Consider the following 60,948-nt stretch of genomic DNA (forward strand, 5'->3'; position numbering starts at 1 on the left):
ACCCTTCCCCGTCCCTTCCCCACTCTTACTTTCAAAGCTTCTTCCCACCTCTCACCGGTGCTGCAGAAGTTTCAGCAGAAGGTTATTGCCACGGTTGGACATGATATCATCAGGGACCCTGGGTACGAGAGGAAGAGGAGTACAAATTCCAGGATTCCCTGAGAAGCAGGGCTGGGGAAAAGGGGAGCAAACAGAGGACGTAGGCTGATCTCATGACTCACGTCGTGGTGATGATCTCATCCTTGGTTCGGCGGATCAGGAGCACTGGTCCGTGGTACCTGGAGAACCAAGAGCACCGGTCCATGGAATCAGAGACCAAAACGAAAACAACAGTCTCCTCTCCCCTTTTAGCCCCACGAGCCCTAAGGCCCTTCTTGGGCTTCTCCTTCACCTGCACAGCTGCTCAGCGTTGTTCAGATTCAGGTGCTGTCTCACTGTTCGAGTCACAAGGGTCCCTGGGACAGGGGAAGGAAGTTGTTAAAGTTACAGGAATATCTCATACTACCCCTCTATGACAGCAGCCTTGTGCCCACACAAGTAAGGGATGTGGAGATTTCCACCATACTACAGGAATCCATGAATTCATGATTCCACCGAGCCAGATCCCAACCCCTTCATGCCATGGTACATGACCTTCATGAGTCTGCTGTGGCCAAAAAAATCACCCAACAGCTAATCTTCTGGTAAAGGCCCTTGAACAACGATACGGTGTGACCAAGTCACACTTGTTCAGCTTGGCAGGACCTGCTGAAGGGAGGACTCTATTGCCGTATCTTGATGAGGACTCAGAAGAGGACCCCATATATGAAGACAGAATCATAGAATTCTCAGGGTCCTCCTTGGGCACTGTATTGCCCTGTATGTCAGCAACCCTACAGCAGTACCCCCATCCAAAGTCCCCCCATTCTCCCCACACCTCTCCATGGGTCCCCACTTACTCCAGCTGTCAGGCATGACCTTTAGGGCCAAGGGCACCAGGTCATCAAAGGAGGCATCTAGTACCACAGCACTGACATCTGGGTAGGACATTGCGGCCCACGTGGCTGGATGAGGGAAGAGGAGGCACAATCAGGAGAGAAACCGGAGCCTTCTCATTCCTCCCAAAGCCCATCCCTTCGGTGCCATACTCCATGCCACCCATTTAATTTAGGCTCTCGGTCTCTCTCTCTCTCTCCACTCCTAGCCTCCTATTTTAATTACCCAAGACATATTATTTCAGGAGAAAGTGTGGGGGGGGGAAATGACCCATTTCAGAAATTAAGGTTATCTTCATCATTAAGTTTACATGCATAAGAGCACAAGGACCTCCTCATTCCTAGGTCCTGTTCTTCTTCTCCTAGGGTTTCTTCCCTATCTCAGTGATAGTCTGAGTGAGCAAAGTCATAAAATAATGGGGATAAAAGACAGTAGTGAGAAGTATGGGAATGTGGGTCTAACATATCTTTCTAGCCTCACCGGTCACTCATCCAACCCCCTCTATCCTTGTCCCCAAACCATAGCTCAATTCTGAGCCCAAAGCTGGGAGAAAGTCTCCCTCCTTGCTTAGTTTCCTACTCACCCACACCACCCCCCCTTTCCCAGCTGTGAAATCTTAAGCAAGTCATGTCCTCTGCTCCAGAATTTGGTTTCCTCTTCTGTCAAATGAAAAGCTGGGACTAGAAAAATGATATTCATTGTCCTTTCCACTCTAACTTCCTATGCTCCATGAGGAGACATTAGCTGAGGAGTAGGTGAGCAGAAAAGTGAGAAAGCTCAGGGTGTCCACCTTGAGTAGGGATAGAAAGCAGCAAAGGCTACGCTACATCAGGACATGGGGAGGCGTGTACCAGTAAAACCTCCAATGGACCAGGCATAGAGCACGATGTCCTGCGGCTGGAAATTGAGGCGGTGGATAGCAAACTGGATCACCACATCCATGGCATTGGCTTCATTCTGAGGGAATGGGACTCCCTACAGGAGCAAGGTAAAGGTTAAATGCCACCGCAGCACTAGAGGCTGTATATACACCTCCGACTTTTCTCACTACAACTCCCAAACCAGAGAAAATATGCCCAGAGCCTCCTACTGAAAGGAAAAGTGGATCGGATCACAGAGGTAGAAAAAGAAGATGGTGGAAAAGGGAGCTCTCCTCAAGACAAGCCCTTATTAACCACTGGTTGATTAATTAATGATATTCTCTCCCATGGGACAGATATTTCCAATCTGATATACAGATGTGTAAAAGTTGAAAAAAGCCCCAAATTTGCATCTCCACAGTCCCCACCTCCCAACAATTGGACTTCCCAGGCAAACCCAATTAGGTGGGGAGATTATAGAAAGGGCAAGTCCAGGGCAAGGTGAGATAGTACAGAAGTCCACAACCTCCCTCTCCCAGGGGAGAATGGAAATTTATTCCACCAGCCTGAGAATGGAGAGGCAGAAGACTAAAGAGAGGCTCTCACCGTGCTGCCAGCAAAGCCAGGATGATTCCAACCCAGGACCGAATATCCGGCTGTAATACAGGGTTGGGGGGAAAAGGGATGGAGAGGGAGGAAGACAGTGATCTGAGCTCAGTGATCTTAGAATCCTGAGATCTCATAATCTGAAAATCACAAAGGAATGAACACCTTCTTGGGAGAAAGGAAGGGAGATAAGGGAAGTATAGCAAAAACTTATCAGAGAGCTCTAAACACTCCCAAATTTGGAGATGAATACTTCCAACACATTCTAACCCTAGGTGGGCAGATCGTATCAAGGGCTAGGAAGGGGCAGGGAGGAAAGAGAAGGGGAGCTGGGGACAGATGAAATGAACTACTTAATACCTCCCCCCACTTCAGAGTTCCTCAGAGGCACTTACCTAACAGAGGGGCACTGTGGTGAGGGGAATATCAAGAAAGGGATAGTTAGGAGTACATTTATACCAAGGTGAGGGATATGTTATCAGAGGAGAGGAGATAGAAATTATACCAAAAGGGAGGCTAAGGGAGGGTGACAGATGGGAGACAGGAATCTTACCAAGGGGGTGTGAGAAGGTAACAAAAAGGGACGTACACAAAAGAAGAAGGTAGCAATATGAACTGAGAAGGAAAGGGGTTGGTTGGATTAGACCAAAGGACAAAAAGGAATACAGATGACAAAAGGACAATTCAGAGGTCTCACCTTCCAGAGGAGTGGAAAGGCAGCCAACCTCATAGAATCCAGCATTCCCCTCACAGCAGATCACCTAAGGAAGGGAGGAATCGTGTCTGGGTGAGATATTTCCCCTAGCGCTCCTAAACCAGGAGAGGGGCATAGCTAAGGGTCCACTGCAGTGACAGACTGGACTCTTTGGAAGGGGAACAAGAAGACCACATTGGAGTTCTCCTTTAAAAAGGCTAATGACCATATATAGTGCCCCAAAATAAGATGAAAACAGATTCACATGTCCCCTTGGTCCCAGGGAGGAACCTTTTGTTAAAGGCTACAATTCTAAAGATAGCTCTGGATTGATTTTCCTCCCCAAGGTCTTCTTATATACAAAGATCCCATGGGTTCACTCCTGCTGCCTGTTTCACTGGTAGGAATCATTCTTTCTCAGGATCCAGCCAAGGGATTCAACTCTTCCCATAAGCACTCCCTGACTAATCCTAGTCCGAAGCAGACCACTGGCTTGTTTTATATTTCTTTACCACGAAATATATCGTTTGAATTACACTGTAGAACGACTTGGCCAGTGGAGGGTCGTGGCAAGAAAACGAGGCTGGATTAGCTGTGTGACCTCACCTCTGGGCATGCTTCCTCTCTTGTGCTAAACGGGATACAAAATCCTTTCCAGCTCTGACAGTCTACAAAATATTTATGCTTTTGGACCAAGGAAAGTGGCGCAAACTGCTATTGGGGAAGTTGAGGCTGGTGAATCCTTTGACCTAGAAAGTTCTGAGCTACTGTATGCCGTACCCATCAGGTGTCTGTATTAAGCAATAATTAAAATTGGTGATGGTCATACTATTTATAACAGCAACTAGCATTTATATAGTTCTTTAAGGTTTGCAAAGCACTTTACAAATATTATCTCATTTGATCCTGTGAGGGAGGAGCTCTTTTATTATCCTCATTTACAGAGGAGGCACTTAAGTGACTTCCCAAGGTCACACAACTAAGTGTCTAACGCTGATTCGAACTCAGGTCTTCCTGACTTCAGGTCCAGTGCTCTATCCACTGTGCCATCTAAATTGTCAATTTGACATCATTATGTGGTGGGGGGGTGGTAAGGTAATAGAGGAACCACCAAGCTGTCTAAAAACCAGCCCAGGTTGAAAGCAAAGCAGAATAAAGCTCCCATGCCATTTGGCAGTGGGATTGGGCCCAATAGTGACCATTATACTTCTAGCTCTGGCAGGGGACGAAGCCCCACTTTCAAAAACAAAGGAATACATTTATGCTTTTGTTCTCTAGTGGTTTTTATTTGTGTGTGTCCAGAATTTGGAGACTCTTAAGCTCTTCAAGGCCAGGGATCATTTGTATCTTCTACTGCCTCTCTTATCCCCAGCAACTATTAATGAGTTGGTTGCCCAGGACATATTTGCTAGACTCCAGATAATTAATGTCCCACTACAATATAATTCTAGAATCATGGGATTGTACATTTAGAATTGGAGGGGACCTTAGAAATGATTAAGTTCCACCAGTCCGTTTTGCAGTTAGGGAAACTAAAGCCTAGAAGGATTAAGGTACCCATCTAACATCACACAGTAAAACTGAAGCCATAAAAGAACCCAGATCTACCAACTTCCATTCACACCACGCTGTTCCCCAAGATAACTTTCTGGACCTTGCAGATAACATTCATCCACATCAAGAACTCTTTGGTCAGGGTAGGGTTTGGAAAGAAAGGCAGAGGCAAAGGAGAAATCTATTTCCCTTCGCTTCTCTCTGAGGGTTGCGCTTGTTATAACTGATTAGAACCAGAACCAGGGTGAGTAGAGCACCGGCCCTGGAGTCAGGAGGACCTGAGTTCAAATCCGGCCTCAGACACTTGACACACTTAGTAGCTGTGTAACCTTGGGCAAGTCTCTTAACCCCAACTGCCCTGCCTTTCCCCCCTCCAAAAAAAAAAAAAAAAGAACCAGAACCAGAGATTTGAATAAGATCAAGTCCAGACTCCTTATTTTATAGATGAAGAAACTAAAAGCCAGAGAGATTAAGTGACTTGTCTATAGTCATACATCAATTCTGGAGATGGATCAGAACTCAAGTCTCCCTAGCTTCAAGTCCACAATTGGACCAGCACCCATTCCCCAAGTGCAACTCACCAGCTTCTGTCCCTGAGGCTCTGGCATGCCTCTCCGGTCAATGAACATGGTATCAATCTCATTACCATCACAGGCCACCAGTTTGGCTCGTCGACCATTAAACTGAAAGACAAAGGGGAAAATATGTTAAGTCCAGAGATGCCAGTGAGATAAGCCAGTGAGGCTAGAGAACTGCTCAGGAGGAAGGGGCTGGTCAAGAGTGCCTCACCTCTTCTACTAGCCGAGCCTGGCCCTGCAGCAGCATGGGCATGAGGGCCTTCTGGAGCAGATACACAGAACCAGGGTACAGCATCCGGCGCCCCAGAGTATGTGCCACCAAAAAACTATGAGGAAATACAGAGGGGGCATGTGTGGGGTTAATTCTTCAGGAAGCACTCAGAACCCCTGATTCTGAACACAACTCCTAAATATTAGTAAGCCGTTACCCTCCATGAAACAATTTCAAAAAGCTTAGCCTGGCAAAGCAACCAGTACTATCAAAAACCATATCCTGCTAGCATCCTTCTAACACCAAATGGAAACCCTAAGTAATCCCCAAAAAGCATCCCTCCTCAAAAACCCAAAGTCCCACCCTTCCCATCAATGACTGGGCTTTTCAGCACACTCACCAAACAATCATATAGTCTAGGATTATCTGTCTTCCCCGAGACCAATCAGCAGACTTATCAGAACTTGAGAAGTTCCTCTCACTACATAGGCCTGTTTGAAAACTAGGGAGTAATTAAACTCCCAGCAGTCTGCCCCATACACATAAAATGAGAGAACTGAGCTAGATCTCTAAATTTTATGATCCCATGTTTCTTCCTCCACAGAGAAGCCTACCCCCCAATACTCACCTGGCAATCTGACAGGGAAGCTTCTTAACCCGGTTGAGGAAATTATCAGCTGTCCCCCGATGTAGTGGTTCAGTTCGAAGCAGAGATACACCTTTGTGGGCGAGACCACGCTTGGAATCCTTCCTGAAGGCGGGAGACATGACAGGGAAGACACCAAACAAGGTTGAAACCAAGGACTAAGATGCCTGAGTCACTGACGGAAATGGTGTCTGAGAAAGGGATATGCTAATATGTGACTGAGAGACAGGGGGAAGGGAAAAAGAGGAGTTGGGGGACAAGGGAGGAGGGATACAGAGGACAGAGATATGTAAGGAAAAGATGGCTGAATCCCTAAGAGGTAGGGCAGACATGCGTAAAGCAAGGGAAAGGAGAGTAGGTGACTCACCGGCTGCTGGGTTCCTCCCAGTGGAAGTCAATAGGCCAGCTCTTAAAGTCAAAATTGTAAGCAGACAGTTGCTTCTGTTGTTTTCAGGGGAGGAAAAAAAGGGAAGATAATAAGTATGCCCATCATTAATACTCTCTAAGTTGGATATCACGTATCTCCAACTCATGGCAAAACCAGACTCACTACCATTCCCTCCCCTCAAACCACCCTCCGTCTGACTGTATGAGACTACCTCTACTCAATAACAAACTCGAATAACTCTACTGCCTCTGAGATCAGATATCAGCTCTTCTGGTGAACTTTTAAATCTACCTTTCCAACTGATTATATGCACTGTTTCCCACACTCTCAGGACTCTGGACAAATCATTTTTCTTGATGTTCCTCACGCATTACACTGTCTCTCCAATCTGTACCTTGATTTCCCCATGCTTGAAATATACTCCCACCTAACCTCCACCTCTGAAAGTTACTTCTTTCCTTCCAAACTGCTTAAGTGACAGCTTCTACAGGATGTCTTCCCTAACCTACTAGCTGTTAGTATCTTTCCCTCTCCCACCAAAACAATTTCCCTTTTATCTATTTTGCATATCTCATATATTCTTATTTGCATGTTGTCTCCCATTAGAAGTAAGCTCCATGAAGGAAGGAACTCTATCATTTTTGCCTTTGTATCGTGTCTATAGCACCTGGCATACAGTCTTGCAAACTGGAGGTGCATAAATACTTATGATTAATTGATTGAGAACTATTCCAATGCATGTGATGGGGAGGAATAGCAAGGACACCTTCCATTTTCTAAGAATGGACAGCCTGAAGAAGAGGTGACTGCCCTAGTGGTTTAAGAGGGCAGGAAAAGAATTTCCAGTATTTCCCCAATGAGGAACTCACTCCAATTTTCCTGAACCACCAGTATGTGTCTGTGATGGCCATGTGGAAAAAGAGCAAAAGAAGGGGGTTTTCAAGAAACTACACCCCTGGAAGAGTGTAAGCATGGCAGTTAATAGTCAGATTTTCAACACAGTAAAAGGTGGAATGTGCTGGTAGCAAATGTTTTCATGATCTATCATTAACAGTTTGGGAACTCCTAGCCTAAGGAAAAGGGTGAGGAACTAGGGTAATTTTGTGCACTAGTAAATTTCAATTTGGGCTCATCTCAAGTCCCCTGCCTGACACCATCATGAAGCTTTCACTCTCCCTGCCATCACTGATATCTCCCTACAATGTATATTTATAGGACATAGTGCCCAGCTGTGGTATGTAACTCATAAACCACCTCAAACTAGTATCTGTTTTAAGCATGTGTCTTGTCCCCAACCCCTTTATTAGGTCCTTGAGGACATAAGCTATGACTTATGTTCTTGTCTCCCTACACTGACTACAAAGTCAAATGGTATTGCATACATATTAGGTTTTGCTTCTTGGACAAAATCATCCTGATACATATATTCCACAAAAGAGAGATAAAACTCTCTCCTATGGAACATTCCACTATTAACTTGATAAGGAGGGGAAGATTTTCCTGGAGGAAGGTTTCATCAGATGTGGTGAAAAGGAAAAAGTTCTCAAGAGTAAATGAGTCTGGCAGAGCTAAGATGACTGATTAGGGGCAGCCAGCCGGCTGAACTTTCCCAATATTCCCCTCCGAACAATTTTAAAATAACACCTCAAATCAAATCTTGGAACAGCAGAGCCAACCAAAAAGGTCTGGGTGAAACATTTTTCCAGCCTAAGAAAATTTAAGAGGTCAACAGGAGAAGTCTGTGAGGCCTGTCCAGAGCCCACACACACTACAGCAGTAGCAGCTTTGTAACCTCTCAGCCCAGAGACCCTAAGAGGGCTGGACAACTGGTCAGAAAGAGATTACAAGGGACCCTTTGCTGGCACTGGCTGGCAATTCTGTTGCTCATACACAGGGGTTTGCAGTTCCAGTGTAGAGAGGAGCACTGAGAGTTACTCATAAGGGAGCAGGGACTCTGGTCTCAGTTCCAATGCAAAGAGAGCATGAGCACTTGTGGCTGCAAGGGACCAGGGACCCTTCCTGGGTAAAGACCAGGTGTGCAGCAACTATACTTCTCCCCCCATCACATCACCTTGGAAGCACCAAAAACTTGCAGACCTCCAGGACTAGCTCTCAATTAGCAGCATGAAAAAGCATGAAGCTTGGGAAAGTTCCTCCCCAACCCCAGGTAAGCAAAGTCCAACTTTAACATAAAGTTCAAAGTCAAGAAATAGGCTGGGAAAATGAGCAAACAACAACAAAAAATTTGACCATAAAAAGTTACTATGGTGGCAAGGAAGACCAAGACATAGACTCAGAAGGAAACAACATTGAAACTACAAAGCCTCAAAGAAAAGTGCTCATTTGACCCCAGATCAATAAGAATGACATTGGACCCCAAAACAACAGAAATGCTTGGGAAGTTGAAGAAATAGATAAGAGTAGTAGAAGAAAAACTGGGAAAAGAACTGAGAGTGATGCAAGGAAATTACGACAAGAGAATTAGCAGCTTGGTAAAAGAGGCACAAAAAATACTGAAGAAAAGAACACCTTAAAAAACAATTGGCCCGATGATGAAAGAGGCCCAAAAATCCAATGAACAGGGGCAGCTAGTGGCACAGTGAGTAGAGCACCAGCCCTGGAGTCAGGAGAACCTGAGTTCAAATCCAGCCTCAGACACTTGACATACTTACTAGCTGTGTGACCTTGGGCAAGTCACTTAACCCTAATTGCCCTGCCAGAAAGCAAAAAAAAAAAAAAAGATCCAATGAAGAGAATAACTCCTTAAAAAGCAGAATAGGTCAAATGGAAAAGGAGGTACAGAAGCTCACTGAAGAATCAGATGTGGTGAAAAGGGAAAAAGTTCTCAAGAGTAAATGAGTCTTAAAAATAAGAACTGGGGAAGTGGAAGCTAATGACTCCATAAGACATCAAAAACAATAAAGCAAAGTCAAAAGAATGAAAAAATAGAAGAAAATGTGGGCTATCTCACCAGAAAAAACAATTGACCTGGAAGGCAGACCCAAGAGAGAGAATTTGAGAATTCCTGGATTACCTGAAAGCTATGATCAAAGAAAGAGCCTAGATATCATAGTTCAAGAACATAATCAAAGAAAACTGCCCTGATATCTTAGATTCAGATTCACCTCTTGAAAAAATTCCTAAAATGAACATAAAGGAACAGTATAGCCAAATTCCAGAGCTCCAGATTAAAGAGAAAATACTTCAAGCAGCCAGAAAGAAACAATTCAAATATCATGGAGCCACAATCAGGATAACACAAGATAGGTTAAAGGAATAAAAGAATTAGAAGATGATATTCTGGAAGGCAAAGGAGCTAGATTTACAACCAAGAATAACCTACCTAGCAAAACAGTATAATCCTTCAAGGGAAAAAAATAGATGCTTAATGAAATACAGGATTTTCAAGCATTCCTGATGAAAAGACCAGAGGAAGAAAATAGAAATAGAAAATCTGATACTCAAATAGAAGGCTAAAGAGAAGCATAACAAGTTAAACATGAAAGAGTAATCATAAAAGGACTCTAAATTAAACTGTTTACATTCCTATATGGGAAGGTGATACATGTAACTCCTAAGAACTTTATCATATTAGGACAGTTAAAAGGAGATTACATAGACAGAGGGCAAGGATATGAGTTGATAATGTTGGGATGATCTCCAAAAAGATGAAGGAAGGAGGAAGAAACAGGGATGCACTGGAAGGAAGGAGAAGGGAAAGCTAGAATGGGTAAAATTTTCTCACATAAAACAAGCATGCAAGGAAGAGCTTTTACAATGGAAGGGAAAATGGGGGACTGGAGAGGCAGGCAATGCTTGAATTTCACATGGAATTGGTTAAAAGAGGAAAGAATGTATGTGTGTGTGTGTGTATACATATATATAGATGTATGTATATGCACACATGCACGCGCATGCGCGCGCGCACGCACACACACACACACACACACTCAGTTGTATATAAAAATGTAACTTACCCAATAGGGAAATAAAAGGGGATGGGGATGAAAGAAAGGGGTGGAGCATAAAAGGGAAGAAGGATTAAAGGAGACAATGGTTAGAAGCAGAATAGACTTTTGAGGAAGAACAGAACAAAAAGAAAGGAGAAGAAACAGAAGTTAATGGGATGGAAGGAAATACACAGTTAGAAATCATAACTGTGAATGAGATGAATTCACCCATGAAATGAAAGCAGATAGCAGAATGAATTAGAAACAAGAATCCAACAATAAGTTGTTTACAAGAGAAAACACTTGAAACAGAAAGACACATAGAGAGCTAAAATAAAGGGCTGGAGCAGATATGCTTCGGCTGAAGCAAAAAAGGCAGAGGTAGTAATCATGATCTCAGAGAAAGCAAATGCAAAGAGAGACCTAATCAAAAGAGATAATCAAGGAAACTGCATTATACTAAAAGGTGACAATGAATATCAAAAATTTTTAGAACAAGTTTCTCTGATAAAGGCTTCATTTCTCAAATATATATCAAATGTAGAACTAAGTCAAATTTAGAAAAATAAGAGCCATTCCCCAATTGATAAATGGTCAAAGGATATAAACAGGCAGTTTTCAAAAGAAAAAAAAAATTAAAGCTCTCATATGAAAAAAATGTTCTAAATCACTACTGACTAGAGAAATGCAAATTAAAACAACTCCAAGGTACCACCTTAATCCCATCAGAAATGACAAATACTGGAGGGGATGAAGGAAAAACAGGTACATCAACTAGCTGTTAGTGGAGTTGTGAACTGATCCAACCACCCTGGAGAACAATTTGGAACTGTGCCCAGTGGGCTATAAAATTAAGCATACCCTTTGACTCTGCAATACCAAAGGGATCAAAGAAAAAGGACCTATATGTACAAAAATATGAATAGCAACAATTTTTGTGCGGCAAAGAATTGGAAATTGAGGGGATGCCCATCAACTGGGGAATGGCTGAACAAGTTGTAGTATATGATTAGGATGAAATTGTGCTATAAGAAATAATCAGGATGGTTTCAGAAAAACCTTGAAAGACTTATATGAACTGATACAAAGTAAAGTGAAAACTGGGAGATGATTATGCACAGTAACAGTAATGTTGTAATGATCAACTGTGAAAGACTTGGCCATTCTGATCAATAAAATAATCCAAGATGATCCCAACCCATCCACCTCCAGAGAGAGACCTTGGGAGTGCAAATTGCAGGATAATTTTCTCACTTTTTTCTTGCTTTTTAAAAAAAATGTGGCTAATATGGAAATATATCATATTGTTTGCCTTCTCAGTTGGCGTGGGAGTGGGTGAGAGGAAGGAAGAAAATCCGGCTCTCAAAATTTAAAAAGAAAGGAAAGAAAAAAAGGAAAAGAGAATTAAACTGTTAAAAAAGAGAGACAATGAGTCTGTAGTTGTGGTAAGCCTGTAATCTCCAGTACTTGGGAAACTGGGCTTATGGATCTCTTGATCTTGCCAGTTCTGAACTACAGTAGCTGATAGAATGATTGATAGACAGCCACCATCAGGTAGGGGGTAGGGTTGCATGATACCTAAAGAAGGGTAAAGTGAGCCAGGTCAGAGCCAAGCTTCCATTTCAGTAATAGGATTGAGCCTATTAGTGGCTGCTGTACTTCCAGTCTGGGCACAAAAAAGAGATGAGAGAGCTGAGGAAGGGAAAAGGGGGAGGGGGAGAAGGAAGGAAGGGAGAAAGGAGGGAGGGTGGGCAGGCACCCATTATAGAAAAAGTGAGGGGAAGAATGAGACAGACAGCTATCTATTGGATTGTGCCATTCCAGCATCATGGTATAACAGAAAAAGCAATGTATTTGAAGTTAGAGAACATGGGTTTGAATCCTAGCTCTGCTTTTCACTAGCTGTGTGACCTTGGGTAAGTCCCTTAGTCCCTCTGGGTCTAGTAAGTTCTCTAATCTACAAAATGAATTAGATGATCTCTAAAAGTCTCTTCTAGCTCTAACTTTGCTCTACTCTACCCTTATGTGTCACCTAGGACCATACCTTATTCTCTGGGGAGTTATTCCTATGAGTCTCTTCCAAAATGGTGATGAACTGGATGTAGTGAGGGTTGGTCCAACGGCCAATGCCTGAATGGGAGAATGTACCAAAAAAATCTGTTAGTCTAGGAGATAAGATGTGTGGATTTTGCGGATGGGAGATGAGGCTATAAAGAGAGAAAGCCAAAGCAGAAAGGTATTGCATGGAAACCAAGAATTTCAGGACAAAAGCCTTGCTTCATAGGAAAATAAGAGGAGCTGACCTTATCTCACCTTCCAGTTCTTTAGAGATCATGTACCCTCAAGTGCTTCCTTCTTCCTGGATTCTTCAACTTCTCCCTCTCCACATGCTCTGGCCTCCCCTATCTTAACAATTCATGTGGCCCGACTCCTGATGTTAGTTTTCTTCTTCCTTTCACTGTCAAATTTCTTTCTCAACTTGACTACTAAAAAATTAGGTTTCCCTATTCTGTTAATGAGATTACTGCTATCCTAGCTGCCAGTATCAAAAAGTCTCCGATGCCTCTTTATCACACTCACACACACACACACACACACACACACACTCTCTTATCCATCCTCCCTTGGAAACGCCTCTCACTTTCATCCATCTCTTCCTTTGCACTCCCTGCTTTTCCACAACCCTAATTCGAATCCATCACCTCATCCCAGGATCATTATGACAATCTCCTAAGTAATCTTATGCCTCTGTAATCTATCACATTAATCTTCATAAAGCATCATTTTCATTATTACCTAGTCTACTGAATAAATTCCAATCTGGGCTTTCAGGGCCTTCTCTAATCTGGTCCCAATCTACCTTTCCAGGTCTTGTTTCACACCATTTCCCTAAAAACACTTAAATCAAACTAGTGTCCTCATCGTCTCCTAAATTTATCGTTTGCTAGCCTACCTCCATGCTCAGCTCATATTTTTTCCAGGAACTCTAATGTCCTCCTCCATCTTTCCACTTACATAGATTCTTTCCACTCTTCAATGTCCAACTCAAACTCTACCTTTTCTGGGAATCTTTAGTTACAATCTCTAAATGATATATTCATCACCTATACACTCATTTATCACAAGCCACCTTTTACTATTAACTATCTTTTCATTCATTCATCTGTGTTTTATCTCCCCAACAAAACTCTACATGAAGGAAGGATCTTACCTTGTGCTTATCTGCATCTCCCCTGCCCTCCCCTCCCCACAAAGTCTAGCACAGGTGCTAATGAATAAATATCTGCATACTGAATATGCCTATTTTTGGACCACTCACCTCGAAGACAGGCCACACCTGCTAGAAGCAGTAGCAATGTCCCAGCGTAGTGAGAAAACGGCACCACCTTTGACATACACAAGTAACCTGAGAAGAGAAAAAGAGCTGAGTTCAAGCTCTGCCTTCATCCATTGCTCCTCCCCCTCTAACCTATGGCTAATTTGGGGCACTTGCTGACCATTCCGGGGAGCACTGGCTATGCCTATTAACAGAATGGGGACCCTTCTCCTGAAACAAGCTTCTCAACTGAATCAACATCTATACCACCCCAAACCCCAACCAACCATTTAACCCCACACTGACCTTTCCTGTACAAGTAGAAGAAAGCCAAGGGGGAGGAATAATAAGAGATGGACCAGAGGACTGAGGCCTACAGTAGAAAAATGGACAAATAAACAATCAGATTTTTTCTTTTGCTTTGTTTTGACTGCTCCCCCATTTCCAACACTGGATTTTGACCAATCTGGAGAAAATGAGGCATCCCATACTGCCAGGAAAAGCAGGTTGGAACAACCACATCAGGGGGAGAAGGTTGAGGAGTGAGCTTTATATATTAGAAAGTTAGAATGTTCCATTCTGCCAAAATGCACTCTTCCTAGACTGATTAAAAATGGTAATGGAAGCTTAGAAGATACTGTGCAATCTACCATACAGGGAAGTCAAAGAATGGGGAGAAAGGAAAATTAAAAGGGATACATGTGGGGAAAAAAAAAAAGGGTAGGGATAGAGAACTGCACTGGGGAGGAAATGCATTTCCCCAAGTCCGACAGCCTCAAGAATATGATCTGCTCAAACTTAAAAGGCACAGTCCCTCTTTTTGTACAATTTTTTTGGATGTTTTCCATCATTGCTACTTGGTACATTCTGGTCCCCAAATGACAGTATAGATGTTGACATGGGAACCCTAGTGGAGAGAAGTGCTGTCACTGAAGCAAAGGAAGCTCAGCTGCTTTAGAAGATAGGTCTATGGAGACTGTAGTACTCAGTACCCAAAAGTAAACATGTTTTTCTCATGATCCATACTGTCCCAGAGGAAGCTGTATGGTATACCATAAGGGTAGGAAGAACTCCTCAGCTGAGGCTCAAAACCGTTTGCTCAGAACTTAATCAGTCTTCTAAACAGGGAAGTGGAACATAAAAAACGACTGGGTCTGGGGAAGTAAGAGTGAAGAGGACCAACTTACCAAAGCCAGGATGCTGTCAGCATGTTTCTCCAGGGCCCTGGGCTGATAATAGGACTCCTGCAAAAACAGCCCAGTCAGGGTCCCTTTTCTACCGCCTTACCCCAACCCCAATCCATCCCACCTCCTTTTAGGGCCTGAGCTCCCACTATTCTACCATCCCACCCGAATAGGAGCTCCACTCCCCTTTGGACCCCCAGGCAAAAGACTCCAGAAGTGGGTCTCCTTGCCCCCAGAGAGGATCACCTCAAGATCTCGGTTCTGGCTCCTCTGTCTCTCTCTCTGTGTCCCTCTCCAACCCTTACCCCAGGAAAAATCCAAGGAATTAAGACTACAGAAGAAAGCCATCAATGACTTTTGTCCCCTTTCACAACTCTCTTCTAGGGAATGGAGCCTAGGGAACCAGAGAGCTGGGAGGGCCGAATGAGAAAGTGCAGACTAAAGGGTAAAGAGAAGACACCATGACAGGAGAAAGTGAGGGTCTTTTATGAAGTAAGAATTAACTGGGAAAGCCTGAAAATGTGGGTGAGATCAGAAAAAGAGACCGGGGAGTCTGTAAGAGTGGACATAATTAGGGAGTAGATATAAAACCTCTCCCCCTTCTGAAAATAGACTTGCCCTGTGGGTCTCTCCGTGTCCAGCTGAGTGCCACCCCCCACCCCCACCCCCCCCAACACACACACACTGGATAGAACCATCACTGCCGGGGGAGGGGTGGGATGGTACCGATAAGTTGATGGGAAGTCATTTGGAGAACTAAAGTAAAAGGGCCAAATAAAGGGAAAGCACACATGAAAACAGAACAGGACAAAGCGACAGCTCGAGCCGAGACATACTGAGTTTTATGGCAGCCACCCCCCCCAAGCACCCCATTCCGTTTCCCAATTCTAAACACACCCTTCCAGGGGCTTCCTGGCAGCACCTGGGGTCTGGCATGAACCATGACAACACAGCCGGGTGGGGTGGGGTGTTGTACTGGAGAACAGAGGGAAGAGGGAGGAGGGGGGCGGTAAATAAAAAAGACAAACGAGATAAATGAGAAACAGGAGAGAGGAGTGAGTGGATGGATGGAGAGAAAGGAAAAAAGGCTCACACCCACAAGCACGTTAAGTTACACCGGAAAGACCTAGGTGCGCAGTATTTGTGGGGAAATAGGCAGGTTACTACGCTCCCCCTAATTCCAACTATGGGTGCTTCCGGGGTGCTAAAGCAGCAACGGGTTTGGGCCGTACCATGAGTCCAGCTGGGGGAGAAGAAGAAAAGGACTCACCCAGGAGCCAGCCGGAGAGGTGGGTATGGCAGCCGGAGTCCCAGAAACGCTAGATTGGGTCCTCCCCGAGTCCCTCTCTCGATAGACCCGGTAGAGGCGGGGGCCTAAGACGCAGCTCAGGAGCTTCGCCATCGCCCCGGCTCCAGCCGCTGCTGGTTCCCCCCCCCCCCCAAGTCGCCCCGCCTTCCCTCTAGCCTCTTGGGTGGTGCGTGCTCCCTTACGTCATCACGTAAAGTGCTGGCGTTCCCCTTAAACGTGCAGCCGGGACTTATTTATCAGTTCTGGGAAGTATTTAGCACCTCCTGGTCTTTCTTGGTATGGCAGACTAATAGGGAGAGAGGCTTTAGGGAAGACTGGACCAGGCTGTCAGGACTTGGGCTATTCAAATTCAGCCAAGAAAGTATTAAGCTGGGCCCTGTGCAGGGCACTTTACAGGCGCTGTGGTGGATACAAAGTTTACAATAAGCCGGGCAGTGTGCTGGGAGTTGTACCAGGAGCTGGGAAGGATACAAAGTTAAGTCCGTCTGTGTGCAGAGCTATTTGCTGTGTGCTGGGAAGGATACAAAATTTAGAATAGATTAAGCCGTGCCGTGTACACAGCTGTTTGTTAGGTACTAGATAAGATACAAAGTTTCAAACTAATCTTTAGGCACAGTATTGCTCCCAAGTCCTTAAGCACTCCTTGTCTAGGAAGCCCAGCCGCCTCAACTGCTCTTTCAACCTTCTGGTTTCCTCCAAGACCATCTTCTACATCAGGGGTTCCTTCCTGGGGTCTATGTGCCTCCCAAGGGTACAGAGAATATTTGAAACATTTCAAAAGTAGTGGTAATAGTGGAAAATAAATTATGGATTTGAAAAAGAACCGTGAGGCAGAGGGAGCTGGGTGGAAAAAGATAGAGCACCTTATCTGAAAAATTTGTAAGAGAGGTGAAGGAATAATTTCTGCTAACCAAAACCAGAGAAGTGAGGTTTGGATAGGAAATCTTTTCCACAATAAGCCCCCCAAAAACCCAGCTACTCGGGGAAATGTAAACCAATTGATAATCATAATAACCAGAATCTCCCAAATGGTTTCCAATTAATGAAGGTACAAAAAATTTGGAATACTTTTCAAAGTACAGTAGAAGGGCTTCTAATTTTTATAATAATCGATATGCTCTGTGTAATGAATATAAAAATAGATTAGATTTTTCAGAATTGCCTTTTCCTTCTTGTGAGTCAGACTCACAATGCAGCTTGAACGGATCAAACTTTGACAAGGCTCATGATCACTGGTATCCTTCTGCCGGCATACCTGAAGTGAAGTGAATCAAGACTATAGAACCTGCTCACCACAGAACTCTGGTCCTGTGATCCACAAACTAATGACACCTTCCTCCCCCCACCCCACCTCCACCCCAAGGACTTAAGCAATATTGCTCCTATGAGACTCCAGAATTGTATTGTCTTCCATTTGTGGGTTTGTTGCGGGAAACCACTCTTGCCCTGGGAAGGATTGTTTGTAATCCACCTTCTCCCCTCCCTTCCTAGTTGTGATTTACGTATATGATCTTTGTCTTCACTTCCGCAAGGTGGAATTCTGATCAGAAGAATTCCCGATTTGCAAATCTGTTCCTCATAATGAAACTAGTTAATTAGACCACTACCTGATTACTGGCAATTTGTCTCTGGCCTAATGTTTGTCATTTTCAGATTAGAGACTGGCTCATTGAAATCTTGTTAAAAGTACACATCCCATTCCTACCACAAGGTTTTAAATTTCCTTTATATCAATTTATCTTTGTGAATGAAGGATTCTCTGTCCTAGTCCCAATCCAGTCCAGAGCAAGAAACAAATTGGAGGCTGAGCATGATGTGCAGGTATCTCTTTCAAAAATCATAACAAGGATAAAACTTGGTTGACAAAAAACACAGCCAAGCCTTACTATCTCTATGACTGTTCTGATAAACATTGAACAAGTCTATAGGATATTAAAAAAATGCTGCGTACATTTTTCTGAAAATTAATCTATTTTAAGCCATATGTAAAGACATGGCAAACTCATTTATTTCCTTTCATTAAATATGGGGTACAGAAATGCTTACTGAAAGCCAAGGAGTATAGGGGACAAAAAAAGTTGGAAACTCCTTTTATATGAAGTCTTTCTTGGTGCCCTTCCCCCTTCCCATTAGATTAGGAGGGGAGCAGAAAATTGGAGAAAATCTTTACAACCAGTGTTTCTGATAAAGGCCTCATCTCTAAAATATACAGGGAACTGAGCCAAATTTATAGGAATAAAAGTCATTCCCCAATTGAGAAATAGTCAAAGGATATGAACAGGGAGTTTTCAGAGGAAGAAATTAAAGATATCTATAGTCATATGAAAAAATGCTCTAAATCACTATTGATTAGAGAAATGCAAATCAAAACAACTCTTAGGCACCATATCTCTTCTATCAGATTGGCTAACATGACAAAACAGGAAAATGATAAATGCTGGAGAGGATGTGGGAAAATTGGAACATTAATGCATTGTTGGTGGAATTGTGAACTGATCCAACCATTCTGGAGAGCAATTTGGAACTATGCCCAAAGGGCTATAAAAATGTGCATACCCTTTGACGCAGCAATACTGCTTCTAGGGCTATAAAGCAAAGAGGTCACACAAGTGGGAAAGGGGCGTGTATGTACAAAAATATTTATAGCAGCTCTTTTTGTGGTAGCAAAGAATTGGACATCAAGGGTATACCCCTCAATTGGGGAATGGCTGAACAAGTTGTAGTATATGAATGTAATGGAATACTATTGTACTATAAGAAATGGGGAAGATACAGACTTCATAATAACCTGGAAAGACCTATATGATCTGATACAGAGTGAGAGGAGCAGAACCAGGAGAACATTGTACACAACCACAGATATATTGATTCTGTGATGACTAACGTTGATAGACCTGGTTCTTCTCAGCAATACAAGGTTCAAAGACAACTCCATTGGACTCATGATGGAAAGAGCTATCTACGTCCAGAGAAAGAACTATGGAATCTGAATGCAGATTGAGGCAAACTATTTGCCCCCCTTTTTTTCTCTTCTTTTTTGGTTTTGTTTCTTCTCCCTCATGATTCATTCCATTGGTCATAATTCTTCTTTACAACTGGACTATTGTGTAAATAAGTTTAATGCAAAGGTATATATAGAATCTTTATCAGACTACATGCTGTCTTCAGGGGGGAGGGGAAGGAAGGGAAGAAAATTTGAAACTCAAGAACATATAGAACTGAGTGTTGTAAACTAAAAATAAAAAATCTAATTAAAAAAACATGTAAAAAACAAAAATAAATAAAAATTAAAAATAAAAAAGATGATTGCAAAAAAAAGAAAAAAGGGAGTGAGCTCTTCCACTGGTATTCTTTTCTTCCAAAGACCGTATCAGAACTATTTGAAGCCAATTCCTGTGAAAGATGGTGAAAAGGACAACCTGTCCTTTTCCCCACTTTTGCAACCATGCTGCAGGGGGCATATGGCAAGTTTTTTTCTATTATTTTTGTTTTAATTCCTGAGCTTAGGTAAACGAGTATCAATCGTCACATGAACATGTCCAGACCTGGATGCCACCTTGTGGGTTAGAGAGGTTCTGTGATCCTGGGTCCTTTGGTTAGATCTAACTAGCAAGCAGCAAAAAGAGAAGTCTCTGGAAACTATTATGGTGTTCTTTTATTTATTTTGAGGCAATCAGGGTTTAGTGACTTGCCCAGAGTCACACAGCTAGTAAGTGTCAAGGGCCTAAAGTCACATTTGAACCCAGGGCTTCCTGACTCCACAGCTGGTGCCCTAGCCACTGTGCCATAAGAACCACTTCTGGACTCAGGGAGGATGAAGCTTCAGTGTTCTTAGAGCAGATGACTGTTAACAAGAGGGTGAACCCGAATCCCTGGCCAGCACTGGCAAAAAAAAAAAAAAATGGACCAGTAGTTGTTTGGGCAGTGCAGAGGCAAGGTGAAATGCGGAATGTATGTCTATTCAGTAGGTCCACAAACTGCTTCAGTTCCAATGTTTATGATTCAATCTCTTTGAAGATTGTGATAATAGTTATGTTACTGATTGCTTCAGTCTTGTCAATGCATGATGAATATTTTTGTGTCTTTCAGTGTTTCTTTTGTGTGTAGGAAATAAATACCTGTCACATGCCTGATTTATATTGTGATCTGTCCTTTTGTGGAAACCCTAAACTTGAGCCAGAGACTAAGCTGTATAAAATATTTCTCCAGAGCACTGGAGTGGGAGTGTGACAAGCAGAAGAATAGAAGAGAACCTAACTCATGTCGTTAGAGGCCAGGCTTCTCCAGAATGAAACCCAGTACAGATCGCTATGCAGGAGTTCACAGAAAAGGTGTTCGTTAGTGGTGAGTAAGACTGCTTCATCCTCCCTGAGTCCAGAAGCGGTTCTAATTGCTAAACATAGATAACTATAAGTACACGGAATTACATGATGACCCTGCCCTTCTAAACTTATTCCACATTTATTCCCCTCCAACCTTCTTCATTCCAGCCAAACTGAATAACTTGATAATGTCCTTCTAAGTAATCATTTCATTTTGTGCCTGGAATGTATTCACTCTTCACCTCCATCTTTGGCATCCTTGTCTTCCTTCAAAGCTCAGCTAACGTGTCACCTCTTGGAGGAAGCCTTTCCTGAGATCTCTAGTTGTCACTGTTCTCTTCTTCCTCAAATTATCTTCCCTTTACTTATGATTGCATTGTAGCTACTCAGTATAAGGTAAGCTCCTTAAGGTCAGAAACTACTTTGGATGTTAGTTTCTATTCCTAGGTCCTATCACGGCGCCTGGCACATAGTAGTCAATCAGTAAGTTAACAAGCACTAATTAAGTGTTTTCTATATGCTGTCCTGTACTGAGTGCAAGAGATTCAAAGAAAAGCAAAAACATGGTCTCTTCTCAAGGAATTCATATTCTAAAGGACAGCATGCAAACAACTATGTACGTTTAAGATATATACAGCATAGGGGCAGCTAGGTGGTGCAGTGTGTAGAGCACCAACCCTGGAGTCAGGAGGACCTGAGTTCAAATCCAGCCTCAGATACTTTGACACATTTGCTAGCTGTGTGACGTTGGGCAAGTCACTTAACTCCAATTGCCCTGCCTTCCCCCCTCCAAAAAACCTAAAAAAAAAAAGATATATACAGCATAGATGAAAGGTAATCATAGAGGAGAAGGATTAGCAGCTGAGGGAAGCCAAAAAAAGCTTCTTGCAGAAGTGGGAATTTGAACTGAGTCTTTAGAGAAGAATTGAGGCTGGAAAGCATTCCAGGCATGTGGGACAGCCAGTGAAAAAGCATGGAGTAAGGAGACAAGAGTGTTGTGTGTAAAACCAGGCCACTGTCTCTGAATCATGGCATGGCACGTGGAAAGGAGCAAAGTGAAGGGAGGTAGGAAATGGGCAAATGGTGAAGGATTTTAAAAGCCAAACAGAAAATTTTATGCTTGATCCTAGAGGTAACGGGGAGCTACTGGAGTTTATTGAGTGGGGAGGATAAAGGGTCAGATCTCTGCTTTAGGAAAATAAAGCTGGTAGCTGAGTGGAAGATGGACTGAAGTGTGGAGAGGATGGACATAGCAAATGGTTAATAATTGCTTGCTAGATTGGCACACAGTAGGCAATTAATTATTGTAAAGGTAAGGAGGTATTTCTGAAGGAATATTTGGAGAGAGAAGTATTGAAAGGGAAGAATTCTGAGGGAGGTGGCATTCGTGCTAGGTCCTAAAGAAATAGCAGGATTTAATAACTCCAAGTAAAGGAATGCTGAAAACATGCCTCCATTTGAAAAAAAAAAGAATTTACACTATCCCATTTTATTATGGACAAAATGAAGAGATGTGGGCTTGGTGATACTGCTATACAGTTAGATGAATTTGGAACTCATTAAATGACCAGCCCCAAAGAGTGAAGTCATTAAAGGTACTGTCATCTTGAAGGGCCCTAGTGGAGGGCCTCAGCAATCTGCACTTGGTCCTGTGCTATTTGACCCTTAGGATTGTAGGGTCACAGATCTAAAATTAAAAGATACCTCAAAAACCATCTAGCTCATTCCCCTCATTTTGCTGATGAGAAGATTTAGGCTCAGAGATGTTGCCCAAAGTCATACGAATAGTAAGTATCAGATGTGGGATTTTTATCAATATTTTTGACAACGACTTGAGCAAAAGTGTAGCTAACAAGCTAATCAGATTTATAGATGACATAAATCTGGAACATCTAGATAGCTAAGATGTTAGAATACAGAGTTAGGATAAGAAAAATTCTTGGCAGATTAGAATAATAGAGCGAATGCAATACTACAACATTGAACAGGGATAAATATAAAGTCCTTCGTTAAGTATGAAAAATCAGCTGCTCAAATGCAGAATACAGGAGGTTAGGACTCTACACCCAGCACTGGAGAGGATTGCCACTTCAAACCCCTATCTTTCTTGGGGCTGCCATGAAGGTGTATGGAGAGTTGGAGAAGTAGGGTGGAGAGGAAGCAAAACAAAGTTTTGCGTGCTGTCTATATGAACATGGTAGGAAAATGTGAGCCTAATGCTTTGTATAGAGCAAGCATTTCACAAGTGGTTGTCAAATTGAATTGACCAGATAATAGATATGATAGCTAGATGGCTTTCAACTGGTTGAATGAAATGACCCAAAGAGCAGTGATTAGTGGATCAATATCACCCTGGAAAGATGTCCCAAGGATCTGTCCCTGACCTTGTGCTGATTTTTGTCAGTGATTTGGATAAAAACATAGATGTCATGTTTTTCAAATTTACAGATAACACAAACCCAAGAAAGATAGCTAATTGGGATGTCAGTCAATAGTTTTCCAAAACTATTTCAACAAGCTAGGATGGTGGGATGAGTATAATGAAATTTTGATAGGCCAAGCTCCACCAGGATTGAACCTGGTCTGCATGCATGGATCTATTCCACACTAAACATACACAATCCTCTCAACCAAAAAGGTAGGCTCTTTTTCCCACTCTCAGGCTCTTTGTTCCCTCATCCTATGGCCCCAAAGAGACTACATAAAGCTTAGATCTGGTCTTCCCCAAAAGGGGGTAAAATAGAAAGATACTCAATATATGCTGTAAATCAAGTTGAGAACAGCTAATGTTGGCACAGCGAGTACAGCACTGGCCTTGGAGTCAGGAGGACCTGAGTTCAAATCCGACCTCAGACACTTGACACACTTACTGGCTGTGTGACATTGGGCAAGTCACTTAACTCCAATTGCCCTGCCTTCCCTCCTCCAAAAAAAATTTTTAAAAATATAGAGCAGCTAATGTTTTCCTGTACACAAAAGTCAAATCAACAAACATCAAAAAGAGATCCTTAACACATGAGACTCACAAGAATGTGTTAGCAAAGACTTAAGCAATAACTGTTATAACTATTGTCATACTCTCCTGCTTGCAAACCAACCCAACTCCACACAGTCCTCTACTCTTGAATCCCTTGTCTATTTGTTCTATTGCTAATCACACCCTGCAAGCCCCAGTCCTAATTATCCTAATTATCCTAATTATCATCCGCTTCCTTCACTCCTATTCACATCTAGATATGTGGAACCAGACATGGAACCAAAGAAGACACCAAACCATGCTGACTGGGTCCACTACAAACTACTTCGTCTAATTTCACTTGGTCCTTCATGGCAGTAAAGCAATATTACTCCTCCTTCTTCCTAATGGATTCACTATTCCACTTTCTTGGGCAGCAACTTCAATACTTCTCATCTCTCCTCAAGCTTCCCGCAATACCTGCTCCCCTACCACCTCAGTTGGAGACTTTGCCTCATTCTTCACCCCCCAAATTAAAGCTATTCATTGAGAAGTCCTTCAGTCTCTGATAATGAAGTAGCAGTCCTTGTTTTTATCATGGCCAGTCCCTCCAAATGTACCCTTGATCCCATAGCCTCTCATCTTTTCCAGCAGAGTTTCCCTTTAGCATCCCTACTTTTCCTCTTTTCTTCAATCTCTCCTTATCTTTTTGGCTCTTACTTGCTGCTCACAAAATGCCTGTGTCTCTCCCATATTTAAAAAAAAAAATTCTCTTTGATCCTACCATCCCCACTAGCTTTTACCCTATATTTCTACTCCTCAGCTAACAGAAAAAAAGAGGAAGCTAACTATATCTATAACTATACCTCTCACTCTTTTCTATGCCTGCTGCAATCTGTCTTTTGTCCTCATCATTCAGTTGAAATGACCCCCTCCAAAGTTACCAGTGATCGCTGCATAACCAAGTCTAATGGCCTTTTCTAAGTCCTCATCCTTTCTTACCTCTCTTCTGTATTTCACATTACTGATCACCTTCTCCTCTTGGATACTTTTTCCTCTGTAAGCCGCCTCCTCCTGATTGTTCCTTCTCAGTCCCCTTTATTGCTTCTTTATCCATGTCATATCCACTAATCATAGGTGTCCTCCAAAAGTGTCCAGGGTCCTCTTCTGTTTTTATTCTATACTACTTTACTTGTCGATGTCACGAGCTCCTGTGGGATTGATAAACAATAATCGACTCTGTGCTGATGAATCCCAGTTCTGTATATCCAGCCATGGTCTCTCTCTCCTTAAACTACTTCAGTCCATCCTCCACTCAGCTGCCAAGGTGAATTTTCCGAAAGTATAGGACCATGTCTCATACACAGACACACAGACACACACACACACCCCTGCTCAATAGTTCCCTATTACCTCCAGGATCAAATATAAATTATTTTGACTTTTTTTTGAGGCAATGGGGGTTAAGTGACTTGTCCAGGATCACACAGCTAGTTAAGTGTCTGAAGTAACATTTGAACTCAGGTCCTCCTGATTCCAGGGCCACTGCTCTATCCACTACACCACCTAGCTGTTCCTTGTTTGCCTTTTAATGATCTTCACAACCTGGCCTCTTGCTGTGTTTCTAGTGTTTTAAAACAATACTTTCCCCATCCGTACACTCTATGGTCCACTCCTACCTCTTGTTCCTCACAAATTATTCTCCACTTCCTATATCCATGCTTTTGCACTGGCTGCTCCGCACGCCTGGCATACTGTCCTCTCATCTCCACCTCTTAGAATCCCTGACTTTTTTCAAATCCTTAAGAGTCCCTTCCCATTCTCCCAAGCTGCTAGTGCCTCCCTTTCTGAGATTACTTTCTATCTACTCTATCTACTCAAATGAGTTAACATATGCAAGGCACTTTGCAAACCTTCAAATACTATATAAATTTTGTTCATTCATTTCAGTCATGTCAGACTTATTGTGACCCCGTTTGGGGTTTTCTTTCTTTTTTTCAAAATAAATAACAGACATATTTACCTGATATATTATTTATACACATTATATATAATGTGTGTGTACACACACACACACACACACACACACATACACACAATGTGGAATTTTGCACGTACAATTAGATGAAAATGATGTATCAGTTGTTTTTTCTGAACTATTTTTTTCCCTCTTTCTTAAAACCTTTCTTGATATGGAAACGGAGAAAGAGGCATTTTGAAATTAAGGTGATGTGAAAGTGGTAGTCCTAGGTGGCAGAGATTCAGGAAGTTTCAAGAAAATTTCCATGGGAACAGTGAAACTTTGGAGGACTTCCCATTAGACTTATGAAGACTTTTGTTGAATGAGAGACAATCCCTGGACAAGACTATTAGTAGACATCGAGGAAAGTTTGGCTTATTTTGGGGTTCCAGTAGCCTAAAAGAAGTGATTTCTTTTTTTCAATTTTTTTTTATTTTTAGTTTACAACACTCAGTTCCACAGGTTTTTGAGTTCCAAATTTTCTCTCCCTTCCTCTCCTCCTCCCATCCCCTCTCGAGATGGCATGGAATCCGATATATCTTGTACATATAGCTTCACATTAAACTTATTTACATAATAGTTAAGTTGTAAAGAAGAATTATAACCAACAGAATGAATCATGAGAAAGGAGAAATGAAACCAAAAAAGAAGGAAAAAAAAAAGGAGAGCAAAAAGTTTGCCTCAATCTGCATTCAGACTCCATAATTCTTTCTCTGGATGTGAATAGCTTTTTCCATCATGAGTCTTTTGGAGCTGTCTTTGAATTGCCTCAATGAGAAGAGCCAAGTCTATCAAAGTTAGTCCTTATAGATCCCATGTGTCTGTAATCGTGTATAATGTTCTCCTGGTTCTGCTTCTCTCACTCAACATTAGTTCATACAAGTCTTTCCACATTTGGGGTTTTCTTGACAAAGATACTGGAGTGGTTTGCTATTTCCTTCTCCAGCTCATTTTACAGATGGGGATACTGAGGCAAACAAAGTTAAATGACTTGCCCAGGGTCACACAGCTAGTAAATTTCTGAGGCCAGATTTGAATTCAGGAAGATGAGTCTTCCTGACTCCAGGCCTGGTACTCTCTCCACAGCTAGCTGCCCCTATGTAAATGTTAGCTGCTATTGTTACGATTATAATATTACTATATATCCTGTATGTACCTATTTATGTGTGGTGTCCCATATTAGAATGTAACTGAAGAAAAAACCAACAACAATCTGTTAGTGGAAAAGGGGTTAAACATATTCCACTTTAAACCAAAACTCAAAGCAACAAATAGAAGTTGCAGAGAGACAAATTTTGATTAAATATAAGGAAAAAATTTCCTATCATTCAGGATTCCCTTTTAAAAGTGAATGGGCTGCCTTAGAGGTAATGAATTCCCTGTTATTTTAGGCCTTCAAATGAAAGTTAGATGAACACTTGTTAGGGAAATTTTAAGGAGAATTCTTTTTTCAGGTACAGGATGGATTAGAGGTACCTTCCAATTCTGAGATTCTGTGATTCTGAGTAGGGGGAGGGAGTAGTGTGGACAAGGATATTGCAGGTGTGGGGAATGGGGTAAGAAAAAGCAGAGAAATGGGAAAGAGCAGTGTGGAGGATAGAGAATAGTCCAGTTTAGTTACTGTAGGGAATACATGAAGTAGTGTTAGGTTAAGGCTAGAAATTAAACAGAAATGTATTAAAAAGACAAGAATAAGATAAAACTTGCCTTCAAAGAACATACTTTCAGGTTGGATCCAGCTTGTAAATAAAAATAGCAGAGGTAGGGATAGATCTCAAGAAGGTAAAGGGAAATAGAAAGGTCCCAAGTATACCAAAATGATTTAAAACATTTTTTATAATGGCAAAAAAAACAAGAGCACAGTAGATGACCATCAGTTGGAAAATGGCTAAACCAACTATGGGACATGAATGTAGTGGAATATTACTGCGCTATAAGTAATAAGAAAAATGCAGATTAAACATGGCACAACATATAAACTGATGAAAATCGGAGTAAACAGACCAAAAGGATGATATGCACAACTACTTTTCCAGTTTAAACATTGGAGTAAACAGAACCAAATTGGAATAAATAAAACAGAACCAATTGGAGCAAACAGGACCAAAAAGATGATGTGAACGACGTAAATGAAAGAACAACAGAAACCCTGAAACTGAGTGGTGTGTAATTACAATGACTAAGTCACCTCAAAGAAGAGATGAGAAAATGCATCTCCTTCCTTCTTTGTAGAGGCAGTTATTCTATTTGTGTGGAACATAGCAGACTCTCAGTCTCCACCGACAAGTTTTATGGAACTTCTTTTCTCTCTCTTTCATTGTTTTATACAAGGAATATTCTTTTGGTGGTTGTTGTTGCTGCTTGTCCTTCATTCTCGAAGAGGATCGTGACATCAAGAAAGTGATTTCATGACTTGCAAGTGAATTGGATTTAAGTGAGGCAGGGCTGTACAAAGTCACCAGCCTCACCTCCTCCTCCAGAGCCACCTGGGTCCAGTAGCAAGATGCAGGTCAGGATGACTAGAGTAGGAGAGAGGGGAGGGACGTATTTGGATACGATGGGAACGGTCCGTGCAGTTAAAATAGGAGAACCCCATTCATGGAAATTGGAGGTCCGTAGGTGTTGCACATTGCACGTGTATTCAGACTTTTTCCAAGGTACTGATCTGTTTTTTTTCTTTTAAAAAATACTATTTGTGGGGCAGCGAGGTGGCACAGTGAGTAGAACACCGGCCCTGGAGTCAGGAGGACTTGAGTTCAAATCTGACCTCAGACACTTGACACATGTACTAGCTGTGTGACCAATTAACCCAATTGCCCTGCCAATAAATAAATGAATGAATGAATGAATGATGCTATTTGTTATATGGTATGGCTCCCTGGTGGGGAAGCTATGATGATATAAAAAACAGAAGACACTGACTGTTTTTAAAAATTAGAAGGGAAGGGGTTAACTCAAAAAAATGTCTTTGCAGTAATTTTATCTGATAAAATTCTCATTTCCAGAAGATACAAAGAATTGATTCAAAGTTATAAGAAAAAGAGTCATTCCCCAATTGATAAATCATCAGAAGATAGGAATAAGCAGTTCTGAAAGAAAAGCATCTGAATGATATATCAACAGCCATATGAAAATATGCTCCAAATCACTAGTAATTAAAAAATGCAAATTGACACCACCCCAAAATTCCACCTCTCACCTATTAGATGGGCAAAGACAAGCAGAAAATATAAATGACAAATGTCGGGACTATGGGAAAACAGGAATATTAATGCACTGTTGAGGGAAATGTGAATGGGTACAGCCATTTTGGGAAACAATTTAGAACTATGCCTGCCAAATCATTAATCTATGTACAATCTTTTACCTAGCTATGCCATCACTAGGCCTGTACTCCCAAAGGAATCAAAGAAAGAAGGAATATACAAAAATATTTATAGCAGCAACTTTTGTGGTGGCAAAGAGCCAGAAACCAAAGGGATACTCACCATTTGGGGGATTACTAAACAAATGGTGGTGTGTGGATGTAATGGAATAGTATTACACTATAAGAAATGATAAAAGGAAAAGTTTCAGAGAAACCTGAGAACGTTTGTGTGAAATGATGCGGTGTGAAATGAGCAGAACCAGAACAATAAAGGCAACATTGGAAAGACAACTCTGAAAAACTTAAGAGCTCTGATTGATACATTGACCACGTGCGATTCCAGAGGATTTATGAAGAATCACGTTACCCTCCTCCTCACAGAGAGTGTTAGACTCAGGGTGTAGAATAAGACATACATTTTTTGACGTGGCCAGGTTAGAATTTGTTTTGATTTTCCATGCATATTTTTTCAAGGGTTTTTTTCCCTTCTTTTTTCAAAGGGGAGAGGTAGAAGGGAAAGAAGATAGATTTTTGTTCATTGAAAAGAATTTAATAAAAAAAAAAGAAAGGAAACCTATAGAAAAGCCCTTGACTGGAATACCACCTGCAGGATTCTGGGGGCTAATGGATCTCCAAGCTAGGATTTTTCTGTTATTGGATACAAAATAATGTCAATAAAAGCCCTAATTTCTAAGAAAGAAATTGAGGGAGGAGATAAAAAATAACATAAACAAAAATTTAAATAAAAGTATTAAAATAGCATTTGGATTTCCACTCTCAGGGAAACCCCAGTCTGATGGGGGAATGAGAGGTATACCCAGGAAACAATGACCAATACAGGGTGTTCCTAAAGTCTGGACCCATAGGCAATTGATGGCAATGTGGGGTTATTGCATCGAGTTCACGTGAATCTTGCAAAGCGCATCAACCTTTGCATCACAAATGATGGAAATCATATTGCAGATACTATTTGTTAATATTCCAATTAAATAAAAATTTCTTGCATTTCATTTCTTGAAAATATGCATTTTCGCCTATGTGTCCAGACTTTAGGAACACCCTGTACATTATACTTCACTAAGAAAAACTCAGAGTCACGGGGGCTAGAACTAGAGAAAAACCTTTAGAAATTACCTAGTCTAACTACCTCATTTTGAAGACAGAGAATCTGAGATCTGGAAGAGGGAAGTAAATTGCTCAATTGATTCAATGGATTGAGTAAATTGAGGATAGGCCAAAAAGAGAGAGCAATACAGAGGTGAAACAAGTTACTTGTCTACCCTAGGTAAGATTTGACTATTGTGCCCCCTGTGCTACTCTCCACAAGAGACTGTCTTCATTATAATAATTGCACCATAAATACATATGTATTTTGGGACTCTTTGGCATTAAAAAAAAATACTTAAAAAAAGCACTAAAAAGTGTCTCTTATTTTGGCTCCCTTATTTTGCTGTGCCAAAGACAGTTGTGTGCCCCTGGTCCAAAAGCTATGCATGGGCTTGAGAGTATTTAAACATGGAGTAACGTTCTATCTACTACAATTCTTTTTGGGTTACAGGAAATGGTCAATGGACCCCTCCGAATATGATAGCCCTGGGAGATCGTGCAGGGCTGAAGGGACTCCCCCAACACACACACCAGAGAGACCATTGTCCTCTTATCTCCAGTGGACAGAATAGCTGTTGGTTTATTATTGCTTGCCTTCTCATCCCCATCGGGGACCATATCATTCAGGCCCCTGGAACTACAGTCTGTTATCTTGACCTATTTCCTTCTTAGGACACCCATCTCCCTGTGAAAGCATTGTTGTGTAGACACTTCCCATGGCTTGCATACTCCTCTACTTCTCGTTTCTCCTACTTCCATTCATCCCTCAGATCTCATCAGGTAAGTAGCAGCAGGTAGAGTTAGGGACCTGAAAATGTCTTCAGGATTAGGGGTTTTACATTTTTCTCTAGATGAGGGGTGAGGAAGGAGGGTGGCTGATGTTAGTGTGGAGGTGTGTCCCTAGTCTTCACTGCCCCAACAAAAGAGAATTGCCCATTATCTCTACCACCCCCTTCTCTAATGGTGAAATCAGGCCAAAGAAACTATGGAAACAAATAGGGCATAAATTTTCTGATCCAGGGATTGTAGGAGGGACTGCCTGGAGGCAGAGCTGGGGAAAGAAAAAGAGAGAAGCCCCAACTCAAGTAGTGGCCATGGAGTATGATAGGCACCTTCATGCACTACCCAATGATAAATTTCTCTCTCTTTATTTAAGTTTCATTTGGTTCACTTGTCCAGTGTTTTCAGACCCCTTTTGGAAAGACCTCTTTCTTGGAAAGAGTCTTGAAAGGCAAAATCTGGACTGGGTTTGGTCCATTTCCCTATTGTTTCCCAATCCCTTTGCTTGATTCCATTCTTAGGAAAAGGAGACAAGAAAGGGAAATCTATCTCTCTCTCCAGCTAGAGTTTGGTTATGTGTCCCATTATGTCTTCATTCCTATAAAAGGAAGAAGCTTTCCTTCCATTCTCCTCCCCAACTCTGTCCTTCAGCTTGAGAAAGAGTACCCTCCCACAGGTAATATTAATAATAAACTAACGTGTATATTGTGCTTACTATGTGTCAGGCACTGTGCCTTACAACAACCCTGTGAGGTAGGCATGATTATTATCCCCATTTTACAGATGGGGAAACTGAGGCAAACAGGTTAAATGACTTGTCCAGGGACACACAGCTAGTTAGTATCTGAGGCTAGATTTGAACTCAGGTTTTTCTGAGTCCAGACTTGGTGCTCTATCCACTGTGCCACCTTGCACAACCAAGAACTGACAAAGCCTAATAAGGAAAAAGGAAGAAAGGGGTCAGTCAGGTGGGGGTAGGGTGGGGTCTATTCCATCTTCTTGGACTAACCTCCTATCAATCATCCTCCTTCTACGCAGATGATATCCTGTCCACATATGTTGCCCTCAGGGAAGCTGTGGAACTCCCATGCCCTAAACCACCCACCTTGTATGGAGATGAGATGCTATCATGGTTTCGAAGCCCTGTGTCTGGATTCCCTACTGTCCTAGTGACCCGTGTCCCCTTGACCAACAAGGCTCCAGAGACTATGAAGATCTTGAGGGAAGTCAGGCTCAGTCTGCTGGGGAATAATTCCCTGTGGCTAGAAGGGGCTAAGGAGGAGGATGCAGGACGATACTGGTGTGCTGTGCTTGGCAGCTACATCCAGTACCAGAACTGGAGGGTGTATGACCTCTCTGTGATCAGAGGTGAGAGGAGGTTTATGGAACCCCTTGGGGACAGGGACAAAAGAGAAGATACATGGGGCCAAGGGAGTGTCAAAGGAAATGGGGAGACCTTTGGGGAGAGGGTAGAGGGAGAGTATGTGATCACGAAACCCCATGCCAGGCTCTTCCGTCATCACAATGATCCATTTCCTTGAGAACACTGAGCTCTGAAGATGATGAAAGAAGCTAGGCAAAAGCTGCTGGCAGCTCCAGTTGTTCACCGTGGCTGCAGGGGTTTGGTGAACATAGGTAATTATATAGTAGATTGCCCCCCACCCTCTTTTTTTTTCCCCAACAGGCTCCCATCTATCAGCAAAGACTACTGATGGATCTCTCTGCTCAATCCTGGTGTGTTCGGTGGTCTCATCAGTTTTCCTGGACTCTGTGGTTTGGCTGGAAGGGAAGGGGAAAGTGAAGGGTAGGACGGAGACTTTCATGGGAAGGAACGCTTCCCTTCTCATGGTGTGTCCTTCGGAGGGAACCTCAGAGTCCCGTGCCCGAAGGGTCAGGAGCATTCGCTGTATTTTCCCCCAGAACAAGGGCATCACTTTCAACCTGACAGGTGAATCTGGGGAAGGGGATACAAACAAAAATAACAGCTCCCATTTGTATAGCTATTTAAATTTGAGGGGAAAACCCACTTTCTTTTCAATAACGTTGTGTATTAGATAGTGCAATAGAAGTGTGCCGTTACTATTATCATTACTGTAAAATAACCCATTGTAGAGTAGGAACCGGGCAAGTTGTGTAAATTCTCAGAGCCTGTCTCCTCATCAGTAAAACACAGACAGTAATACCTATGCTTTCCAAGGTTATTGGGAGTCAAATAGAAATATATAAATAAATGTCAAAATATAAATGGGAGTTGTTATTATAAGGATAACTCTTGGAGGGGAAGAGTACTTCTGGTGGAATGGTCTGCACTCCAAAATTATCAAATGCTTTTTGGTAAAGGAGTAGAAAGAGGAGAAAATAACACACACATGTGCAAAATTTCTGATGGAATTGCTGTTAAAGAAAAGATATATGTGCGTTGATGCTGGACATGGTACACTGCTGGAAAGGGGAAGGGGAGGAGAGGAGAAAAAGAATCCTAGTGGAATAGGGACACAAAAGAGTGATGGTATAATGCTGTTTGGTGTGGCACAGTCCATTTCCAGGGATTGTGGAAGAGTCATGGAAGGAAAAAAGAAACCATATTTCAGAAAGAAAGGACCATTACAGAAAGCTGTTGATGGAATAGTAAGAGATGAGGGGGAGGTAAAATCCATTTTCACGTACTCTTCCATCACTAGAAGAATCAACCCCTATTATTTGGGAAATAATGTAGTTCTTTAATATGGTTTTTCTCTTTGGGATTGAGGTAGACAGTAGAAGGTGTGACAACAGGTTGCTCTGGTCACACTTAACCATTGTATAGAAGGTAGAAGCCTGGTGCTGTGAAAGGAAAAAAATAATATAGTAGAAAGACGTTGAGGAGGAAGATAAAAGATAAGATCTCTTCCAGTATAAGAATTCTGTTCAGCTACACTAGTAGAGGAGCTATTCCCCACCTGAAATCATCCATTTTTGTAGGGAATGTAATTTGGAACGAGGATAAGGACTTTTCCACTGGCTTCCCTACACATGTCCCAACCCCTCATCCTCATCCTGAGTCATATCTCATCTCACCTCAACCACTTATCAGCAATTTGATCCTGGCTAAGTTGCTTAACCTCTTTCAGCCTCAGTTTCTCCATCTATGAAATGGGGATAGAAATAGCACCTACATCACAAAGTGGCAGTAGAGATCAAATGAGATAATTATGTAAAGTATTTTGTAAACCTGAAGGATCTAAATTAAATTATCATTATTCTCTTTCTAGCTGTGGTCTCCCCAGATGCCCTTCCTGCCCACTGTGTGGTCTCCCCAACCTGGGATACCCAAAAGATCCTGCTGCTGCTTTGTGTTCTGGGGCAGGGGGTCACCATCTTGGCCCTGGGGATAGTTCTCTGGAGGCGCCGGAACCATGAGGCTTCATACAGAGGTTTGTCTACCTTCTCCAACACACACACACACACACACACACACACACACACACACACGCGCGCGCGAGAGAGAGAGAGAGAGAGAGAGAGAGAGAGAGAGAGAGAGAGAGAAGAGTTGTTGCCACAGGAGGAGAAAGAAGGGGGAAAGGCAATTTGGACAGAACTAAAAAAAGGCTCTCGAACCCAGACATCTCCATTCCTCAGCCTCTAATGCCCCCATGATTTCTGATGGTAGGAGAGAAAGGTCAGTTAGAAGAGAACAGGAGAATACAGCTGTATGTGTGTGTGTGTGTGTGTGTGTGTGTGTGTGTGATCCTTCTGCCACTTCTTTATACTTCTCCACAGATGACTCCACTTCTCATTTCAAACCAGAAACCCAGGTTTATGAAAATATCCACTTGGCCATCCCCAGGTAAGGAACTAGAAAACCAGGTGCCTCAGTCCCTAATATGGTATGGTGAGAGGGAGGCAAAAAACTTGGGTATCAGAAGAGACAGGGAGTGTGTTTCCAGTGATCTGTTTCCTTATTTTCTTGCCTACCTTCTCCTTCCATTATCTCTCAGCCCACCTGCCCCCAGGACTATGTGATTTTGATGATGTCATCCGAAACGAGAAGGGATCTGCAGGTCTCCATGGAAACCCAATGAAACCCCTCTTACCTCATCAAAAACATGGGGGCTTGGGAGACTACTGCTACGGTTCCTCTTGTTTCCTGTGGGGAGAGCTGTTTTTGGGAGGGAAGAGACTGGAAAGGATGTTTCACAAATGAAATTATGCTGTCACCCTTCTCCTAGTGTACACCCAAGCCAGTTTCAACATGTTGGGGAATACTGTGGTCAACTGGGTGGGTGGGTGGGGCATACTGCAGAAGTAAGGAGGTGACATTAAAGGCACAGAAAAGGGAGACTAAGGAACAAAAAGAAGAAGACCAAGGGAATGAGGGGGCCCAGAGAGGACAAAGAGAAGGACTGAAGGGGCAGTGAGGGAGGGAAACTAACGGACAGATTAAAAGAAAAATTTAAAGGTAGACATCTCCATTGCCTCATTCTCCTAAAAATGAGTCATGAAAGAAATCAAAAGAATCAGGTGCCTGCTAATGTCCTGGCATCACATAGCTAGACAGAAGTGTCATTTTACTAGAAGGGTGAGTGAATTCGGGCCACAGAGAGCTTCAGGGAGCCGAGTCCCACAAGTCTTATCCACAAACTCGCCCAGGACATACAACATACACACACATACACATACTTTTCACCTTATTTTCCCAAAGAGAGAAATGTCCAAACCACAGTTTCCAGAACTGGTATTATCCACCCCTCTCCACTGCCCATGAATCCCTTAGTCCCCTATGTATGTCCTCACCCTTCTTGCCCCCACGTCTCCTGAAAGTGACCATCCTGGAGGTATTGTGGGCCCAAGGACTGGATGTTATGGTCAATCTCTTGAACATCCAGGATGAAGGGAACATTTTATCCCTTTGCCCTTAGGACTTAGAAGGTTGGTGAACAGTTAGCTACTTGCCAGCGTCAAGGTTAACCCAGGCTCCCAAGCCATTGTCTCCCCTCTGTTGGCTCTCTGTTCACACACAACTCCCTCATATCTTTTTTCCCTCCTCCTTCTGCAACAGAGAAACTTGGGGTGGGGGTTTGGGGTAGGGTGAGGAAAGTGTAACATCCACCTTTTCTATCCCCTGAGGACCTCTAGAAAAAAAGAAATGTGCAGAAAGTGAAACTCCATCTATTTCATGATCTTGCCCTTTGGAAAAGTTATCCTGTTGCCCTGACTTAAACCCTGCCCTGGGAAGGGAGGGGAGGAAGATACTCAATGTCTGATCTTGGCTCCACCTGTTGGGTCCATAGCCTAGGGCAGAGAGGGGTTCTCAACTTTTTTAGGTTCCTGTACCCCTTGGCTTTCAGTAAACCTGCTCATATGCCTTATTTAATGTAAAACTCCAGAAATAAATTCTAGAGTTTACCATGCATGTATACAGGAGAAATAAAGTAGGTCAATTTCAATTATGTGATATTGTTACCTCTCAATATTCCCCACACTCTTTGACAAACTTCTCCTACATCCCTGAGGGTACCCATATCCCAGGTTGGGAACCCAGGCTCAGAGTCTTTCTGTCCTTCATCCTTCCTGCCCCACCCCCAACCCCCAGCCTCCAAGTTACCTGATCCCATAGGAAATTACTAGGGGAATTGTGGGAAGGAAGGGGAAGGTACCTTTGACTCAAAATCTTTGGAACTGGAAAACAGAAAGAAAATGGATTGTGATATCCACCTCCTTCCTCAATATAGTCTCAATCTCATTCCTGTTCCCCTGGAGAAACCCATCTCCCACTACTGAGAGTTCTGCTAGCTGCTCCAGGCCCAGAAATCATTTACCTTTCTGCAAGCTTCCTCAGGTTATTTATGGCCTCCCTTTTTATCCTCCCCCTTCTTTCTCAGTCAAGGCCCTTCAGTCACAACCCCTACCCCTCCCTCTGGCTCTCTACCTTTATATATTAACCAAAAGGACTGAGGAGGCAATTGAAGTATCTTTAGGAGTATTTCTAGAAATGCAGACTAATTTCTAGGTTTCCGAGGGGGCACATGTGGGGATATCAAGGATCTCAGGTAGTGCCCTAGGATAGGGGGTCCACAAAGTTATATAAACTAGAGGAGGAATGCTGCTGCCTGCTGGGATAGGGTCAGTGAAGCTCAGACCGAGGAGGCTGCAGCTTGTCTTGGCTTGACTCGGTTCTGCTCCTTAGTAGCATCAGCCACTCATACAGCCCTGGGGCCACAAGTTATAGAAGCTTCCCTGCCAATAAGTAGTGTGTAGCCAGGCAAAGCAGCCCAACATCTCCATCTCTGGAAAAAGGAAGGGAGTGTGGGTCAAAACTAGAAGATGAAAGAGTGAAGCGAGGGCAAAGGGAGACCCAGGGAGTAGGGCTGGGTAAATTCAGCTGCCTACGGGGACTTCTCCCACAAAACCTGAGCAAAGCTTCAAGTGTAACAGTGGAGCCATTGGGCAGGTGGGGTAGAGAGTCCAGTTGGGAGACCAGGTCTCAGACAACACAAGACAGTCAGAGGGGATGGGGATGAGAGAGACAGCACAACAAAGACACAGAAAGGAAGAGACAGACATTGAGAGGAAAGAAAGAGAGACAGAAGGTGTACTATGGGGAGGGATGAAAGGATCCAAGGATTTAATGAGGTTAGGACCTTAGAGATCATCTAATCCAAGCTCCTCATTTTACAGATGAGAATTCGAGGGGAGAAAGAACTATTGATAATTTTTAAAAAATGAAAGAAAGAATAATTGAGAGAGGGGGAAAAAGAAAGGAAAAGAAAGGAAAAGGAAATAGATATCAGAGAAATAAAGGATACAGAGATAGAAGGGAAGACAAAGAGATAAGTAGACACAGACAGAAAAAGTGGAGGGAGAAAGAAAGACATCTGAGCCAAGACAATTTTATCCACAATATTCCACTTGGAACTTAACGACAACATCTAGCTTTTATACAGCGCTTTAAGATTTGCGAAGCGCTGTGCATTTATTATCTCATTTGATCCTTTAAAAAATAAACCTGGGAGGTTTTCCTTATTTCGCTACCAGACTCCAGTTCTCTCACCTCCCTTCCCAACATAGGCAGGAGTGTGTGTACAAACACACTCATCTCCTGGTTCCCAAATCTCAGTCACATATTTCTTGCTGACTTGAATACCCCAGGGGTGGGGAACCTTCGGCCTGGAGGCCGCATGTGACCCTTTAGGTTCTGAATCCAAATTTCACAGAACAAATCTGTGGGTGGAAAGTGAAACTCCGCCTATCTCATGATCCTGCCCTTTGTTGCCCTGACTTAAACCCTACCCTGGGAGAGGAGGGGAGGAAGATACTCTGACTGAATCCAAATTTCACAGAACAAGTCCCCTTAATAAAAGGATTTGTTCCGTAAAACTTGGACTTAGACAAAAGGCCACACCGAAGGACCTAGAAAGCCACATGTGGCCTTGAGGCTGCAAGTTCCCCACCCCTGAACCAAGTCCTTATATCCCTTTCCCCTCTCCCAAAGCCACTTTCACCCATAATTCCAGAGGAAGAGTTTCATTGCCCCAAGGCTAGAAGAAGTTGGGGAGAGGGAGACAGTACAGTACGTGGAAGTAATATTGCTTGGCTCTCTCCTACTATTTCAACAAAGATGAAGAAAAAGCACTGAACCAATAGTGATCTGATATCCCAAGGAGCAACCACAGTGAGTCATTTTTCTAGTCCAGGTCAGCATAAGGAGATAGCCAGAGGCCTGGCAGACACTGGGGAAGGAATCTAGCCAGGAAGGCCTATGCAAAATTTTCTAGATTCTTGCCTTGAGCTGCCCCTAAGATCCTTGAAGAACACAGCATTCAATATATAGGGGAAAAACAGTTATAACAGGACCACAGAGAATTCAGAATAGGGCCAAACAAGATCCCAACATTTCCTCCAAAGGGGGAGAAAACCTGGCCCTAGCATAAAGTTCCAATTCAAAAAGTAAGGCTAGAAGAATGAGTGGTTTGGGGGGAGAAAATTTAAAACTTATGGAAGTGAAGGTTGAAAATGAAAAATAAATTAATTAATAAAAAAATGTAAATTAAAAAAAACCTGAAACTGGCTATTGTAAAATTATAAAGAATAAGTGAGGTCCCATGGAAGAGACATGAGAAGACACTCACCCATCCCTTTGTAGAGGCAGGGGTCCACGAGTGGGGAACGTTGTATATAATAAGTTTTTGTGATATTTTGGTCAGTTTTGTTGAATTTGTTCTCATTCCTCTTTTTCTTTTTTTAAAAAAGTATCTTGCTATGAGGGATGGCCTTCAGAGAAAGGGAAGGGAAGGGGTGTAAGGGGAAATCTAGGTGATATGAAAATAGGTTATCAGTAAAAATCCATTAAAATAAAAAAAAAAAAGAAAGAAACCTGTTATAAAGAGCTGTTATGGAGCCAGGGATGTCCAAGATACAAACCCAAAGGGACAGAATAATTCCAGAATATTTACATGTAAAAAAGTCTCAAAGAAAAACACAGCTTGTCCACAAAGTCAACTAGAATTACTAGAAGAAATGGAATGAATTTCCAAATTATGAAATTTCAAAATTTCAAAATAAATAAAATAAGGTTTTAGAAAAAATAAGAATAATTTACTGAAATAAATTTAATTTAATTTTTAAAAGATAGGAACAAGGGCACCAAATGATAGACTTGAAAGGAGATTAACAGCTTAGTAACAGAATCCCTACAAAATTAGAATGCACCAAAAATTATAATAATAATAATAACCCTATGAGAAAACAAGAAATAGTAGAACAATGTCCAAAGACCGAAAAAAAAATTGAAGAAAAGATAAGGTACCACAAATCAAAAGCAACTGATGCAGTGATCCAGAAAAGAGTTCAATGAAAAATCTATAAAACAATGAACTACCTGGAAGCCACAATTCATCATCACCCATGCAAAAAAAAAAAAAAAAAGCCTGGGACCAAGAAATCATGAATGAAACTCCAGGACAAAGTGAAAATACAAGAATCTACCACTCACCTCCTGAAAGAAACCTTAAAATGAAAATTCCAATGAACGTCATAGCCAAAACCCAAAGCTTTGAGGTCAAACAAAAAATTGGCAGTCATTCCAAAAGATTTCAAGTGAGAAGCCACAGTCAGGATCACACGAGATTTGGCAGCTACCACAAAAAAGGAGAGGAAACTGGAAAAGAGAAGAGGGGGAAATGCAGAGACCAGAATAATAAATCTCCTGAGTGTGATACTCATATGTCATGTGCCCTGGGATCCTCAAATCTTGGGAAGTCACCGGGTTGCATTGGGAGGGGCAAACAGACTAGCCCTGTCAGGGAATTTGGGAAAGAAAGAGCCTAGTGTCCTAGTGTTTCCCACATCTCTGTTCCCTTAACCTGGGCAAGTCCTTCTCCCTTCCTCTACACCTATTACCTTCTATATTCTTCTGTCCTCTACTCTTTTACTCCAGTGATGTTCTCTCTTCTCTTTATCTGTCCATCATACCTCTCTAAGTATTTTTCTGTCTCTATTTAAATCTATCATTTTCACCTCCATTTTCCTTCCCTTTGACTCTTTCTCATTCTGTTCTTTCTTCCTTTTCTCCCTCTTTCTTCTTTCCTCTACTTTCTCATTACTTTTTATCTCTTTCACATTTCTCTTTTTCCCATCTTGCTTCTTTCATTTTTTCCTCTTTCCAATAATTTTCTTCCCTCACCTTTTTTCTCATCTCTTCCTACCCTTTTTTCTTATCTCATCTCTCATTTTTTTTCTTTCTTCTCTCTCCTCTTTCCTCACTCATTTCTCTTCTTTTTCTTCTCCCTCTTTTTCTTTTCCTTATCCTTCCTTTTCTTTCCTCTTCCCTCTTAATTTTTTTGCTCTTCCCTTTCTGATCTCTTAATTTTCTCTTTCCTTTCCTCCTTCTCTTTTATTTCTCTTTTCATTTTATCTTTCCTTACTCATATTTCCTCCTCTTTATCCTATCTGGTTTTTTCCTTTCTCATTTTATTCCTTTTATCTTTACACCCTCTTGTACCTCTTCTCTACTCTTTCTCCCTCCCTCTCTTAATGTTTTGGTCCCTTGGTTAGCCTTCCCCCCTTCCCCCCCCTCAAGAATTGAGATGTCACCTACGTTGTCCTAACCTAAAGATATGTGTGAGGAACGTGGGAACCTTTTGGAAGGCCATCAGGGTGTGGGGGGTGGGGTGGGGCAGGGGAATGACCCCACCCAGCCTCAGTTCCCTTTGATTCACTGGGGCTTCTATGTTCCAAACCTATAATTAATCCCTCCTAGTTTTACTACTATGAAAGAAAGAGTTAAATCATTGTTTTGTTTTGTTTGTTTGGAAAAGATGGAGTTTGTGGAGAAAATAAGAAGACAGAACATTGAAGTTCTAAGAGACCTGGTCAAGAGACACTGAGATCTCTACTTAAAGTTCTATTGGGATTGAGTGGGGAGATGCCATTGGTCATCAAAAGATAGGGAAGGCAGCAGTTACATTGCGTGGTACGTAGTGAGGATTTAACAAATATTCTTTATCTAAAAAAATGGAGAGGTAGAGAAGGGACATGACTTTCTGACAGAAGAGTGAGGTGGGTGAGAGAAAATTGAGACCTTTGAGAGACAAAAGGCTGCCTGGAAAGGATTGGGGCGGGGTGTCATAGGGGCTTTAGAAGATGCTAAGATCTCCTTCAGTTATTAGAGGCCCCACCCAAGCCCCACCAGAGGCCCCCTGGCATGATGAGGTGAGACATGACTCTGCCTTCTTTTTTTATTGCCCTGTAAAGCCCAGCACCGGGGGGGATATAAGTCAGCTGCTTTGGTGTGGGGGGTGGGAGGGAGGAAGAGAGAGACTAAAGGAAAAGTAACATCATGAACTCTGAAATCCTCTGGATCCTGCTGTGTACCTTTTTGGGGAAGACCCTGGGTGAGAGGGGAGACTCAACTGTCTGGTTCTCCCAGCCCCTTACTCTACCTCTTCCCATCTCCCCATCCCTCCTCTGTTCCCCCAGGGACCCAGGTATCTGGTCTCCCACCTCATCTTTTCCCTGTCTTTGGACTAGGCAATCGAATGCGATGTTATGACTGTAATCCAGATGGTCCCTGCTCTGAGATTGTAAGGACATGTGGGGAGGGCGAGCGCTGTGGATTCTTGGAGCAGAGACTCAACCAAGAGGAGCAGGTCAACTTTCCAGGGAACCGTGAGTCTGGTAATCAATCTATTTCCTCTTGCTACTCCTCTGGAGAAGGAACCCAACTCCTGATCATTCATCTTCCCTTGAAGGTCTAAGCATATATATGTGCTCCTTCTCCAAGCCCTCATTCCCTTTTCCTTCCCTTCAAAAAGGAAAGGATGTGGTACATTTGTTTAGACTTCTGTAAGAATCCAATTCTTCCCAAGAGATGGGAGTGAGGGGAGGGAGGGAGTATAGAGGGAGAATGCTCAAATTTTAATAGAAGCAAATCCTTAATAGTCTAATGTGGGGATTTTAGGCATAAAACAGAAAGGAAGGCAGACATTTGGAGGTGAGATATAATGGGACCTTCATGCTACCCTTAAAGTTACCCCAAGTAGGCAACCAATCATTCCACCGGTAAATCATTCTGTAGCCACTTGTTAAGAAAGAAAAAAAGTCTGGAGCAAGTTTTTCTTTCTATCATCTTTGCTCCCAAAGTAAAACTCTAAACTCCAGACAGCACCTGTTCTCTCCTACAGCCACAGTCTCCCTGATCCATCAGCACCCTACCTGTGTGGCTGCCCATCGCTGCGAACAGGAGGAAACAGAGTTGGTGGGTGGTGTGTCCTATACCACTCACACTAGCTGTTGCCATGGTGACCTCTGCAATGGTGCTGCATCTATTATGGTTCCTAGCATTGCCTTGGCTACTCTGGCGGCCACCACACTGGCTTGGATCCTACCAGGACTATGGGGAGGATAATGGTATTGCTGTATGGGTACAGGGAGTGGATAGGGCTCTGATGCCCTCCTCCAATGTCTATTAAACTCTACTGACTGATGGACAGCTGAGCAGAAAATTCACATGGTGTGATGGAGGTGAGGGAGGAATGGGAGGGAGGAAAATGGAAAGAGGGCTTGGGGGCCTCAGGAAGTGATCAAATCTCAGCAGCTGGAAATGAAAGCACCTGGAGTGCCTGCTAGATGTTGTTGTTGGGGAAATCCCAACAAGGTATGTGGGTGAAACAAGGTATGTGCGTGGAGGGAGAGACTCAAGTACTCAGTGAGGGTGGCCAGTCCACCCTAGAATCTTCTGTCTGTGTGTCTTCCTACACCACCCCCCCCCATACACACCTCAGCAAATAGGGCAGGGTTGTTTGGAACTCTGAGGAGAAAGAAAGAGATAGAGGGGCCATCTATTTAGAGACTGTTTCCCAGGCCTGAGACTTTCCCTTAAAAAACTGAGCCAAAATCTCGGAGTTAAGGAAAACCGTAGGAGTTTTGGGGAGAACTATGTACTAGAATCTAGGGGATAGCAGGGAATTGCCCCTACTTCAGTCTAATTCTTCTCACCCAGCTGAAGTCTCAAGCCTACCTGCAGCTCTGGGTAGAAAGTTCTCCAGGGGTGTGGTCCCTATATGGTGTGTACAACATGTTCCCCCAAACATTAGGTCCTCTGTGCCAATTCTCCAGGCAAAGGTAGGAATAGGCCAGAAAAACTTGTTGGTCCAGCTCTTCCCTTCCCCACCCCAAACAGAGAAATTCCCTGAGGGAGCTTCAGGGATAAACAACTTGGGTGCCCCAAGGGGTCATGAGTCCTAGGTATGAGGATGGGGGGGGCGGGACCAAAGCTTAAGGGAGGGTACACTTGAATCTGTGGACAATAAAGCACAGGATTCTTTGGAAAACAGACATTTATTCCAACGTGGCTAGGCATGAGTGAGTTAAGGGAATGGTACCTGTTGCCAGGGTTCAGGGAATCAGACCCTACAGAGAAGGACCATCACATCCCACCTGGAATCTATATTGAGGACTGTATAAAAATTTTCCCTTCAGGTCCAGACTTCAGTCTCCCTGGTGGAGAAATCTTGGTGGGGAAGAGACCTTGGTAGATGAATGGAGGTAGGGGACAACCAGGAGGGGAGGTGAAGGAACTGGAGAGAGACAATTCTGGGAACCAGGGGAAGGTCAAGGAGATACTAGCAGAGTAGAAAAAACAATGGACTGAATTCCTTGATTCGTGATGATTCCTAAAATCCATTACAGCTCTAATATTCTCCAGTTCCCTGACTGTGGGAAATGATTGGGAGAAAACTGAGGTGAGAGGGGGAAAAAAGTCCAGACAGGTCACTAATGGAACTACATGAATCATAGCATTTAAAGATGAGAAAGACCTTAGAAATTACCTAGTCCTGCTCTCTCGCTTTTGCAGAGGAAACTGGACCCTGAGAGTCCAAGGCCCAAGTCATACAGATGGTAAGTAGTAGAGAGCCAGGACTTCTAACTCCAAATTCAGTGCTATTTCCACAATACCAGATTACAGGGAGATACTCTAGAGGGAACAGGGAGACCAAGGGGCTACGGATAGAATTAAATGGGAAGATATGAGGGTGGGATCTGGGGCTAACAAACTCTATGGAATTTCAGTGTAGAAGCCAGAAGCCAAGACCAGCAAAAGGGGTGAGGAGGCTGAGGCTCAGGATTGGAGAAGGGCGGGGTGCAAAGCTATTGCAGGAATCTCTTCTGCAGCAAGTGGTGTTGTAGGTTAACTCATTGGTCCTGTTGATGCCTGGTATACAGGGTTCTGTAGCTGAACCACACCGAAATTTGGAGTAAAGCCACATCTTACCTAGGGGGAGAAGGACACAGAGGATCAGCCAGAAGAGACCCTCATACTGCCCCCACCTTCCTCACCCTCTCCAACTTAGTCTCAAGATTGTGCCTTTCACTCTCCACCTCTCTGCTTTTCCCTCTCCTCTCCCTTCTGCTCTTTCCTTCTTGTTCCTATCTTATTCTCTTTCTGCTACCTACCTGAGTCTGGTATCAACACCAATCTCAGCCTTTTCCCTTCCCCTTTACCATTCAGTTCTACCTCTACTCCGTTTCCCCGATAAAGTGGGTCCTTTTTACCTAGGTAGACATCTGTGGTCAAACACTGATGTCCTGGATCCAGGAGACAGGATTTTCGATCCACACAGCCAACCACAGGGAACTTGTTGCAGGAGTGACAGCGAATGTCAGCTGGGAAGATAGAGAGTAAGGTAGACTAGTTCCTGAGGACAATGGGAAGCTAAAAGGAGGCAAATCACCTGGGGAGCTCTACAGTAAATTCCTCATTCTGCCGCCTCCAGTGAAGATGAAGCTTACAAAAGATATTCGGAAAGTATTCTCCACAGGTGTGGGGTGGGGCTGTTGGTTTTGAAAAGATCTATACCTCATCCTTGTTAACATCAGTCCCCTCTCCACGCCTGCCTATTGGCTGAGTCACAAAAGAGGCAGTACTGCCAAAGAAAACAGAGAGACCAAGGGAGGGAGAGACAGAATGAAGAGTTTCCATCAGAGAAAATGAGACTGGAAGAAAAAACCTGGAAAATTGAAGAAGGTGGGGGAACAAGACAGGAAGAGATCATGGGAGAAAATAGGGGAGGATGGGATTGGACAATAAGAGAAGAAAATGGAAGGATGGAAATTAGAGTTAAGGAGAGAGGAGATGAGGAAGAATTGAAATGTGAGATAGCATAAAGGAAAACCAGAAGGAATTGGGAAAGATCATTATGGAAAATAAAAGCTGCAAAAAGGACTCAGAGGTTGGATCTGGGGGATGATTGTCCTCTGGGGATGGTCTAGGAAACTAACTATATCCTGGAGGTGCCAAGAGCAAAGGGGAGAACAGCTTAGCTTCAAATTTCTCATCCTGAACTCCTACTCTACAATCTGAAGAAGAGAACTAGTTGGAGAGAAAGGATCACCCTAAACAGTACAACAGAACATTCCAGAAATGGAAGAGAGTGAATTCAGAAATCTCTGCCCAAGCTCTCATCCTCAGCTAATTCAAGGCTTGTGATGGCAAATTACCTAATCGACATTGGGTACTAGGAGTCTAATTCTTAGGCAGACTGACCTAGATGGAAGCCTATTCACTCTTCCACCCAAATGAAATGCCCCACCATAGAATGATTCGACTCAGGTATCCCCTCCACAGCAACTATACTGATGTCTCCCAAAGGGGTCCTAGGGACTTTTCTGGAGGTGACTCAGAAGCTAACAGCCACCTCAAAGATCGCTTTAGCTCCACTGTGGAGATGGAGTTGCCCCAAACCCAAACCTAGGCTTTAGAAAATGTGCAGGGTGGGTTCCTAAGGGGAGCAGAGGCTACAAGAAAGAGCAAGGACTAGGAGAACTATACTGCTTGACCCCAGGAAAAGGGGGAGAAAGGAGAGCAGAAAAGAGATTAAATACCAAATGCCTGAGAACTAGCACAAAGAAGGCACAAAGAACTGAAGAACTTAGCCCTTGAAGAATGAGAACTGGAGGAGGAAGGAAGAGGCTTGAGAATACCAGGGAACTAAAATAAATGATATCTAAGTCTCTGGGGGGAATGTGTATTAGAGGTTGGCTAGGAGAGCAAAGGGCTTTTGGGGGCCTGGATCCCTTGAACCCTAAAAAGAATGCTGGGGAAGGGGAATGGAAATTAGGGGCCCAAGAAGCTCAATACCTAGATCCCTAAGCAGAAGCTAGGGATTGAGGGCAGAAGCCAACTGAACACCTGGGTTCCCTATAGAGCTCACCTGAAGCCCAGCAGACCAAAGCTGAGAGGCTGAGGAGCAAGAAGGCATTCATGGTCTGGCTGTAGGAGCTGACAGAAGGAGATGAAGATTTCCAAGGATCCAACTCTTGGAAGGGAGGAAGATTTTGGGATTTATAGTTACAAATGCCCCTCCCCTTCTGACCCATGCAGCACCTCCTTTCTCAGTTTCATCTGATTGGGGACCGAGAGTATAGGGTGGAGAAAGGAAAGTTGAAGACTGAGGAAGCCCCTCTCCCCCTAAAAAAGATTCTTTGGTCCCATTAGTGGACAAAAGGCATCTATAGTTCAGGACAGCTTGTCCCCCCCAAAAAAAATCCTTTTACCTTCCCAAGAGAAACAAATAGAGAAGGGATTGTGACATCACCAAAACCTGTTGTGATGTCATAGTTCCTGGGGCAGTTATAGGCTTTGGAACAACACCCAACAGGGTGCGGCTAACAGGTGGAGGAGTGAATACAGCCCAGCCCCAGCTCCCCCTCTCCTTGGGAAAGGAGTGCCAGGCCCCCCATCTCCTGGTGGTCCTCTCCAGTCCTGGTGTGCATATCTGCCCTAATGGTCCCCATGTGGGCAACTTTAGGCCTAGGGTTGGAAAAGGAGCATTAAGGGCTAAACCTGAGGGATGAATAAGAATGTTAAGCCACCAAAGCTCCCTTTAGGATTGGTGTCCAGGCGACTCGATCCCCGCCCAGTCCCCTTATCTGCACCCCCAACCCAGCATCTGCTCCCTCTCTCTGGCCAACTTCCCTCCGGTCTCTCTTGCTGACTCAGCTCCCCCATTTCTGTCCCCACCAGATGCCTGACCATGGTCCTAGCCCTGGGACTTTTGCTGCTGCTCTCAGGGACTGGAGGGAACTTGGGGGGTGAGCAGGGCATGGGGTAAGAAAGGTGGAAATCGGGGAGGAGAAAGAAAGACTGGTGGGGTAGGGTCATCCCCTGAATCCCTGGAACAACCCAAGGATGGGGGAAGGGAGAGAAAGGGATGCCTGGGTCCTCCAGGAAAGCGAGGTTTCGGGAGAGAGAAAGGCTGGTGGTAGAAGGTGGGACTCAGAATCCCATGCTCATCCCAACTCTTCCGCAGTTCTTTTAGAGGGACGCCCAGGAGATCGAGTGAATATCTCTTGCACGGGGGTCTCCCACGCGACCCGCTGGGCTTGGGCTCCTAGCTTCCCTGCCTGTGTGGGCTTGCTTCGGGGCCGCCGCCCTGTCTTCTGGGCCTCCGCCCCAGGAAATCCCACTCCAGCCTCCGCCTCTCCCTTTGCTGGCCGCCTGCGTGCCGTGGACCCCAATGGCATCCAGCAGCTGGAGCTGCTTCTGGCTCGAGGAGACTCCGGGACCTTCTTCTGTACCGGAATTGGAGGCCGCCAGGGGTATGAGAGCCGTACCTTGCTCAAAGTGCTAGGGGATTCGGCTGCTTGCCGAACCCCCAGCCCCATCTCGGGTGAGTTGAGGAAAAGGGTGACTACGCTACAGTTTGTTGGGAGAACGATTCGATCCTCTCCAAGTGTGTGCGTGTGTGGCGGGGGTGGGGAGACTTTCCAATTTGTTTGGTTTGGTAACCCCTGCACCTGGCACACGGTGAGGCATAATAATTCATCTAATGAATGGATGGAGATGGAAGTAGTCCTGATGGGTACTGGTTGGGAATTAAGGAAGGGTTCCTTGTAAAAGAATGCCCCCTTTCGACTCTGCTCCTCTCTTTTAGGATCCTCCTATCCTGTGTTCCTGTACTCTTTGCTGGGCATCGGCTTGGCTTTAGGGCTGGCGGGGCTGGGCATGGCTTGGAGACTTCGTCAGTAAGTGCCAGAACTAGAAGGTGGGGGACGAAAAGAAGGGGAAGGGGTAGGACCTAAGGTGAAGAGCTCAAAAACTGAGGAGTGGATTATCCCAGTGCGAGTGGAACTGATTTCTGAGGAAGCTGAAGTGCCCGTGTGGAGAAAAGGGGAGGGGTCAAAATTTGGGAGCGTTTGAGCCGTGTGCCAGAGGTTAAAGCTTGGCTGGGGATGAGGGGAAGGGTCGAAGGGTGAGCTCTGACCAACCAAGCAATAGACATTAAGTGCCTACTGTGCCCTAGGCACGGAAAAAACTGTGGGTTGGAGGAAGTGACAGGTTGGGTAACAGGAGCCTGCATTTTTTTTTTTTATTTTGAGGGAGAAACTTAAGATGACTGTGGTGTGGGTTGGCTAAAGATAAGAGTTAAAGGTTGGTCAGAGTCCCTAATTTCCCTTCCCTATCCCTTTCTAGGTTTCCCCTTTCCAGGCCTGTCAGAACCGTCCCAGGATTCGGTGAGAATAGCTCCTCTCCCCACCTCCATTCTATGACTGGGCATATCCCCTCTCCCCATCCCTCAGCTCTGCCCCCATCCCCTCCCGCAAAAGCTCCACCCGTGAAGACCGAGATTCAGAATCGATCGAAAGAGGAGTCCCGGGAAAGAGGGGACTCCGATGTAGAAAGGGTAAGGACTGGAGGGAGGTGTGAGCTGGGGGAAAAAAGTGGATGAAAAGGAGTGTGCATGAAAAGGGCACATTGCCGAGGTCCCCAAGGGGGGAGAGTAGTCCCAGACTAGATGGTGGATGCCTGTTCTGCATCTTGTCCTCTTTTCCCATTTTTTTCCAGAGCCTTCTCTACGCTGATCTGGACCACATTCCCCTCAGAAACCCTAGATGGTTGCGCACCACCGTCCCCACGGATGCTGCCACCATCTATGCGGTAGTAGTTTGAGAAGGCCTCATCTCAACACACACTATGGGATACTCCCAACTTTCCCTCCCACCTGCCACTTTCTCACTCCCCAAAAGTCATCAGAATCTAATCCTGAACCTATCTGTGTCTTGGACACTTCCTGCTCCCTACAGCTCTCAAAGGTAGACCTGAATTCTAAACTCCACCCTTTCCCAAAATTATAGCCCCTCCCCCACACTGCGCCTCACCACCCCATCTCCCCTAATCAGACACTAACACAGAGTGAAGTCTAAAAGGTTAGTTTCATTTTATTCTCGGGAAGATGACCTGTTCCCCCTTCCCACGCTATTCCACCCCAAACCCTAGTTCCTACCCCATACCTAGCTTCTACGCATCATCCTACGGGTAAGCTAATCTTTCCCTTTCTATTTTTCCTACTTTCCTGCTCCCACATTTGGGGATCTCTTAGCTGTGGGGGCGGGTGCTGAGGACGAGGCAAAGGGAGCTGAGCCCAGCCCCAGCCTTCTCTAGCTCAGAGCAAGACACAGGTACAAGAGTCACGTCAGGCAGTTTCTGCAGCACCTAGGCGAAAGAGGTGGGGTTAATTATAAGCCCCGTCCATCTCCCCTCCCCACAACCCCCAAGCCCAAAGCTTCCGCCCTACATTGCCTAGCGATTCCAGAAATCCCGCCCTTCTACTTTGAGGTTTTATGCCCCCTATTCCTGCTTATCCCCTTCCTCGCCTCCAAGAAATGCTCCCTTCCTTTCGGGCTTCTGAAAGAAGTCATCTTCTTACCTCCTGGCTGTTGGGCAAGTCTCCACCCCCACGGTGCAGCAAGAAAGGGGAAGCCCCAGGGAGCCCTGGTCGCAGAAACAAGCAGTCTGCCGCTGCATCATCTGGGAGAGTCAAGGAGGCGTAGGGGTGATCTGTCAGCGCTGCCATAGCCTAGGAGGCGGAAGGAAAAAGAAAGGATTTCGAATCTGGTCTCCGAATTCCCATGCTTTCTGGCCCCCGACAACACTCAAGGAACCGTCTGGTCGAGGTTAAACTAAGCTCACGTATTTTCAGTAATTTCATATTCCTCTCAGTCACACACACGCCCATCGCGGTAGCTAATGTCCTTCATTCATCCAATAGGCTCCTCCCCATAACGCTCAAATCCCGCCCACCTGTTGCACCCTGTCCCTCCTCCTCACCCTCACAGCTTTCTGGGCCGCTTCGCTGCTGCCGGCGACAACAGTGCGGGGCCCCCCCATCCCGCAGAGCCCCCGCAAGTGGGAGGGGCCTGACACAGGCACGGTGGAGACGGCAAAGTCCTGGGTAGACAGATACGGGTGGAAATACGTGTTGGAAAAGTAGGACAATAAACTGAGTCCCTCCGGAATCTTAGAGAGCAACACCTGCTCCCCTTGGTCTTGCCCACTGCTCCTCCCGACTCCACCTCTTCTCTAGTCCCGCCTCTTCTCGAGACTCGGACAACCCCCTTAGGTTTTTGATCAGGGACTAGTCAGTTCCCCTCACCCTGAATGTATCGGCAACAATTTCAGCTCCTCTGTGGTTGGTCCACTTAGAGAGGCCCACGAAAAACTCACGGCCTGGAAGGAAGAGTTCAGAAGAGAAATCTGTCTCCCAGCCCCTTCTCTCCAAAACCGTGCTCTCCAGAGCACCCAAGCATACTGTCCTTCCTCTCCCCATCCCCCCAAGGCCCCACCTGTGAACAGCACATCTGTCCCATCCAGTGTGGCAGTCTCATCTTTGATCTCCACAATCCGAAGGCCCAAATCCTGTAGGGCTCTTCTGACCCCATCAACCTAAGACGAGGGGAAGAGAACCTTAGTCTTAAGATACCGGTGTCCTGCAACCCGAGCCCTGCTCTCCATAAAACTCTAGACCTCAACTTCTCTTTCCCCCTTTTCCCATCCACTCTCCCTCTCCTGCACTCACTTCTGGTCGCCTGGCAGGACTCCAGGGTCGAGTGATGAGGGCTGTATCCCCATGCACCACAGCTGTGTCTCCTAGCAGGGGTCCAAGTGGCAGTTGCTCCTCGGGGGGCAATTCCAATAGCTGAAGTCCCAGGCGCTGCCTCAGTTTTCCTCCCAGCACCCCGTGCTCTCGCTGTGCCTTCGCCAAGTCCAGAGGTGGGAGACCAACTGCCACTCCTTCCCCCTCTTTGCCCAGACTTTCTGGGACCCCCCGGATCAGGGCATGGGAACAGCGGCCCAGCCCCTCCCCCGGGGTCCCCATCCCCGCTACACACCCTTGCTGTCTTGCTGTCCTTATTCGTTTTTCACTTCACCTGCCAGAAGGGAGAGAAGCCGTTGAGACAGACAGAGAAGGGTAAGGGTTTACGGATTCCTGGGGCTCCTGCCACCCTCTCCTGGTTTTCCATCTGTCATCTTAATTCCACTTTGAATCCGACAGAGCCTAAACCGGGAAGAAAACTGGGACTCCTTCCTCTCTCAAAAAAAAAAAAAACCAAACCAAAAACCAAAAACCAACCCTAAACCCAATAACAAAGCAACACCTGTTGTCTCTTCAGCGGCTCCGAACCACCACTCTCAACCCCGCTCCTCACCCCATTCCCCCCACGCCCCCACCCCTACCCCTCTCCATTAGCCTCTCCCCGCCTGGTCACCGCTAGGATGCGCTCACTCCCTAAGTATGAGACGGGTCCCACCCCCTTAACCCTCCGTTATTCGTAGATGATGGGGGACTCCGCGGTCAGATGCTTGGAACTCTGAGGGGAAGTATGGGTTGTGCAAGGGAGAAGGGGAGAGGAAGGGCAGGAGAAGAGTTGGATTCCTGGATCCGTAAGAGAAGCCAGGACTAGAGAAAGGAAAGGAGAGATTGGAGACCATGGAGTTAATCTTCTACCCCAAGGGCCGCTCATGTAGCCCTTAGTGGACCCAGTATAAATCAGACCGAGTCCCACGGGACTGGGAGAGGTCCGGGATGAAACTAGAAGGGGCGGAGAAGGGGGGGGTAGTTTTAGACAATATTTAGTACTCCCCTTGATCGCGACCCCCAACAAATTTTCTCTATAGAATCCTACCTTCCCAGTCCTGGGAATTCAGACCTTCGGCCTCCCCACCCGGCTTACTTTAAGGTCCCAGGCGTTAGACTCCTCTACTGCTCACTCCCCTCAGGACCCCAGACGTCCGCCCCCCCCCCCGCCCCAGGACCACCGCGTTCCTCAAGATCGCAAGCAGTCTGCACTTGCCCCCCACCCCCAGCCCCTGCTCCGCTAGCGTCAGGTCACTCACCGCTGGCTGCCTCACCCCGCCCCTTCCCCTTTCGGACCAGGGTTCGGGGGTCCCCGCCCCCCCGGGTGCAGGGAGTGGGGGGAGGGAAATTCGAGTCTGTAGGCCTTGGGAGGGGCTGGGGCCCAGTATTGGGGTGAGGGTCCCCGGACAAGCGGACGGGCTCACGGGGAGCTGAGGGGTGGGGGCGCGGCGGACTGGCGGCTTCGGGGCATTGTCTGTTCGGGTACGGGCTGGACTCCGGGAGGCCACGCCCCTACCGCCCCTCTAGACCACACCCACTCCTCTGGGGCTTCCTTCGCTCCAGCCCATAGCCACACCCCTTCCCTTTCTGGATTTCTCCCTTTGCTCCCGTGTAGATCTCCCCAAATCTCTGAAGATTTGGGACAAGTCATCCCTCATCCCAGGCCTCCTCAAGCTCCTACTTTGTCGACCACGGGACTGCAAATACAGCTCGGACAAGAGGAGAAATTGCCCCTCACCCCCACCCCAAACTTTTGACCCTCCCAGCTTTCACCTCCAAATACCCTTTTGAAGCTCTAGGGTTCTGCTCCTCACTCTCACAGATAACACCTAGTCTCACTCCTGGAATCTGCACTCAGCTCCCTCAATACGTCAAATGTATGTCTTCTCCTACCAGACCCAGGCTTCCAGCCTCTCAACACCCAATACAAAAACATCGCTGTATTTTAACTTTTATTATTGAAATATTTTCATCCTATTGCTTTCAAAAAAAAACCGTACTCATTTTCCTCCCCATCCCGCCCCCCAAACAACCTTCCCTGCCCTTCTGTACTTTATTTCCAAATTCTGTGCTCAGTGGCCATTTGAAATGTGTTCATTGGGCAGCCTTATCAAGCCATTTGTGAAAGAAGCAGCTGGGTAAAGGAGGAAAGAAGCTCTGTCCATGGCTACTGTAGGGCTTTGGCTACTAGCTCGTAGGCCAGCTCTATCTCCTCGGCATCTGGACAGGTGGAAGCAAATTCCTCTCTGGCATAAGCATTGCGAAGGTATCTTTGCACCCCTCGAAGCTCCTCTGGGATAGAAAATCCCCGATACTTCTTACATACAACCTGATGGGGAAACACAGGAGAGAAACAGACATCATTACTTGGTGCTCAGTATTAATGCTGGTGGCCACAGTGGTCCACTGAGTGCCATGTTGATATCTCTTATGGACTCTTACGGACTCTAAAGCCTTCAATATCTCTTATAGAATAAATTCCAAGCTCTTTGGCCTGAAATTTAAAGTCTCGACAACCTGACCCCAACCTCCATCTCAAGTTTCCCACTACCCCCTTGCCTAAGCCTTCCACCTAGGTCAAAGTAGTCCCCTCACTATCCTGACTCTTTACTTTTGCTCACGGGATTTATTCTACTTCGAATGCCTTCCCTTCTTTTTCTCCTTCCATTCTACCTAACCAAATCCTACTTTTCATTTTTAAAGCCTTGTTAAAAAAGACTTCACTATGAAATCTTTGTCAGCCCAATTAAAAGATATATTGCCTAAACTTCTCCATCACTAAGTAACACTCATTTAGTAGCTGTAAATTGCCTTATATTGTTAGCTCTGTGTGTGAATGTTCTTTTTTTCTCAACTAGATTGCCAGCTCTTTAATGGCAAAAAAAAAAAAAAATCCAACTCCTCCCCACCCCCTGTTTTCCATGCAACAGTTGTTGTTGCTTAACATATATTTGTAGATGGAACAAGTTTGGGCTCCTCTTTCAAGAAGGCCACCAATACACGGGAAGATTATCACGAAAAGGAATCTTTATCTTCCATCAGGGGAACCAGACTGACATTGCAATGGGAAGAATGGAGGTTGGACCTCAGAGAGAAGTCTCCAAAAGGAAGAGATATCCCCCACCTGTTTGACACAAGGGTAGTCCACAGGACAGCCTCAAGAGTAATCATGATGACCATGTAACCTTTTTTATGTCATGGACCCCTTCAGTAGGCTGAACCCCTTCTCAAAAAAAGCTTTTAAATGCGTAAAATAAAACACAAAGGATTGCAAAGGAAAACAATTATATTAAAGTAGTATCAAAATATATAAAGATTAGCAAAGCACTTTACGTGTTATTTCATCTGACCCTCACAACACCGTAAGGTAGGTGCTATTACCCCATTTTACAGATGAGAAAATAGGCTTGAGAAAGGAGATTAAGACTTGCCTAGGGTCACATAGCTAAAAAGTGGCCAAGACAGTAAGGACCTCTGGGCTAAAGTCTGGGGAGCCAACTCAAGTGAACAGAAACCAGAAATGAACATCAAGGGACACTGGGCTGCATACCATTATCAGCTATCTTGGAAAGTGAGTCACCATTGAGGAGACACCCTGCTGGAGTAACCATGGTAGGAGATGGTAGTCCTTATGAAGACGGTTGTGTTGAGAGTTCACCAAAGTAGCTACTTGGCTACTGACTTCCTCCTTCCCCAGCCGGCCTACCTGGACAATGTGGAGCTTAGGCAGCAGGTTGCAATCAGCCAACGTAAGCTCGTCACCATCCAGAAACTTTCTGTGGGAGACACCTTCGTCCTCTGCGCTGGTCTCATCAATCTCCTCAGGAAGTGGTGATGTCAGATAGTTGTCAAGAATCTTCAGGGCTTTCAACAGCCCCTTCTCCAAGTCTGTTGAAGAATTGGGACCAAAATGGTGGGGAAACTCTCACAGAAAAATATCAGGACAGAAAAGCATGTAGGGCAGAAGAAAAAAAAAAATGAGGGATTGCTAATCAGAAGAGGCCAGAAAGTGGCCCAAGGAAGGAAGCGGTCAATTAATGGTACAAATGCCTAATTATGGAATGAACCATTAAAAATGGGGTGGAGGGTAGCTCAGTGGCAAACTGAATAGAGCACTGGTCTTGGAGTCAGGAGAACCTGAATTCAAATCTGGCCTCAGACATTTGACATTTACTAGCTGTGTGACCTTGGGCAAGTCACTTAACCCTGATTGCCTTGCCTCCCCCCTCCAAAAAAAAAGAGCTACTATAAAAATGGGATGGAACAGAACCAGAAATGGAACCAAAGCCTGGGGAAACAATCATGGAGATGCAAAGGTTTCAACTAATTAAAATGGAGGGAAATACAGGGACCTGTATAAAAGAGGGATTTTATAACACAAGGTTGGGGGTAGAATGTAAATCTATCAAAGCTTCCCTCACTTATAAACGATTAGCATCTTTTTCCTTCTTCTGTCCTGTTTCCCAGCTTCTGTTCTTCCCTGGCATCTAGACCTTCCCAATCTCTGATTTTGCCCACCCAGTTCCCATATTCCTACCAGAACCCAGGCTTCTGGCCCTTCAGACTTACTGGCATCGAGTGCTGGGTTTGAATTCTTGATGTAGGCAGAAAATTTGGCGAAGACATCTAGGCCAGCTGTGTTTGATTCTGGGTTCTTAGCTGCCAACTTGGGGTACCTGAGATCAGGTGGGAGATGGGGCAGTAAGAAAGAGATGTCCTAAGTAATACCTGACAACCCAGGGGCTGCTCCCATCCCAGACATTTCAGATTCTCACTACTTTTCTTCTCATTCCCCTGATCTTTCTGTTCTTTTCCAACCCAGGTTCCCCCATACATACCTAGGGGGACTCAGCACCTCTTCCAGAAACTCTTCAATCTTGTTAGTGTCCGTGTGTACTTCAGTGCCGTACAGTAAAAATGGGAGCTGACCTCCAGGACACAATTTCTGTACTGTCTCTGTTCTCCTGCAGTAGGAACCCAGGCATCAGGGGAATGGGAAGATGGCTTGGGATTTCAGAAAACCAGAAATTTAGGATGGGAAAGGAGCTAGAACAGAGAACAAGAAGGGGGAAAGCTAAGGGGAGTGGGGAGATCAAGTCTGGGAAAGAGGGAAGGCTTGGTAGTAGGAAGTAAACTCCAGGAGAGAAATTCAGCATAGCAAAAGGGGGTGGGGGTGGGCAAGTGTGAGGTATAGAGAAAGAGGAAAAGAGAGTAGAGCTAGAGAAGGGATTGGGCAGGAGTGGGGAGAAGCAGGCTCTCACCTTTTGGTGTCTACAGTGGTGACATTGAAGGTGACACCCTTAAGCCAGAGCACCATGAAAAGTCTTTGGGAGAAGGGGCAGTTCCCAATCTTGGCACCATCACTGCCAGCCTGAAATGTACCCCCCCCAACAAAAGTCAGAAAGGGCTTTTTTAGAAGAGCCAGGACAAGGCACAGGCAAGGCAAGGTGTGAATGAGGGACGCTCTTTGATATTACTTTTAATAAATATTAATGCCAGAAAAGTCTATTCTCCACACTTAGGAATTCTATGATAAGTTGTTAGATATGTTATTGAAGGCTCAAAACCTCTGGTAGATAATCATGTCAGGGTGTCAGGGTGACATTTTCAAACATTTCTTAGCATCACAGAATATTATAGCTGGAAGAAACCTCAGAGATCATTTAGTCCAACCTCTTCGTTTTACAGACAAAGAAACAGAGGGGAAATGACCTGTCCAAGGTCATAGAGCTAGAAAGTACCAGAGCTGGGATGAACCTAAGTCCTCTGATTCCAGAATATCTTCTGATACTGAGTCCAGTAGTCTTTCTACCCTACCATGCTTTTTTTCCAATATAAATACTGTGTTTCATCTCTGCCCTTGACTTTGCTTAACATGTTTCTTCCCCAACTCAACTGCCTTCTGTCCAAACACTCGACAATCCCCTATCCTAACAGCACCAAACTCTCCAAAGCATCCCCTCAGCCATTTCTGGGGTAGGAGCCAGGCTGGAACCAGGATTGGGGGAATACTATTTCAGGGAGAACACTTAATTCCTGAATAAAACTTGGGACTTGGAAGGGGTAACGGTCAGAATTAGGTGAGAACTGGGTTTCGTATACAAGGGAAGGGGGCGAGGACTGTATTATAAGGAGAAGCTTGTAGGGCTGGTAGCCTTGATTCAGAAGGAAGCAGGGAATGGGAAAAAGAGAGCTGGAACTTGGTGCCCAGTGCCTAAGGGCTTTCTAAAACTTTTCTACCACCCTCTATGCAGCTGGGTGTGGAAGGAGGATTCCCAGTTCCGCCCAGGGATGGGTGAATGTAGAGGGGCCACCAAAAGGGGCAGCACCCTCTGATTGGCAAGTGGTGACCTCATCCCCCTGGGGACCCCCCCCCTCCCCACTTGACTGAGGGTGATTCATTTCTCTGTCTCCGGTCTGAGCCCACTTCCTTCCTGGAGGTGAGGGAAAATGGCATAGTTTCCGAGGCCCTGGTAGCCCAAGACTTGTGTATGGTCCTTCTCTTTCACTAAAGCCTACATTTCTTTTTTCTAAACACCACATAGGATCCCTTAGTCTCCAGATCTCCCCTGCCAGGGGACATCTAGGCCCCCAGCTTTTTCCTTTGTAATTTCAACTAGATCTTGGGCTAAAAATAGCCCCTGAGGCTGGTGTGAGAGTAGGGAGGTAAGGACCACACCTAAGCCAGCACTTTACTCTTCACTTGGGGTTGAGTTAGGAGAAAGACACAGAAACCAAGTCACAAACACTGAAAGGGGGAGGGGGCAGAGAAGGCAAAGACAAAGAGAGGAAGAGAAGAGATGGTAGGAGGGAGAAAAGAGAAGTAATGTTAGAAGCAGAAGGAAAGGAAAGAAAAGGAAAGAGGTAAGTCACCTGTAGGAGGCTGAAAAATGAGAGGGGGTGGGGAAGAGAAGCAGAAAGGAGAGACTGGCTGAAACTGGGGGAAAAGCGGAAACAGAAAAGAGAAGGCCAGACAGCACAGTGAGTGACACAGAAACACGACAGAGAGAAGCTGAGGAGAGAGTAGGGGAGACATCCCACCCAAGGTAGGCTGGATGGGGAGACAGAGCAGAGGAAGAGGGGGAATGAGGAGGGAGAGAGATGACTAATGGAAATAGCCCAAAGTCCAATCCTCACCTAGATACCTAAACCTTGAACTCTATGGGGGAAGAGTTTTCTTAGATTCCTAAAGCCCTAAAAATGATCACTTCACATGGAAAGGGGAAAAAAATGGAAGTGAAGTTCCTCCTGATCTTCTCTTCATCTATCACCCTCATTTCTCCGTCTTTTTACTGCCCTATAGCTCAAGCCCTCCCGGTCCCTCCACAAGATGATCCCCCTAAATTCACCAGCAGTCTTATCACCCCTTTCCCTTCACTCCTCAATTCCCAGAATTGCCGTCATCTCTCAGTGGGCTACCCCATTCCTCCTTTCTGTTTCTCCCAGATTTTTCCCCTCCCCAAGCTTATCTCCTATCAATCCCTCTTCCCCCAGCCTGATTCTCCTTTTCTCCCACCTTTCCCAAGCCTAGAGCCCCCTCCTTCTTCCTTCCCTAAGAATGACCCTTGTGACACCACCTTTTTCTTTACTTCTTTCTACAGACCCCATGCCTCACTTTTGCACTCCCACCCCTACCCTCCATCCCCACAACCCCTCATATCTTTTCTAACCTCTAACTGTTGTGGAGTGTAGGGGCAGGGGAGGAATTCCTCCCCATACTGGTGTAAGTCCTCTTTCCCCCAATCCCGTCACGCCATATAGCACCTCTTTCCTCGGAACCCAGATTTGCCCTCCACGTCGCATCATTCTAGCTTTCCCAACTCTCCTTCACTCTCTTGCTTTCTCCCTTTCTCACACGTCTGAAAATCTCCACTTTTACAAACTTTTTGTTGTCGTTAAAGAGTCGGAGAGCCTCGAGGCTCTGAGTGCCACTTTCCATTCGCCACCCCACCCCTCAAAAAACCCAGCCCCTGAAGCTCCCTGCCCGGAGACGAGCCCACACTAGGACTGGAAGGAAAACAGGGTAAAGGGACCTGGGGAGCGGGAGTCGAAGGGAATGGGAAAGGACAAAGTTGAACGTGTGTGTGTGAGGAGCAGAAAGTGTTCTTACCTTGACGAACAACTCGACCTGTGCCTGCTCTTCTGCCATGGCTGCAACTGGGACCAGGAAGCAGCAAGCGCTGGGGGAACTGGGAGGGGCCGGGGTTGGAGGGAAGGTGGGTTGTGAAGCTTGGGGAGCTTTTCCCCCAAATGTCCTGGGACTCCCCCACTTAGCTCACCAGGCAATACACATACATACATACACACACACACACACACACACACACTTAGACACACCAGCTAGGTCCAGATCCTCCCCCACTCCCCATTCACCCCCAGCTCCTCCTCTACCTTTTCCCCCGCCCAGGCTAGAGCTAAGAGCTGATGACTCACCAACCAACCCCGCCCAGGAGAAGAGGGGAGGATTCCTGGATCCTGGAAATGGGGAGTCAGGGGAATCTTGCTCCCACAGAGGGTCCTGGTTGGGGGAAGGAGAGAGTGGAACTAGGGACTTGGAGCCCCTCCGCTCCTCTGATCTCAACCCTGGCCCCCTGCCTTCTTGTCTCATTTCTGTGATTGTTGAAAAGGAGAAAAGTCCAGCTTTTCCGCTAACTCCATACGTGTAACCTGACATCTTGAATTAAGGAGCCTTGGGGAACCAGGGTGGGTGTGTTTTAAGACGCGAAAGAGGAGCTACTTTCCACCATATCCCTACACCTGTCTGCTCGCTAGGTGGCTGGAATCGTAGTCTGGGTCATAGAAGTTAGAACAAGATACAGGAGGGGAGTCGGCTGGCAGAAAGGCAAAGTGTGCTGGGTGTGATGGAAACAATCGGTCCTGTGTGTGAAGGGGATCAGGAGGCTGAGCCAAGGGGCCCCCCATCCAAGGGGGAGGATCCTCTCAGAACTCTCATCCTCTGCATTCCTTCTCAACCACTGATCCCTAGTGTGGACTGGTTGCCCAGGGAGAAAGGATGATGGAATGGGTAGGGTATATAATTGCTTGAGTTATAAAAATGTACCTGAACCCTGACGTTTGCTTTACCTCACGTTTTGCTTTAACCCACGCTGGGTTAAAGCAAAAATCAGGCAGATAAAGTGAGAAAAGTTAACCGTGAAGAGGTGAGAAAAGTTGACCATGAAGAACTTCAGAGAGACTTCTTTCCATTAACCTACACTAATAGGGTACTTGGGGGTGGGAGGGTGATGGCTAAGTTTTCATCCTCCTGAAAACCAATATTTCACAGTGTTTCCTCAGAACCTGCCTTCCCTGCTACCATCCATGGATCTCAGTTCTTGGACCTCCCTTCTCCCCTACTACTTTGCTAGTATTAACCCTGTCATTCCATTTTCCTTCACCTCTACTTCACCTGGTTATTGCCTCTGCTTCCAAAGTGCAGAGGCTCACTCCAGGGAGGAAGAGAAAGGGTCAGAAGAAGAAGCAGAGGAAACCTCAAAGACAAAGAGAAATGAGGATGTACCATGAAAGAAACTAACAGTTGGTGGCTTCCTCTCTGGTTTAAAGATGTCCGTCCCCTGTTCTCCCTATGCCTGGAGAGCACTAGTGCCCTTTCACCAACTAGAGAGAATGTGTCCCTGGATTGGAATGTTCTAAACTAGAGGCACAGGGACCAACCAAACTATTTTAGAGTGTGTTTTAGGTTGCTTGTGGATGATTCCCAAAGCTTGCACC

The 60,948-nt window shown here is 44.8% G+C and overlaps 7 protein-coding genes across 7 annotated transcripts in view; 3 read left to right on the forward strand and 4 right to left on the reverse strand.

Annotated features, from left to right (window-relative positions):
• The window catches only part of ABHD16A (abhydrolase domain containing 16A, phospholipase), a 17,369-nt gene extending 916 nt beyond the window's left edge, over nucleotides 1-16,453 (reverse strand). Inside the window, exons 1-16 of the mRNA XM_036769210.1 lie at nucleotides 16,233-16,453; nucleotides 14,966-15,022; nucleotides 14,085-14,151; nucleotides 13,782-13,868; nucleotides 12,507-12,592; nucleotides 6,492-6,565; nucleotides 6,107-6,229; nucleotides 5,479-5,593; nucleotides 5,271-5,372; nucleotides 3,139-3,202; nucleotides 2,442-2,491; nucleotides 1,827-1,950; nucleotides 939-1,043; nucleotides 392-455; nucleotides 222-278; nucleotides 56-118 (exon numbers count right to left, since the gene is read on the reverse strand). Coding sequence (XP_036625105.1) covers nucleotides 56-118; nucleotides 222-278; nucleotides 392-455; nucleotides 939-1,043; nucleotides 1,827-1,950; nucleotides 2,442-2,491; nucleotides 3,139-3,202; nucleotides 5,271-5,372; nucleotides 5,479-5,593; nucleotides 6,107-6,229; nucleotides 6,492-6,565; nucleotides 12,507-12,592; nucleotides 13,782-13,868; nucleotides 14,085-14,151; nucleotides 14,966-15,022; nucleotides 16,233-16,364 — 1,370 coding nt within the window. The 5' untranslated portion in view covers nucleotides 16,365-16,453. The remainder of the gene's footprint in view (nucleotides 1-55; nucleotides 119-221; nucleotides 279-391; nucleotides 456-938; nucleotides 1,044-1,826; nucleotides 1,951-2,441; nucleotides 2,492-3,138; nucleotides 3,203-5,270; nucleotides 5,373-5,478; nucleotides 5,594-6,106; nucleotides 6,230-6,491; nucleotides 6,566-12,506; nucleotides 12,593-13,781; nucleotides 13,869-14,084; nucleotides 14,152-14,965; nucleotides 15,023-16,232) is intronic.
• A 14,306-nt stretch (nucleotides 16,454-30,759) lies between these two features.
• LOC118857165 (lymphocyte antigen 6 complex locus protein G6f-like) lies at nucleotides 30,760-34,825 on the forward strand. The gene is made up of 6 exons (XM_036767812.1): nucleotides 30,760-30,823; nucleotides 31,862-32,191; nucleotides 32,508-32,771; nucleotides 34,075-34,236; nucleotides 34,583-34,649; nucleotides 34,801-34,825. The coding sequence occupies exons 1-6, from the start codon at nucleotides 30,760-30,762 to the stop codon at nucleotides 34,823-34,825; spliced, it is 912 nt and encodes a 303-aa protein (XP_036623707.1).
• A 6,814-nt stretch (nucleotides 34,826-41,639) lies between these two features.
• LY6G6D (lymphocyte antigen 6 family member G6D) lies at nucleotides 41,640-42,707 on the forward strand. Its single transcript, XM_036767813.1, has 3 exons — nucleotides 41,640-41,694; nucleotides 41,831-41,968; nucleotides 42,484-42,707. Exons 1-3 carry the CDS (start codon nucleotides 41,640-41,642, stop codon nucleotides 42,705-42,707), a joined length of 417 nt encoding a protein of 138 aa, XP_036623708.1.
• A 1,660-nt stretch (nucleotides 42,708-44,367) lies between these two features.
• Nucleotides 44,368-46,606, reverse strand: LY6G6C (lymphocyte antigen 6 family member G6C). Its single transcript, XM_036767814.1, has 3 exons — nucleotides 46,513-46,606; nucleotides 44,855-44,965; nucleotides 44,368-44,573 (listed from the first exon to the last, which is right to left on the reverse strand). Exons 1-3 carry the CDS (start codon nucleotides 46,562-46,564, stop codon nucleotides 44,368-44,370), a joined length of 369 nt encoding a protein of 122 aa, XP_036623709.1. The 5' UTR covers nucleotides 46,565-46,606.
• A 728-nt stretch (nucleotides 46,607-47,334) lies between these two features.
• MPIG6B (megakaryocyte and platelet inhibitory receptor G6b) lies at nucleotides 47,335-49,250 on the forward strand. Its single transcript, XM_036767815.1, has 5 exons — nucleotides 47,335-47,392; nucleotides 47,611-47,970; nucleotides 48,235-48,325; nucleotides 48,741-48,984; nucleotides 49,146-49,250. Exons 1-5 carry the CDS (start codon nucleotides 47,335-47,337, stop codon nucleotides 49,248-49,250), a joined length of 858 nt encoding a protein of 285 aa, XP_036623710.1.
• Nucleotides 49,251-49,494: 244 nt separating this feature from the next.
• On the reverse strand, nucleotides 49,495-52,714 carry DDAH2 (dimethylarginine dimethylaminohydrolase 2). The gene is made up of 7 exons (XM_036767817.1): nucleotides 52,476-52,714; nucleotides 51,157-51,508; nucleotides 50,924-51,023; nucleotides 50,734-50,807; nucleotides 50,409-50,528; nucleotides 50,008-50,157; nucleotides 49,495-49,793 (listed from the first exon to the last, which is right to left on the reverse strand). Exons 2-7 carry the CDS (start codon nucleotides 51,454-51,456, stop codon nucleotides 49,677-49,679), a joined length of 861 nt encoding a protein of 286 aa, XP_036623712.1. The 5' UTR covers nucleotides 51,457-51,508; nucleotides 52,476-52,714; the 3' UTR covers nucleotides 49,495-49,676.
• A 452-nt stretch (nucleotides 52,715-53,166) lies between these two features.
• On the reverse strand, nucleotides 53,167-59,587 carry CLIC1 (chloride intracellular channel 1). Its single transcript, XM_036767818.1, has 6 exons — nucleotides 59,327-59,587; nucleotides 56,478-56,587; nucleotides 56,055-56,180; nucleotides 55,786-55,892; nucleotides 54,923-55,104; nucleotides 53,167-53,545 (listed from the first exon to the last, which is right to left on the reverse strand). Exons 1-6 carry the CDS (start codon nucleotides 59,363-59,365, stop codon nucleotides 53,384-53,386), a joined length of 726 nt encoding a protein of 241 aa, XP_036623713.1. The 5' UTR covers nucleotides 59,366-59,587; the 3' UTR covers nucleotides 53,167-53,383.
• Between the last annotated feature and the right edge of the window lie 1,361 nt (nucleotides 59,588-60,948).

This window comes from Trichosurus vulpecula, chromosome 7 (genome assembly GCF_011100635.1).
Source record: "Trichosurus vulpecula isolate mTriVul1 chromosome 7, mTriVul1.pri, whole genome shotgun sequence".
Classification (NCBI taxonomy): domain Eukaryota; kingdom Metazoa; phylum Chordata; class Mammalia; order Diprotodontia; family Phalangeridae; genus Trichosurus; species Trichosurus vulpecula.

Excerpts from the sequence above, each read along its gene's own strand:
- LY6G6D (XM_036767813.1), top strand. The coding sequence starts at position 41,640 with ATGAACTCTGAAATCCTCTGGATCCTGCTGTGTACCTTTTTGGGGAAG. Across the intron at positions 41,695-41,830 it reads CTTTTTGGGGAAGACCCTGG|GCAATCGAATGCGATGTTAT; the intron begins GTGAGAGGGGAG and ends TCTTTGGACTAG. Across the intron at positions 41,969-42,483 it reads GGTCAACTTTCCAGGGAACC|CCACAGTCTCCCTGATCCAT; the intron begins GTGAGTCTGGTA and ends TCTCTCCTACAG.
- CLIC1 (XM_036767818.1), bottom strand. The coding sequence starts at position 59,365 with ATGGCAGAAGAGCAGGCACAGGTCGAGTTGTTCGTCAAG. Across the intron at positions 55,893-56,054 it reads GAGGTGCTGAGTCCCCCTAG|GTACCCCAAGTTGGCAGCTA; the intron begins GTATGTATGGGG and ends ACCTGATCTCAG. Across the intron at positions 53,546-54,922 it reads CTAAGCTCCACATTGTCCAG|GTTGTATGTAAGAAGTATCG; the intron begins GTAGGCCGGCTG and ends TTTCCCCATCAG.
- LOC118857165 (XM_036767812.1), top strand. The coding sequence starts at position 30,760 with ATGGCTTGCATACTCCTCTACTTCTCGTTTCTCCTACTTCCATTCATC. Across the intron at positions 32,192-32,507 it reads TGACCTCTCTGTGATCAGAG|GCTCCCATCTATCAGCAAAG; the intron begins GTGAGAGGAGGT and ends TTTCCCCAACAG. Across the intron at positions 32,772-34,074 it reads CATCACTTTCAACCTGACAG|CTGTGGTCTCCCCAGATGCC; the intron begins GTGAATCTGGGG and ends TTCTCTTTCTAG.
- MPIG6B (XM_036767815.1), top strand. The coding sequence starts at position 47,335 with ATGGTCCTAGCCCTGGGACTTTTGCTGCTGCTCTCAGGGACTGGAGGG. Across the intron at positions 47,393-47,610 it reads GACTGGAGGGAACTTGGGGG|TTCTTTTAGAGGGACGCCCA; the intron begins GTGAGCAGGGCA and ends ACTCTTCCGCAG. Across the intron at positions 47,971-48,234 it reads AACCCCCAGCCCCATCTCGG|GATCCTCCTATCCTGTGTTC; the intron begins GTGAGTTGAGGA and ends CCTCTCTTTTAG.
- LY6G6C (XM_036767814.1), bottom strand. The coding sequence starts at position 46,564 with ATGAATGCCTTCTTGCTCCTCAGCCTCTCAGCTTTGGTCTGCTGGGCT. Across the intron at positions 44,966-46,512 it reads TTTGGTCTGCTGGGCTTCAG|CTGACATTCGCTGTCACTCC; the intron begins GTGAGCTCTATA and ends CTATCTTCCCAG. Across the intron at positions 44,574-44,854 it reads GACCACAGATGTCTACCTAG|GTAAGATGTGGCTTTACTCC; the intron begins GTAAAAAGGACC and ends TTCTCCCCCTAG.
- DDAH2 (XM_036767817.1), bottom strand. The coding sequence starts at position 51,456 with ATGGGGACCCCGGGGGAGGGGCTGGGCCGCTGTTCCCATGCCCTGATC. Across the intron at positions 51,024-51,156 it reads GTCCTGCCAGGCGACCAGAA|GTTGATGGGGTCAGAAGAGC; the intron begins GTGAGTGCAGGA and ends CCCTCGTCTTAG. Across the intron at positions 50,529-50,733 it reads TTGTTGCCGATACATTCAGG|GACTTTGCCGTCTCCACCGT; the intron begins GTGAGGGGAACT and ends CTGTCTACCCAG.